Below are 65,509 nucleotides of genomic sequence, written 5' to 3'. Positions count from 1 at the left end.
TTGAGACACTCGAACAATCCTCTCATCCTTACTCTAAGGAACTATGATCATAACCATAGGTGAAAGAATAAGCGACCAAAGACACTGTTAGTTAGGGTACAACCACCTATAGCGAGCTAAGGCCGGTGTTACACTATCACATTTCTTTGTCAAAGATTTGATCAAAGATGTGATCAAATATTCCGTCAAATATATTTGACAAAGATCTTTGACGTAGCGCTAGAAGGGGTATTACACTGTCATCATATTTTTCGTCAAAGTTCAAGATGGCTGACAACAACAACTTGTTATTAACCGCAGCAGTTGCATGTACCACAATTGCACTGTGTGCACATGCGGAAGAGAAGCGGGGGGTAAAAAGGAATCATACCTGGGTGAAGCCGTGGGTTTTACGACGACATGATAAAAGCATTCAACAAAACTTGTTACGTGATCTTATAGTGGAGGACATCAAGTCGTACATCAATTACTTAAGAGTGGATGAGCATACATTTCTGTATGTCCTCAATGAAGTGTATCCTCATATCACATAGCACAATATTCACTTAAGAACTGCTACATCTGTAGAAGACAGGCTCACTGTAACACTCCGATTCCTTGCTACAGGAGAGGGTTGGGTTAGGTTAGGTTAGGTTAGGTCTCCAATCTTCTTAATCTATTTTTGTATTCAGCGTGCCTCACGTTGTAAAGCGCCTCATCAGCTTCATATATCTCTATTAATTTTGTAGTTGTCGGCACACACCAATTGTATTTACTGGCAATATTTATTAAAAGTTTAAAACACTACAGACGACAGAATGCTGCAGCGATGCTAGCGCTCCATGTGGTAACATGTCATATTGCAGTGAACAGAAGACAAGCGACTTCTTTGATCAAATCTACAGCGAGGCCCTAGATTTGATCAAATATTGGACGACATTTGACAAAGTTCACTATTACACCATCAAATATCTTTGACAAAGATATTGGACAAAGATATTTGACAAAGAAATTTGATAGTGTAATACCGGCCTAACACATACACGCACAAGCGACAATATCGGCGATCCCCTGCATATCAGCAATGCTGGCTGGACATGCCAGCTGCTATCACAGCCGGCCAACACGCAACAGCAGGGAAGCCGATAAACTCGCACACTAACGCACAAACAAACTGCCTACACTACTCTACACGGTGCATCCGCTAGTTGACTAACCGATGATGATGAACTCACAGGTATGCTGATACTGGCCAAGACGACAGCGCCCTACCGCTGCAGCCGCCAAGTGAAAACGCCTCGCAATGTCAAACGTATCCGCCTGCATGATTCCCACTACTAACTTACCTAACCCTTGCATGATCTGTCGCAGATAGCAAGCAATACGCTGCTGCTCTTGCTACCCGACACGACCATCCGAGAGGTCTTTTCCCTCGGCCTTTACCTTGACACGTTTTTTTTTTTTTTTCTCTCTGCTCTTCAAACCGCTGCCCTTCGTTCAATTTTCGACCCAGTCTATTTCCACTGAGTGCGTATTAATGGTTAATCATAACCAGACGCACGCGAACATCACAGTAGCCATATCCTGCGAAGACCTCACATGGTGACCACTAACCACTATGCAGAGGTGGCAGTAGACTTTTTGTGTTGGCCATCATGCCAGTGTGAGCGTCGAGGGGCTTCAACCAGAAGTTTGTCTGTTTACACTGACAATGCTACGCAAACGCCGCTGCTCTCGATCGTTAAGTGAAGGCATTCAGCCACCGCATTGTCTGTGACGAGAAGTAATGACTGAAATTTGGTATTCTCGGCACACTCTTGACACTGTGGATCGCAGAATATTGAATTTCCTAACGATGTCCGAAATGAAGAGTCCCTTGCTTCTAGCTCCAACTATAATTCGGCGTTCAGTGTCCGTTAACTCCAGTCTATGGCCGTAATCACGTCGGAAACCTTTTCACATGAATCACCTGAGTAAAAATCACAGCTCTGCCAACGCAATGCCCTTCTATATATACCTTGTGTAAGCGATACTACCATCATCTGTATATGTGCATATCGTTATCCAATGACTTTCATCTAAGTTTTTATATGAAAGGAATCACTTTGAAGGAGACAAAGCAAAATTTTTTAAGAAAAACTGAAATTCCCGTTACTTTTTTATCACACTTCGTATGACACATTCATAATTATCTTAGTAACACAGAAGTAATCTACCTTCAAAATTACTGAGTGCATAACTATTAGTTCTCTAGAATGTAAGTTTTCTGCCTCTCATGTAAAATTTAGTTTCTGTGACATGGTAATTTCCAAAGTTACCAACTTGGTTATATTAAAAACGATTTTTTTTTTACTCTTGCCCTCCTTTGAATAAATTTCTGCTGTCGCCTGTGCATGGATGACTGTTTCTTTGGGAGGAGCCTCAACTCCACGTGTACTGGTATGTCTTGACCAGGCAGAACACTAATACCGGTTTCAAAAAATTCTCCTTTAATTTTTTTACTGATCAATTTTTTTTTGTTGCTTCTCTAAAACCGTTTCAGTTCTCGAAAAATATTGCAGAAAGTATTAATATCGTTCCTCCGAAATATGTTACTTCCACCCGTCTTCCGCTACCGTCAGCTACTAGGGTAAGTCAAAAAGTATCTGCAATTTTGCCCTAAATTTCTTTGGCTTTCTCTACGGCTTTGAGTGCTCACGAGCCGGTAGATGGCACCGATGTCTTCGCCTGTGATAGGTATCTACATTGCGTTTTTGCGACGTAATAATGGCCGCACCACGCTCTGTTTCAAAGACGTAAGCAAAACGTGGGGCGGGGGGCAAGTAGTCAGGATGCCCCCTCTCACCCCCCCCCCCTAATCACTTAATGAAACTAGACATGATCTAGTTGCTGTGTAGTGAAATTGAAAGATATTTTAATTTTCAGTCATATGACGAAAAAGGGATACGCACTATCGATAGTCAGCAAGGCCAACGACAGATTTAAACAATCTATACAACAACAGCAGTATCGGCTGTCGCCCATCCCTGTTTCAGCCAAGACCAAATGTTGGTCTTGCTTGAGCTCAGTTGTATTTTTGTTAATCAGTTCAGTTCTTACTTGCAGCTGAATTTAATATAAGTGCTACCGTTTATTGTTTTTGTTGTGTGTGCTGTTGTAACAGTTTCTAATTATGGATAAGTCAGCAACAAGAGGAAAACCTGTTTTGATTCATACACTAGTGTTATGGGAAATTAAAAATATGTACGCACTGCTATAATACCCTAGCTACCTATGTATAGCAGTTCAATGATAGCACCAGAGTCGTTATTTGGTGGTTGGTAGAGCTTTGGGGTTTCAATATTTCAGTATTTCACAAGGCAGTGGAGCGGTAAATATCATTACAAATAATATTAAATTAAAATCAGTACATATAAAAATACACTTGGATTTGTCTGTGTTGCCCAAAAATGCGTTGATCAACGAAAATATCGCCCAAACGACGATGGTTGCATTTCTTTAAAAAAATTTGCTCAATGTTCCATCATTAGTAGCCATTAGTGGACAGCTTGGCGACATCTCACCGTTTGGTGAGATATCGCCAAGCTGGCCACCCTGGCGGTACTCAGTTAGTAAAACCAGTTCCGATACGGAAGGATGGGGAGCGGTTTTTGGAGAACGGAAGGGGTACCTCATCACCGTTTTTAAAACATTTTTTCAGTGAGCTACTTGAATTCGTCCGAGACGACTGCGTCCTGCATCCCTCCCGCACTCTTTCGTCCAAAATATAGTTACGCTGTTGTAATACGGTACTATAATAACTGAAGCTAGCAATTCCACATGCAATTAAATCTTAAAATAGCATGTATTCATGCATTATCAAATTACTAAAAGCTCACCATTAAAGGAGAAACACGCAGTGTCAGAATTCAGTATTTTAATGTGAAGTATTTTATTTGATTTTGAAACAATATACAACAACCAGTTTTTTTCCAAGTTCTCCAATGACTTGGAGCAGCTCTTCACGTTGAGCCAATGAGCAAGCAATCCCTGGATTCGGGAGCCGAGGAAGTTTGAATCCATCCCCTTGTAACGTTAAAAATAGTTTTCTGTGGTTTCCCATTTTCATTTTAGGCAAATGCCGCGGTTGATCCCTTGCTATAGGCTACAGCCAATTCTTTCAGAATACCTTTCTTCCCTGACAGATTCCAATTCCCTCGAATATGAAGCCCCTCTGCTGAAGTAAAGAGCTGCATTGAAGCATCTCTCCGTAGACTCTTGCGACTAAAAGCCATATGAACACAAATAATGTTCCAAATTCTCCTCATTTAGGCTCATGTATTTGTCTGCCGAAACATTCTTTAATGACGAAAACGGTCTTTCCTACATTGCAAGCCCTGACAGATGCATACATAAATGAGGAAATTTGTAAAAATGTAAGGTTGAATAATTCTTGTCTGTCGAACAGAGATCTCCCTATTCCAAAAGCACTATCGATAATATTGTCAGTATGCCAAACATTAACGCTCGTCCACTCCTGAACACTTCCTCAGCTCAAATCCGAACTGAAAGAAGTAAAGTGTTAAACGACCTTGGAGGGTGAAGGGAAATTGGAGCAAGAGTGTTTCTTATTGCTTTGCCGAAATACAGTACTTCATAGTAACGAGATTATACCTCCGCTTGGTGAAAACACCGAAATCATTGGTGGAATAAAATGGTTTATCTTTCTTTATGGAAATTTTCAGGATAAATGAAAACCACGAGTCTTCTTACATCCTCTTTAACAAATCGGACTCCGACCGTTGACAAAATCCAGGATACGTCCTTGTCTGTTTGTACTATAGAAGAACATCGCTCCGTAATCGGTTTTTTTCGTCATCTTTTTTTTTTCAGCACAATACAGCGAAGTCTTTACTAGTGGACTGAACAGTTCAGAAGTGGTCGAACGAGCGTGAAGGATGAGGAAGAAGCAGTGCGCCCGGTTACAACCACAGCTGACGCCAATACTGAACAAGTCTGTACCTTGATTCTAATTACAGGCGAGTGACTGTTGATGATATGGCAAACAGATTCAGGTTAGTCATGGTTCTGCATATTAAATCATGCATAACAGGCTCAGCTTTTACAAGTCTATGAGCGATGGTTTCCAAAACAATACGATGAAGAGCACAAGCGTATCCATGAAGAAATCTGTCGGCACCTACTAACAAAGGTGAAATGTTTCTGAAGCGAATCATTACTGGAGATGAAACATGGATTCACCACTTCGAACCAGAGAACAGCTCTGATCAACAGGTTATGGAAGCGGTGCGTAAGTGGCTTGCTGCGAAGCCAAAGCCATTGTTTGCAGAGGATCAGAAAACATGTGCAGCGGTGAACCAAGTGTATTAAAAAGCGGGCTGACTATGTTGAAACATGATATCAATTCGAACTGTGTACTCTTGTTATAAAAAATTATAAGCATTGGTTCCAGATACTTATTTACTTAATCACATATTATATTATTATTGGTGGTACAATTTTGGAAGGTGTTTATGTAAATTGTACACAAAATATCAGTATAAAAACCATTCTAAGAATTTCCAGCGTATAGTATCCAGTTTCTCGAAAAGGAAGGAAAGAGGATTAGGGTTCGACATTCTGTCGACAAGTACGTCAGTAGAGACGGAACACAAACTCGCAATGTTTCGAGGATGGGAAGAAAAAGCAGTCGTTCACTTGCAAAGGAACCATCCCGGAAGTTGCCTGGAGTGATTAAGGGAAATCATGGATAATCTAAATCTGGATGGCCGGACGCGAATTTGGATCCTCGTTCTCAAATGTGCTAATGACTGTGAAATCTCGCTCGGTCAGTCTTTCGACCGGTTTGATTGACGCCCTACCAGCATCGTACTCTCCACTGAACTGTCCGCACAAAATTCGCTGGATGAACTAGTTTTCCAGTCAGATGAAGCAGGATTTGATAGGAAGGTTATAGTTGAAGATCCAGTCGACGACGCGGTCATTAGTGACGGTTTTGCCAGAAGATACAAGTGGGCCATGCCTAGCAAAGTACTGAGCTTAAAAATGCCATCTTCATTTCTCTTTAGTTCTTGAACTCCTTACAGTCCTTTAGGGAGATAAAAAGTATTTGTGCACTGGTGTGTCCCTCTGTCTCATTATCTTAAGATGATAACAGGCCACGATGGAGCTTTTTACTGAACAGCGTTCACTACATGAGATGGGAAGCAGACCTCAAGACCCTTTAAACAATCTTTGAATTTAAAGGGAAACGAATTGATCTAAAAACAGCTATCACAGCCTGAGCACCTGCTCTTCAATGTTGCTCGCTATGAAACTTATATCACATGTTTCAAGAATAGTTGTTACCCGAAACTAACCAGGTAGCACGACATGCTATCCAAAGCTTTTCGTCTTTATTCATACGCTTCATCATGTTAAGTTTTTCCATAAATAATTGTAATAACAGAAACTCCAAAATAAGTTCCTAAATTCCTACCATGACACAAACTCTACCATAATCCTTTAGCTATTCAAATCGTATTTCAGCGTATACCGTCACTACCGTATGATATCTGACCGCTGGTCACCTCTAATAAATGAACTGCTAAGGAGGGACTCGTAGAGGATAATCACTTTATTCACTCCTTTCCTATATTCGCTGGATGGCGAGGAAAGAAATAAAACGATTCGTTCCCGAAATATGGGAGGGACCTAAAAAAGAATTATGTGAGTTTCTTCGAGTAAAATGCCCGGATGATTCTTATGTAATTAGTTTACTTGCATTGAAAGTTCATTGCCGGAGTTGCAATGGCGAAGAATTCAGTCAGCTGATTTGATCAGAAATACAAAGGCATATATTCCCTAATATTCACTCACTAACGCAACAGCTACCTCACTGACGTGAACAGTTTCAACGAACTGCTTTTTTTCTCCCTTGCTCACGAATGTCATGAAACCAGCCACGTAACGTACCTTTGTTTTCACTATGGGATCAGCTGACTGCGCCTGGTCGCTTTCCTCGGCCGCTGCTGCCATCTGCTGAAATATTCGCCCACATACCACTGAACCCTTTCCATTGTTATTTCTGAGGATAAAGATGGCTGCTGGATGTTGTGGAACCAAGAAACAGAAGCTGAACAATTCTACCAGTATAACATGTAACGGGACATCGTTAATACCAAATGGAGTGCGAAATGGAATGGTGGCGCATCCAGAAATGTGCTTTTTTTGTTTCGATGTTTTATATTGTCATTTACATAGCCTTGAGCCTCCGAAAACCCCTAACTTCTGCAACGATCCATAGTGAGTATTTTATTACTGTACTTCTATGATTGTATAGAATTTTTTGGTAATTTTGTTCCTCGCAGTTCTATGTTTTAATGCAGGCAAATTTACCGTCAAGCTGGATCCTAAGTGCAAGTGCAGGTATTCCTAGTTTCTATGACGAGTTGCATTACTAGTAAGTTTTTTCACTAAATAACGTAGTTGATTGGGTTTTGGGTGCATATTTGTGCAGTTCTTCAGCGTAAATTTTATTTGATTAGCAGAACCAACTCAGAAATAAAATACGCTTCAGAATGTGCAGCAGCTTATTTTGCTGATTAGCATTTGAACAAAATAGTGAAGCAAAGACCCTAGGAGTCTCCAAAATGTACTGATTGTATTGTATTCAAATGATATTGATGCAATCCTTTTCTATTTGTTGAAATTAATACAACGGTAGGAAAACAAATATATATTTGCCTTACAGTGTAACCCTATTTGCTGTAAAAGATCAGAAGTAAAATAGAAAAATATATTATTGATTTTGGCATAATGGTTCCTTGTAATTGGCAGTAGGTAAAGATAGTGGCAAGTAGCCATATGTTTCAGCTGTGTTCCTTTATTGCTGCTTACCAAAGGCCTGCTTTGTGATGGTAATCTAAAAAAACCATGCCCTCATGTTGCCCGTGTTTGAAGGAACAAGAATTTAGGAAAAAAAAATTGCAAGAAATTACTAAATGTTGTTGACAAGTAGCTTTTCCTTGCATAAAATAGTAGAAGCTGTTATTTTTTATGTGGAGTCAAGTAGACATCAACAAGATACGATATTGGGGTTATGTTGGATAATCCTCATTCTGTAAAAAGTTTGGTGATGATACTGTTTGTTAATGTACTGATTGCTCATTTGGAGAGAGTGTCATTTCTAGTCAGCAACTGACTAGGCCTGTAGTTGAGACTTAACTTAATAATGCTGCTGTTTTGAAATAATTGTAGTAGAAAGATATTGTAATTAGTGTTTACTTTCTAGCAGGGAGCATCAGTTCGAGAGTTTGATCATTGACCTATAATTTTTCTTTGGTAGCTGCTGGTGGTTGTTTTGACTATATTCCGAAACAGAACAAATACTCATGCCTTGATGGTTCAAACCTATTTTGTCTAGCTAGTCATTTTCCTTATCACCAGTCAGTTGTTACTTTGTGTTCATGTTTCACTGTTCTTAGTAGTTTTGACCTTACTGTTTCATAGGAAAATGTAGTAGGTCATCAGGATGAGGGAGATTTTACTGTTATTGTTCACAAACACACTCTAGACCTACATTTACCCTCATTTGTTCTGTAAAGTTATTGTAAATTAAGATTGAAGTTGTTAAGTTGTGTCTAGTGATTTTGATTAATTGTTTCAAACACTCTGGAAACAATGTTTATTAAGGATGTTCAGCCAGATATATTGTGCATTGATAAATACTGCTTTTGTTTGTTGTTCTCACAAAGTGTCACTTAAATGCTGCAATGTATACAAATTAAATTTTTCTGTCTTGTTTCAGTCCCCTGTTCGTGACATGGAAGATTGGAAAGGATAGGCGGCTACGAGGCTGTATAGGCACCTTTAATGCCATGAATCTCCACTGTGGATTGCGGGAGTATGCAGTAACCAGGTGAGCAGAGCTCTCAGACTGGTTTCCCCTGGCCGGACACTTCACTGCTTTGATTTTGATTGAAGTATTAGTTTTAATAAGTCTAAGGAACTATTGTGGCCCTATCTTTATATAGATATGTGAATTCATGTTTGGAACTGGTAAGTAACTTACAGGGCATTCTGAGTAGGTCTGACCCACTGCCAAAGCTCCTAATCCTAACCTGTAAATGGAGGAAATTTTTGTAAATGTTTCTAAAGAAGTTGTTGGTCAGTGGATCCATTCTATTGTGTTGCTTGAAAGATGAAAATAGGGTGGGGGAAGTGATTGGAATTGGTTACTGTACAATAATGGTGATGTAGAATTAGAGATAGTGTTGCTTTTGCTGAAGTTCGTACTAGATAGCTTAGCTCTCGTGTCTTTTTTTTTTTTTCCCCAGGTTTGTATATGGGACAGGCTTCAGTTCCTCTTGTAAGTGAATCCTCAACAAATATATTTGGCCATAAAGACATAATATAATTTTCTTCGCTTTCAATGCACAAATCTAGCATCATTGAAGAGTCATGTTAATCTGCATTTCTAAACTAGGCACGTCTTAAGAAGGGGAAAGCATAGATGATTAATGTGGAAATAATACAAGAATTCACATGAACAGATCTGTATTAATGGAGTTGAAACACAGTAGGCAAATTACACACCAGGTGAAGTTTAGTTGCTAGATAATGAAGTGATGCAGTTTATTGAGTTCATATTTTCTTAAAGCTGTGGAATTTTTTTGCCTTGACTTAAAAATGTTCTTTCAAAAGTTTGCCATGCTGTCTTAAAGCTGAAAACAGTGACATGTATCATAAGAAGCAAATACAAATAGGTTACATGTTACTGAGAGGTGTCTGTGTGTAACTCATTTCCACTAAGTAATTAACTTTCTTTAATAAGGTGTTATGGAGTGCCATGCATTCATGTTCTAGATTACCGTTTTGGCATGTAGTGACGTCCCCTGTGGTAATACCTCTTTCCTGGGTTCACCATTGTTCAAACTCCATGTTAAACTGTAGATTCCAACATAACTATCGAGAGTTTTCAAATGTTGGAGGAAGGCAATTACAAACAAAAATCACAGCAATAATACGTAGTAGAACACTGTAGTGTCAAAAAGGTAGTTTGGAGGTAGCTTTGCTTTGAATTTGACTAAGTTCCATCTTATACATCTCACAGAGTGGGCTACCTTCACTAGGCTATTGCCAGTTTTATCCCCTTTTTCTCGCTGAAATTAGTTATTCATCTCCAATGGTTTCACAGCCAGTTGGTTATGTGAAAATGAGTACCATTTTTTTTTTTTTTTCTACTTACACACTGAATCTTAAACACAAGTATTATTGTGCACTTTCCAAGCACAATTTTAAAGTAAATCAGTAGAAACAATAATAGATTACTGCCATGAAAAATGTAAGTGGACTGTTAATGATGGCAGGCATAAAAAATTATAATAGTTATGAGAAAAATACTAATTTACTAACAAACATTTTGGAGTTTGCTTTGATGTAGCAAGTATAATCAGCATGAGCAAGAAATAATCAGATTAATACAAGTGGAATATTTTACTTATCAAAAAATGTAGTGTTTACATCTGCTGCTTTTTTTCCTTGGAATTTTCTTCTCAGAACATATTAGGGGTGCCCACGTTTGCCAACTGTGTATTACCATCACTCTGGTATTTACATGTTTCTTAATTGCCTGTGAAAATGTTGCGCTGAGTGTGAAAGCATAATTACTTGTTTTTTTAATTTTATTCCTTGAAACACTTACGAATATTCTGTCGAAGTAGTTGAACTGGCCTACCCATTAACAACTAAACTATCTGTGTAAACCACTGTTTATGTTGATATCTTGTATGAGCTGTAAGTCTTCTGAGGTGACCTGTCTGATGTGCTGCACAGCATATGTTTACAGCATTGAGTTCCTGATGTGTTCATAGTATGACATGTGAGTTACTCAGGTTATTTTATTGTCATGGGTTTACTGTACAAGCGTAAGACAGCTTGATATCTTTCATTGTTCTAGTAGCAAATTTAATATTTTACAGTGTGTTTGCCTATTCGTGATTAATGAAATCTAAAACAAAATCCTGTCCTTTATACATTACTTTCTACTAGTTTCAGATTCGACTAATGGTTACAAATTTCTTCTTAATTGCATGCCATTTTGTTTTTAGATAACTGCATTTCCTAATTCCAGGTCAGCAGTCACAGACAGTGCAGAAAAGGTTTTATTGTGCAATATGGCTCATTCCGTATAATCTGCTTTAAGCATGATACAACTGTAATTAAACATACTGAATGAAGTTTTCATTATTTATTACTTAATTTGACGGGCTGATTCTGTTTTTCTGCCTTTAAAGATGATGATGGGAGAAGGAAACGTTTTGTGGCAACTGGAGTAGTCAAGACTGAGAAATTGGTTTTGGTTCTTCCAAAAACAACAATTATGTACAAACTGCAGTACTTCCATGAAACTCATAGGAAGAAAAAAAGGGGTATTTTGCTGTCCAGTTTCTATGACATTCAAGCATCAACTCTATAACCAAAGTTTTTGAATTACCATTTCACTCACTTCACTCTGCAATGCAAAATCAAAATTTTAAAAAGTTCAAAACAAAACTGGTTTATACCTTATAAGATCTTAAGCATGAGATACAAAAAATTGAACTACACTTAAGGACATTGAGTTGGTACATACTATGTTTTATGGTAGCCATCTAAGTTCACAATCCAAAAATCATTTAGAAAGTAATTAGAACCTGAAAGTAGTGCTAGATACCATCACTACTTACTTCACATGTGATGTTGCTTATAAATACTTCATTAATCTGCAGTAGATTGACTGAAAGGTATTTAGAGCAGAGTGTGATCTATTTAAAACTACAGCTCAAGAATTTTGTGACCATTGGTTGTTACATTTGCTACCCTTAGGCAAACATTCTAGGAGATATGGGCAGGCTGTTGTCATTATTGTTACTAAGTCAGTCATGAAAAAACTCTGAAAGTTGTAGAAAAGCAATAACATTTTTCACCAGAGTGCTGCTAACAAATTCTGCGGCTGTTGAATCACCCTAAGATACCCTTTTGAGTAAGACATTATGAAAAAGAAAAGGAAAAAAAATATATAATTTGTGATGCGTTGCTCCAATGTACTAAAAGCAGAATGTAGTTATAGAATTCTTATTCAATAGACAATCTGTATGAATTGTTGATTGATGATACATTCCTAGTAGTGTTGGCGAGTATGCAAAAACAGGATCATAAATTTTGCTGAACTCTTGAAACTGTGCTGCCAACAGTCACCTTAGAAATCAAATTAATTTTTTTGAATGTGTAAAGATCATTATTAGGCTGTACAGTACAATGATCGGGTTTGTTGATGGGTTATTGATGCTTGTGAAATGAGTAAATAAAGTATGTGGGATGTGAACTTCTATAGTGTTTGAAGGGAAAAAATAAATCACAATAATTTATAACACACTTCTCCAGATATAAAAGAAATGGGAAAGAATGGTGGATGCCCCACAATGAACATGAGGAATGTAATTGTTGTGACTTGTAAGTCACAACCATAGGCCATTACACAATCAAACAGAAATGGGAGAAAGAATGTTGGACAAAGGCAGAGCGGACAGGAAAACTAACACTAGGAAAATATTTGTTTATAAATTTTTTATCTTATTGTAAATGTTGTTAAAAAGCTCTTGAATCCCACAGAGCTAAGCAGAAAGAAAAGATTATACACCCAGAGCCGTAAGTTTTAAACAGACATTGAAATTGTTACTGTGCTTTGTAGTTTGTTGTTGCAATTTGCTTAGAAATTTTTTATTTGTAAATGTCTCGTTCATTTTAAGTTAGAATTGCTGAAAGCGATTTTCTTGTTGCCTGCACCCATGCATTGTTTTCATTTCCTGCCTTAGAATTGTCCTATTCATTTAATTCTTCTTACCTTCCCCACAGAATCGGTACTGTAGTGTGATACATAGCCCTGTTGAACTTCATTGGCGATGTTAACATTTACAACCTCCTCCTTCTATTACTGTTATTGAGAGGACCCGGCCCACTAATGTGAACACAGTCGATTCCATCTGTTTTCTCAGTGATTAATGTTGTGACCATGTGAAATGACTTAAATCCAGCCATAACCGTGGGTTTTTTTATTGCTGTGGGAGAAGGCTCGTCAAACTAGAGTACATGGAAATATTAGTTCACTTTAGTATATAAATGAATGAAAGATTTACTTAACATTGACACAATTGCCTGCTACAGGATTGCTTGATAATTTACAACTGATACTGACTATGAAAGCATCACATGATACACAGTTTAACCAACTGTCATTGTGAGGCACTATGTTAGACATTTACAATTGTAAAAGTTTGTCTGAAACTTTTATCAACTCATTGGTCCTACTGGGTGATGTTGACTGCTGTAGCTAAGGTCTCGAACTGGGCTGAGCTTACACTTGCTCGACACTATATTGACCTCCAGTGCTAGGGTGCTGCTGTGTGGAAGGGGAGATGTGGTCTTCAGGTTAGCCTCCATACCTCATTGCAGATTGCAGCGAGACCTTGCTAACATCTGTGTTAACAATTCTAGTTGCCGACCTTGTTGTGGCACTGCGATCTCTGGACGATACCACAGCTAATTAGTAACAGGTTTAAGAAGTTTTCCAGCAATTCTGTCTCAGACCAATAAAACAAGGTAAACAATAATGCAAACATAGATATGAATATTAAAAACATGGTTTTGTCTGGAAATGGTATGAGCTCTGTGTACTTAGCAGTGGTAATATATTTATTAATGAATTGTGGTAGCTCTTTCTGTGCAGTTGTGTTTTAAGTAGCAAATTGAGTAAATATTATTTTAAAACATCTGAATTTGTAAACACATTGAAGAACATTTTCTTGGCTTCAGAGCCCAGTAATTGATACAGAATCCAGTTAGCTATATACGTGAATTGTAAATTATTTATTTTGATTAGTAAGACATTGCAATTCAGTGATTTTCAGAGCTAAGTGTTTTTTCCAAACCAGAGAAAAAAAAGCACTTCTTAGGGTTTGCTTTAGAAGTGTCATAAATTCATAGTTGCTTCAGAACATATACTGTGTTCTTAAAAAAAAGTTTCCCCAAAATATGAATGGAAACGAAGAGGTCAGTTTTTCCAAGATGCAAAGAATTACAGAAAATTGATCTCTCAAAAGAACTGATAGAATTTTTTACAAGAATAATTTTCCTTTTTGTGGCCGAAAAGTTTGTGGCTGTACTAGCTCAGGTGTGTTTGACAGTTGCTGCATTAAGTATGATATTTGCAATGAAACTGGTAGAAATTACTCTGTTTTGTAGTTTTACCTGTCTCAGTAAGATATGAGTCGGAAGAACCACCTGTATGAAGTGAAGTGAAACACATTTAAGATATTTTTGCTAAAGGTCTGTAATAGGTATTTTGGTGCATGTACTATGCCAAGAAACTCCCAAATTTACAAAAATTTACTTATGACAATGAATTGCACAGATATAAAATGAAACAGCTCTCAGGCTATCATGTCTACGCAAAGTTTTGTTACAAGAAAGATGGAATTTAAAATTGTAGAACAGGATTTGCAATGGGTTGTAGAGCATCAGAATATAAGAAAATGTTAGCTTATTATGTTGTACATTACTAATGAAACAGTGGAGAGTTCAGCTTGGAATATCAACAATTTTGTGGAAAGGATAGATTGCTAATCACAATTAAGATGACAAGTGTAGTTGCAGAGAGGCACAATGAAAAGACTGTTCCACATTGAGCTTTCAGCCAAAGCCTTCCTCAGAAAGAAAAACGTACATTCATACAAACTGGTGCACCTCATGCACATGTGACTGCTATTTCTGGCCACTGCAGGAAGAATGCCAATTTTACTGTAATGTGTGTGACAGCTGTGTTTGCTTATGTGATTATTTGTGTGTTTTCTTTTATGAATAAGGCTTTGGTCAAAAGGTCGGTGTGGAACAGTTTTTTCGTTGTGCCTGTTAGCATCTCATTGTGTCTTCTTTACAGTGAGCAGCAATTTATCCTTCTCATGAGTGCTGAACATTAATAATGGTTTGTAGAGACATTCATGTGTCCTTTTCTGCTTCCTAAGATTGCTCTTTGGTAGATTGTAGTATATCCCATTACCTAACCTTGTTATTTCTGAAGTTTTTATCTTCCTTTTCTTGTGGAGGTTCTGGTTGCTTTTTGAAACATTTATTTTATGTGTATGTAGGCTAGTTGCCTTCCAGAAGCAGAAATACTATTTACGTGTCCATCTTTTTTCTGCAGTAGGAAATCTAAAATTGTTTAAGAAGTTACTAAAGTGTTATGATTGCTATAACATGGCCTGTAGTTTGAGGAAAGTGGAGTTTAAGAATTGTGGAGCATCCACCTACAACTATCCTATACTTCGACAACATCTAATTAATACCACATGTTCTTCATTGTAAAAGCAGTAAACGGTCAATGGCTAATGTTTCTGGGAAACCAGGTGAAGCTCTGATTTTTATTCTTGGAGGTGAAGTGGTCTTAAAGGTGTTCCATGCAGCCTTGTAGCATGCCTGAAACATCGTGAGATATTATCTACAATACATTTGAAACATATTGGATCACTTCATTACGTATGGTAACAGTGGGTTTAATTGCAACATGTAACATATGTCTGTCTGTTATTTATGTATAATACTTTTAAAACAATTTGTGGTATGAACTATATATCATATTTTGACTTTAGATATATATTTTCAACTGTAAATGTAAATTTACATCCCTCTTAGTACATACTGGAAAACATACACTGACTTCAGTATTTCTGCTGCACACAAATGCAGGCTTGAAATTTTGAATGAGATGTTTGATCACCAGATCTGTATCTTTGACTGGAGAGTAGCAGACACTAAACATTACTTCTGAAGAATATGTTTCACAAACTGGTAGTAAATTGAGATTCATATGTATAGTATTAAGCATGTTGTATCTGAATGCAGATTTTTGTTGCTCAGTAATAATATATTTTGTGCAGATCATGCTGAGATACAGCACTGGTGTCCAAACTTCATTGGTTGCAGGTAAAATCTACATCTTCAGCTGATAAATGAAGTGCGATGTTACTTCGTGTTGCTTACCATAATATAGATGTTGTATTTCAATGGCATATAATATTTCCTTGATACTTTTTTTTTTTTTTTTTTTTTTTTTTTTTTTTTTTGGGCATTGTACTCTGCATTTACTGCTTTCAGGCTCACCTCGATCTCGCAGTCTCTACAATGCATTGACTTCAAAGTCTCAGATGATTTGGGCATTAAGCTCCAGATACAAATGCGTGCTTTTGCATCTAATAGTGGTATCTTTGCATATTTGAACAATGTTAAAGCACATTGTGGTTAACATCACATTTAAGGCTGAAGATCCATCAATGAAATAAAAGAAAAGACATGTTAAGCCATCCCAATTGGAGCTTCTTACGCTAAAGCTTTTGAAGCAGTGAAAGCATACAGCAGGTTCAGTAGAACATTTGCTGTTACCGCAGTGCACTAAATGTTAGGAAATGGGATCTCCAGCATAAATGTTCATAATTCAGTTTTTCTTTTAGTTGTTCATTTGCTTTTGAAACTCTTACTGTTGTTAAGCAGTTTTCTCCATCCTTTAAGGACATAGGTTGCTTTTTTTTTTTTTTTCAGAATAATTTGACTAGTTTAAAGTATGAAGGTAATTAGTTGCTCATTGTCTCCCAGAAGGCCAACCCCTCGTCCAAGATCGTGGGAGACGGACAACGGCACATAGTAGGGGATATCTGTAGGGATGAAATATGGCTAATAGCTCATATGTATGATTGGTGCCACAGTTAATGTGATTCCCTTACAGAAACCCTGAAGAGTGGCGGCTGACGGGGCTCTGGTGAAGCATGATGTTAGCAGCAAAATATCAGTGGATGAAATATAGATAGGTTCCGTAGAGTGACAAAGAAAAAGGGAATTTACTGCCTCTACCATTACATCTTCAATGTTTACACACCACAGAAATGTACATGCTTTCATGCTCCCTATGTCACATTACAAATAAAAGCTAAGATATAGATGACATAAATGGCCTGTGTTTTCATTTTGGTCTATATAAAAGAAAATGCTGGCTTTTCTCCTCCATTGAGGAAAGTATATCTGGGACAGCATGATACAAAGCTTATGTGTGGGAATGTGGTTGTTTCAAAAGAGTTTGCTGTCGATTGCAGTTATGAATACCTACAAAATGTTAATACCTGAAAGCCAAGTGGCATATTTGGTGCAGTTTGATACTGTTAGGTTGCTAATGGGCTTATGCAAAACTTAAGTGCCTGGAAGTTTAAAAGTACCTAATTACTGAAGTAAGCATATGTTGATGTGGTTGAAAGAACATATAATGGAATAAACAAGTGTCTACAGACCACATAGAACATACTCTTGATATTGAGAGTCAAACTCAAATGAAGTATCCTGAGATAAGGCAGCAAAAAAAAAAAAAAAGGGGGGGGGGGAGAATGAAAAGGAAGACAGTACAATCATGAAACGTAACTGCATTAAATATTACAATAAAATTGTTCTTGTCTCCTGTTGTGTTCTAGTATGAACCAATGGTTCGACCACTATGCCAAGTGGCCTGTGTCAGGATGGAAATTGCCCCTATTATCTCATCATTTGCTACTGTATAGCTCATCACTAGAGGAGTGGATTCGAGAGGAGGGAGCTGAGGTTCATTATTGGTAGGTAGTTAACTTGATTTTTATTGGCTGATTATTTGCAGGATGGGTGTCACATCGTGGCAACAGCTTCCTCCTAATTCACAATATTATCCCATAGAATCAAATATAAATGCAGCCAGTTGGGACCTAATCTCGTCTCACTTCTCCACTACAATCATTTAGTATTCAGGCAATTCTTAGAACATATTTCTCATGTGATAAGAGACAGGGAGAAAAAATTGAGTATGTAGACCTGTAGTTGTCCTGAAGTAATAGTTGGTGACCTTGATGAGGACTACTTGTCATAGTGGCTGAAACATTGACATTGTAATGATAGACATACTACAGCTGATTTTTTTTGAAATAGACTTCTATGATGTTTGAAAATTGATAAACAACTGTCTTTAAAATGACTACGTTTTTTAAGGATGCTAATAAAGTAAAAGAGAGGGAGAGGGAATTTTTTAGCTAGATGTTGCTTGATGATTTCAGTTACTTTCAAAAAGCTGGAAAATTGCTGACTACAGAAAAGCTTACTGAGGAATATTTTCGGAGGCTGAAAGGCACACAATAATTAATCTGAAGTGGACATGAAAGGGCTGCACTGTTGCCTATTTAAAGTTAATAGCCATATGTTCAGACGTACAAGTGCTACTTAACAACTTTTACTTCTAGTATGAAGGTCGATATTGTACCAGATTTGATGATGATGTAAGATAAGAAGACAGAACAAGGTTTCTTTTTTACATCAATGAGATAAGCCTACAGAAATCAGTAGATTATCCAAAGAAAATAATGAAACACAGAAAGCAACAGAGAACAGGACGATGTAGTTTGGTGACACGTAAGGAAGTAATTAAAATAAAGTATTCAGTATAAGTATGTGAAGTGCGAGAGGAGGCTTGAATATGAAACGAATGGGAGAATAGTTTCAGTAGACTAGAATGGTAGGGAAATAAATGATAGTAGAAAGCAGTACTGATATTGAATGGAGGAGAATGATTTGGGTACAGAAATTTCGCAGTAGCTGTGGAGTCCAAACCATTGTTGTGTAGAATGCAGAATGGGGAGGAATGAAAAATAAGCTCTAGGGAAGAGGACAGAAACAAAGGGAACGTAATCGGACCAACTACTGTAAATCCATCATTGTAATCATGGGAGATAACGATGTTTAACTACATAACAGGTGAGACATTTCAGAAAGAGAAATTGTCAAGATTAACAAAGAAATCTACTCACTACAAGAGATTTGCAAAATACTTAGTTTCATTTGGTTGCATTGTAAAAGTTATTTTTTAAATGTACTCTTTAATTTTTTCATCAGTTATTGTCATCTTTATTTTTTAAATTCTAACAAATAAATTGACTATTGTTGAGATAATGTAAGGAGATCCTTGTCAGCTAGCAGCATTGTTGCAACTTTCAGCTGCAAAGCACAAATGGGTACAGGTGAGACAAAGGCCTTGTGTAGAGCTGTGAGAACTCGGAGTTATATTGATTTGGTTGATGTAGGTGAGCAGGAGGCTGCCACACTAAGCCCACTGCAATTGTAGCGGGTCTTACTGCTCCGAATTGTTTATGGGTTGCACTACATTGTGATGAAATAACAATTGGATTTGAGCTCTGAAAAATCAATAGAACAATATTTTGAGCTTAGTATTACTGAATAATTTGCCTTACACATCATTAAAATTCTAAGTTGCAGGAAACGACAGTTTAAATAGCCATTCTGGGTAGGTGAATGACATGATGTGCAGTACATAATACTGTATTGGGAAAGTGTGTCAAGGTGCTGTCTTTTGTTTCTTCTCCTTCATAACAGCTGGTTTATCACATTAATCAGTTATATTCATTTACACTTTCTTGGTTTCAAGAACTTTGTTATGGAATAATCCCTTGCACACTAGAACACACAAGATTTGTTCTGCATAACTACAGCTATGCATTGAGGCAAAGGTGTATCAATCTTATTGTCCCTCTCTTCACTATTGATGCAAATGTATGATATTACCGATGCATAAGAGAGGGAAATCTCTCATTTCTAAAAGCAGTGCACTGTCCAATGAACAAAATGACACTATTAAAGAAGTGTTTTAATTTGTACCTTTCGTTCATTATGTGTTGAACCTCTGCCCTTACGTAAACATTGTTGAGATCATTCAATCATCCTCTTTTTTTTCCAATGGTACATATTGTTTCATTCAAAAATTGTTCCTGCTATGAGACTTACAAAGCTGCCAAGCTACTGAGGTGATGACCACACATGCCTTTTGGATGGATGTGGTACAAAGGATGGATGTAGGAAAAAAAGATGTCACAGGTATAAGCACTTCCAGTTCTCGTGTGATAGTAACACCGGAAGAAGAAGAGACCGTTCATTTCTGTCTGTCATTTGTGCTGCTTGTTTGAAATGAACTGTGGCATCCCATGCATTACTTCCATGTTGATTTGGCTTCCAACCAAAGTTTTATGAAGAGCAGTACTTGGCAATCAATAAAAACAAAAGATTTTTAGCACCACATGGCACTAAAATTTCTCTTACATTCTGTGAAATTTCTTTAAATATTGTGCAGTGTGATTTGAATGTGCAGTAAATTCTTCAGAATTAACTAATGAATTTTAAATCCACCCATTTTAGTTGAAGATCCTGTATGTCATCAGCATATCTTACAGGCTGAAATGATCATTTGCACCAGGTGTTCCCTTAAGCACACAGAAATGCTGTTTTGTTCATAATGTTACTATCAACATGGTTACAGGAATGAATTTGTGCTGTATAAAATTAGACCTTTTCAGAAATCTGCTGATTACCCTGTCCTTGTTCAGATTTTCATTAATTACTTTTATTAGATGTGTGATGAGGAATAAGATAGTACTGAATATATAGTTAACTGTGACAGCAGTACCACACAACATAGGAATAGATCCTTCATCCCTCCCCCCTCCTCAAAAATGTGTGTGGATGTTTTGTGTTATAAATGGATTTGCTATGCATTGTTGATGTAGTTTTCAGACAGTGTTTTAGAGCTCAACAAAACATTAAAAACACTTCCAGAATGAAGTTGTTCGTGCCAGCATTATGACCAAAATGTCCTTGAACTGATCTTAGTTCTCAGTTTCAAATATGCAGATGGGGAATATATATTGCAAATGCTGATACTAAGATGAAACCAGAAAGAGAAATTGCAAGCTGATAATTGTGGGACAGTTTCAGGTAAACGTGTGTGTCCAAACTGTGGGGTAGTTCTAACTGTAAGCACAATATCTAAGTTGGGAATCTGGATGTAGGTTGTATTTCAGTCATGCAGTCATTGACCTCAGATGAGTGCGCCAGTACTGTCCAGTATGTCATTTCAGTAAAATGGTACCGTGTTCCTTTCTGCTACATCCATGTGCACACATTCTGATACTCACCTCAAGTCCTATGCTTTGTGATCTCCCATATGAAAAATTTTGTTCCTAGTGTGTAGTTTTGGTAGATTAATAGACTTTTAATTATTCCAAGTATGAATATTAACTTTCTTTTTCCTTGATGTATGAAACTGTTCAGACTGTAACCTAACCTCTCAATCAGAATACCATCATCACAAAATATGTATCACAGTTGTCCTTTGCTATTGTTTAAAAACTGGTAGAAACACTGGACTCTCAGTTTGGATCCAATAAAGAATTGTGTAAAGAGGGCTTTCTGTGATATTCTTATATAGCTTCAGTGGTTTTCGTAAAACACTGTGACAGAATGTTAGTATGACACTACAGACAAGGTCACAGACAATAATTTCTCTATCTTCATCCAGTCCATAAAACTAATCCGTTTTTGAAAATATGATGTTATTGGATAGATAAAAATTCTATTCACTAAGTGGTGGCAGGAGAACCCACATATAAACATATTAAAATTTGCACTGCTTCAGAGCCTGTGGCTCCTCCTCCGGGTAGAAGGGTTGAAGGGGAAGGAGGAGGAGTGAAGGAAAAGGACTGATGAGTTTAAGTAAATGGGGAGACCTTCAACCTTTCAGACAGAATAAGTAGCCTGTGTCTCTGAAAGCTTGCAGGTTTTTGTACCTTTGTGTGTGTGTGTGTGTGTGTGTGTCCTCTTGCTGCCATTGGGTGAATAATTTTTTTATCTATCCAGTTACATTATATTCATCCACTCCATGCTTTATGCAAAAATCCCAATTCCATGTTAAGCTCTTAATTTCCTTCCTTCTTTTGCACCAATAGAAAATTAGACAATGCCTTCAACCAAGAATGATTTTTTTTTCCTCAAGCCTTGCCAGAACTTGGAGGTTCTCCAACTCTTACATGTCTCTACTATCAGTGGGACATTGAAATATTATCAAAGGAAAAACTATTAACTATTTCCCCAATTAACCATTCAGTATTTTACTAAGGGGTGTATCAGTAAAGATCTAGTAAAATGGGGTAAAATATGCAATTACTTGGCATAAAAACTGAAAACATATATAATGTAATGAAACTTCTTGATTAATTAAAACTGTGCCAGACTGAGATTTGGCTGAGGACCTTCGCATTTCTGTGGCAATGAAGTTTGGAAGGTAGGAGATGAGGTACTGGTGGAAGGAAAGCTGTGAGGACATGTCAAAAGCTATGAGGACAGGTCATGAGTAAGGATTGGGTAGCTCAATTGGTAGAGTTAAAGTCTCAGTCCTGGATGCAGTTTTAATCTGCAGTTCCGTATCAACTCACACTCCACTGCAGAATGAAAAAGTCATTCCATTAAAGTAATTGACGTTAATATAAAAACTTTTATTGATGATGCCAAATGTGTTAAAGTTTTACTGATCACTAAATTCTCTATCGGTCCCGAAATAGCATTCATACAACAAACTGAATGTGTTAGATAATGCTTTCAGGCAGTCTCTTTAGTCTTCTTGATATGTTTTGTTACTTCGGTGATATTTATTTACCAAAAATTTGAATATCTGGGGCAGTACTTAACATGTGAAAGAACACAAGATTTCTTATTTAGACAATAAATAAAAACTAGCAGTGAGTACATTTCCATCATCTTATACTTGATTCTCAATAGCATTCATTATCAAAGTGTCCACCTATTTCAATTTTCATTTATTCCTTTCTTTTGGTATCTATTCCAATCATGCTCTCTAAAACTTTGATAACGTATTTTAGTCAATTTAATGTTATACATACCTTGATAATGTAAGTAAATACAGATTTTCATAGAGATTATGACTCATTATAAACAACTGCACTGTTACTCTGTTTTATGAAATCATTTTTTGAATGTATACTGCAGAATATGCAAATTTTTTTTCAGTAGTAAAGAAAATCGCCAAGATTCATAGCATTTCATCATTGTTCTCTTTGTCGGGACATAGGCAACAGCGGAGGAATTGTGTAGTACATTAATGGACCAGTTTTTGCAGATGTTTCATGAAACTTTATAAAGTGCTTTCTGAAATCTTTCACATTTCTAGCAACTTGCATGTAGAAAATATTAACTTCTCTTAGTACCCAATAGGTCTTAACATGTCACTTTTGCATAAATTAATTATACTATTTTCTGATGTTGGTCAGTTTGGCAAAAGAAGATTTTTTTGCCTGTGTTGCTGAAAGAACAGTATTAATCTTCACACTACTCAAAGCGTATGAATAGATTTGATGTAGTGTTTTCCAACAATGTATGCAAGGAGGCTCATGAGGAATTCACTGGACAAATAGCTTATGACACTTCTTCATTCATATAAACCATGTACATATTGGTTGTTCTAGATTTTATAAATAATTTACTGAAGCTTCAAAGCCTAACTTAAGGTTTAGTAGCATGCATAAATGAGTAGTTTCATATTTGTTCATCTGAAGTTAACTTTCTGCAGTAGTACATATAACATGAAATGAAAATGGTATTTTTCATATAACCAGTGTTGTTTTATTTGATGCAAGTGCTTTCAAGGACTCTCGGTTCAGTCCTATCACAAGAGATGAGTTCTCCAAACTCCACGTATCCGTCTCTATCCTCCGCCATTTTGAAGATGGCATGGACTACCTTGATTGGGAAGTGGGGGTGCATGGAATACGAATAGAATTCCACAATGAAAAAGGAAGCAAACGTACGGCTACCTACCTTCCCGAGGTTGCACCAGAACAAGGTATACTTAATAAACTTAAGATACATTTGTCTACTTGCTAAGCTTATATTAACACACAGTGCAATTTCATTTTAATTAATATTTTTCAAATAAGTTTTATTTGATTTTTGAAGCAATTTCCAAACCGTTACACAGGTATGGTGCATGTAATTCATAAAAAAACTTTTGTTTTAGTCATAACTTTTAATTTGTTATGTGGAATGTTGTGGAAAACATTGAGAGGGCATTTCATCTGCCTCTGTTTGATAGATGTATTTAGCAGAGTTTGGTTTGAGGTAATATTCACATTTACTCAACAGGAGAGTGGCGTAGGTTGCATATCGTATTGTAGTGTGTGTTGTTCTATTTCATAAATTAATGAAGATGTCATGCTTACATTTATGTAAGAAAATTTTCGTCTCAGAAATGACCAAAGTATCAATTAGGCCTTGATTATGTAAGATTAGAAGTGTCCAGGTACCTTTTCGTGATTCATGAAGGAATGTATCGCTATCACTGCGTCGTCATATACCTTTATAGAGGATGCCAGATAGAATGTGAAGTCCAAGCAGAAGAATTGTGAAAATACAGTGTTTTCACTCAAATGTTTATGTTAACTGCTACATGAACACTTCTTAAGTTTAAATGCTAAGGTTATTCTTATCAGGTGAAAAAGTCTGAGGATGCAATTACTGCAAAACTTTGACAACATCCATAGCTTTTATGAATGTTTGTCAGAGCATAAAAAACAGCAGTTGGAGATAGTCAAGTTTCTGAGGAAGGAATATGGCACTCGGCAGTGGTAATATATTGATATACTTCATGACAAGAAATAAGAGATTATGATGAAGTGTTACAAAGCAAAGTCAGCAATTCGTGTTTTGGTGTAAGTAGGTCCTCATAGACACCTTTCGCTCCGTTCAAATCTGACAGTAACTTGTGTATATGTGAAATGCCAAGCTGTACTATTGTTTGGAGTCCACATGAACTATAGGCCTCCTTATTATTGTCTGGGCAGGTGAACTCACAAATCTGAAGAAAGCAAGTGAATGCTAATACAACAGTCGCTAAATAAAGTGCTGCGGTGTTCAAATCGACCTCCAGGTTCACAACAGTTTAATTTTAATAATTAACAGCCTCTGTTGCACCATTTACCTAGGCTGTAGTCGGGACAACCCAAACTTCTTCAGAATAACAGTAACTAGTATTTGTCCATAGTGGACATCGTCAAGCTAAAACTATAAATCCATAAATCATTGTCAGAGTATAAAACACAACAGTTTGTTCAGACTCATCACATGAAACTGTCTTCTTTCATATGCGCACTGATTACTTAGTTTAGTGCTACAGAAAATGATGGCTGTAAATGTAGTATGCCTGGACACTGCAATTTGTATGGCCAATTCACATGGAGTGTACAGATGCCTTCTCTGACATTTCATAGAAATCTAAATGTGGAAAGATATTGGGCCTTTTTGATGGTGCTGTTAGTTAATTTATGCTTGTCATCTTCAGCTCTGTTCCTGTATAGACCACCTTCCGAAACACATTGTAACAACGCAACAGGAAGTTCCAAAAACTAGTTTGAGCAACAACGGACAATTTTTTCTCATTCATCCTGCTTCAGTAGTCAGCTATACTAGGTAATGTGTTCTGGGGGCATTGCAGCTTCTTGGAGCATGTGTCACACACCAGGCTTCAACATCTAATAAAACAACAGTTTTGTGTTAGGAGAGGGGTAAAGGTTTTCTCGTTCAACTTATGAAGTCCTTGTGGCACATTCCACTTGAAAGATACAGTCCTTGTACATAATAGTGAGAAAGTTAGTAAATATTGTGTGAATAAAAACTGTGTACCTTCACACTCGGTGAACCTGAAAAGCATTTATTGTATGTGTAATTCTGGAATGTAACTTCTACCAAAGTGAAAGGCCCCCGTGGTTCCTCCATTATTTTCTAAACATATATATGAGTCTCTCTGCATTTACTTCTCTTCTCTAAATGAGAACCATGGGAGTGTGATAGAGCTAAAGCTCTCAAAGATCTTGAATGTAGAAAGCTTGAGATAAAGATTGTCCAGTGATCAACCAGTTCTGCAAGGCAGCCACCATGACATACTAATTAGCATTGCGAGCTGCAAATGCAGAGGTCACATGTTCAGTTCCCAAGGGGCACTTCAGATTTCAGTGGAAAGTTCTGGAAGGAGGTGCACTTAACATCTGTAGTCCAAATGAGAAAGTACCTGATAAAAAAAAGAGCAAAATTGATATGCAAGCTACTGAAGTAGCGTCAAAATGCAGAAGCTTGTGCTAAGCATGCGACATTCCTTTACTTAAACAGTTTTTCAAATGACCAACTGTGATCACACTAGCACTGTAAGAGTATTGGATGTAACCAGATTGAGACCACATATCTACAAGTTGTTGCAAATAGCCACTTATCACTGGATCCGTTAAGTCTCTGGAGCCTATTTAATGAAACATAGCTAATTAATGTGCTTCGAAAGGGAAATAACATAGTGGTAAGTTTTTGACACAAGTTTTATTATTGCACTTAACAATATTAGCCTCTTCACAAGTACAGATTTCCACTTCCAAAAGTTGTGTGTGTGTGTGTGTGTGTGTGTGTGTGTGTGTGGGGGGGGGGGGGGGGGGGGGTCCAATGCCTGAACCTTTCATCTTATTGTTGGCTTTTCCATGGAGAATTACTTTAACACATTGTAAGGAATGTTTTCAACAATTTGCTTTTCTATGAAGATTTTTACACATCTAGGCAGTAATTCAACTCTCTAAACTGTGTGTAACTTGGGGAGCTCCTTGAATTATTCTCCCATGTTTACAGGAAGCTGTCCATTTCTCAGTTGTGATGGCAACACAGGGAATGTGTGAGAAATTGTACTTAAGCAATGAACACAACTGACAGAAACAAGGAAGTTCACAGTATTTATTTACGTGGGATTTGCAAAATGCTTGCTTTGTAGAAGAAACCTTCACTATCGAAACATACAGTATTGGACTAAAATACTTGTAGATGTCAGTAATAAAGGCAATGGTTAAGAGTTCCCTGTTGTGTTTGATGTAGGTACTACACACTGATCATGAGACTGTTAAACTGATAACAGTATTTGGCTTGCTGAAACAGTGTTCTGCTGCCAAATGCGTCAAACTAGGCTAATAAAGATACCAGATATACAAGGACAGCATCAATTAATTAACTGTCAGTACCATTGAGGCACTGAACAATTTTTCTAAAGAACTATTCAAAACATCAGGCTGGTTTAAGAGCAAGGATACTGTATGCATGCACCCAAATCTCATGGCTGTGCAGCCTGTTTCTGATGGTGTTGGGAAACACAAAATTGTAGGAATGAATGGTTCAACATTATGTTTAGAATGAGAGCAGATTCTGCCTTAACGTCAGTGCTCATCCTACGTGAGTGTGATGATGGCTGGGAGAGAATAATATGATGGAGTGTGTTGGGCAGGAACATAAAGGACCAATTCTGGACAATCTGTTGAAAGCCATAGACCATGACCTAACTCCTCTGATACTTGATAGGCGCAACACTGGATATGTCTAATCATCTTCCAGAATATCCTTCTACAGTTTGTACGACATGAGGAAGATTCACTCAGCCAACAAGATATTGCCTGTACATACACTTCTCGCATTGCAAAGTGTTCTGCAAAACTTTTAAGTCCACTCACTAGCATTATGACTATACCATGTTCGTTACAGAGCATTCTTTCTGGTGATACGATGTTCACATTAATTTAACCATTTGTGACAAATGTGGAAGTAACATGTAACTGAAGTCGCCAATATAATATACAGTTCCTCCAGTGCTTGGTATCATGGCAGCATTGTAACTCTAGGTATTTATAGAAGATACTAAAGTTATTTTCTAAGACATTTTGTCCCTGAGGGTAAGACTTCATGCTTATGACCATATATATTCTACAACATGTCCTTGAGAAGGAAATAAATTTCGATATGTGTAGGATTGTTGCTTTCTGGTGTTTGTTATCTTTTCGCTCTAGCGTACTGTCACATTGTTTGATTACTCGTGAGGTGGACCTCAAAATAGTCACTCATGAGGAAATTTGTCCATATGTGTGCTGGTGTCGCAGAAATGTAGTGTTCACTTTTATTACCAAGTAGTGTTTGGTAAATGACAAAGGGCCCAGTTGTTTTCAATATACACAGACATGTATTTAGAATTCACTTAAAACTCAGTATCATGTGACTCTTTGGGTGGTAACAATAATCATTGCCTCCGGAGCATCTGATTGAGATCATGGTGTTGTGGGAATGGTAATGTTGTATGTTGCCAGATTTTTATTTTACCTTCCTTTTCTTCTTAAGTTTCAGCAGTAAATACTTCCTTCAAACTGTAAAATTAGTTTTCCATACATTTATGACTACCATCCAATGGATTGTTCAGAAACAGAAGGGATAACAAATCAGGATAGATTTAGCTCTGCAAAATTTTCTCTACAGAAAGATACTGTTCCATGTTAACATCATTAAATTGTCATATGATGGAGTTCAAATATGGGAAGGTGTACTGTTCACACACTTTTCTTTCAGTTTCCTATTCATGAGAACAAACAGTGAATCTCTGTCATCAAATAACACTGCATGCAGTCATGCACACAAGTGTGTTGAATGATTTTTTTCTTGCTGCGAAGTATTCCAAACATTTTTGCTTGAAAATGTGTATTAGTTGTTTTGTGGATCCTCTCAGGAAAAATAATTCCCATTACATGGAAAATATAAATATTCCTTCACAGATATGTATTATTTTCAGTTTGTTAGGTGCTGGGAAAAATGCATAATACAGGTCTTCTCTCTTCGACAACTCTTCATGAAGTAAGAAGAAATTATTCTTTCTCTGCTCCCTTATGAATATGTTTGAAACTGGAGAAGAAAAGTGCATGCATAGTACACGCTTCTGAGATGACAGACTGACTGTTCCAGACACATTGTATCTGCTAACAACAGAGCCACTTTTCATAAATATTTACTGAACAGTGTTGTAATTCGACACAGGTATCTGATGAATTAAAGCTAAGCTCATAAAATTAATTTTCTCTGAAGACACTGAGAAGATACAGATCAAAGTCTTTTAAAAGTTTCCAATTTTCTTCTTCATACGAGTACCTAATTTTTTGTGTAATGTACAGAATCACACCAGAATTTTTTGCTTTGGGATAATGCTATTTTGTCAAAAATTGACATTTTAAGCCCTTGGCTGTGTACAAAATATAGGTTTACTTACACAGAAGATTACAGCAACCAGCCACATTTTACAATGCTATTTATTTATTTAGACAGCGCCGTTACTGGTTTTGAACCGATAGGTTCATCTTCAGACAGCTAGTTCACGTTTTACATTACATTCTGTGTTTTGTTTCCCCACTTGACAAAACTTCCTTGGGGTGGTGATGCCCTACAATCAAAACAAGATGTGAGACAATGTCTTTTTAATTGTAATTTTCCCTCATGACAATTTTAAGTGATGTAAACAAATTATTATTATTATCATCATTATTATTAATTATAATTTGTGTACATCACTTAACATTGTTGTGAGGCAAAATTACAATTAAAAAGATTTTGTCTCACATCTTGTTTTGGTTGTAGGGCATCACTACCCCCAAGGAAGTTTCGTCAACTGGGGAAACAAAACACAGAATCTAATGTAAAATATGAACTAGCTGTCAGAAAATGAACCTATTGGTTCGAAACCAGTAACGGCACTGTGTAAATAAATAAATAGCATTGTAAAATGTGGCTGGTTGCTGTAACCTTCTGTTTAAAGAGTCAACCTATATTTTGGATAATGGTTGTTGAACTACATCTAGGCAAAAATAGATTACAAAATTATTAAAGTTTGATTTGTTCAGAGTAGTCAAATATTTCAGTTTAATGAATATTTTGTAAATTTCACAGTATGTGGTGCTTACTATAAAAATAGTTTATTTTGTTCAATGCTTTGAGATGTATACATGAAACTGTCTTGTTAAAATGTGTGATTACACTCAATGCTCTGAAGTGTATTATTTTTTCATGGTATTTAATCTTGCACTTATTGTTCATCAAAGGCCATTATAATGAAATTATAAGACCTTGAACAACTCGTCTAACTCTATGCAGCTGCATTGGGAAGCATCACCTACATAAGTTTTCATAGGGATGTTACAGCATCACCACAAAATTGTATGCAGAATGAACATGGTTTTTGAAGGATATTTTTGTGGACATGCGGTATGTATTATTGTACAATATACCATGAAAAACTAATATTACTGTTGAGTTTTGCCTGTGTTTTGTATACTGTGTAAGGTTTGTTTCTCATATAGTCATTTACTCCTATGTATGTTACTTTATTACTGTAAAGTGTGTGGTAGAATGATTTTTGGTGTTACGGTTTGTCTTAGTTTCACAGAAAACAATACTACACTGTGCTCATGTTATGTTGTAAATGTTTGCATTTGTACTTTGTTTCTAAGAAGTATGTTTTGCCAGCCATTGTTTCTCCATCTGTGATACATGATTTGGTATAATGACTTCTTACGTGGGCATCATTGGTCACTACTGTTTTTTGGCATCGAGTTAAAAGAGGTTGGTGAGAGGTCACAGTAAAATCTAACAGCAGCTAGAGCTCTATAAGTCAGTTGGATTATTTGCAGCACTGGGAAGCAGGTAAGTTAGGTAATGGTTCTTCAATGAAAGGATGCTGTAGGAATTGCAAAGCAAATGTAAAGGGACTAGGTCATAGTTTAAGTGATGAGTAAACTTAGTTGGACCATGTACTTTTGTGTCCTTGATTTGTAACTGGGGTGATTGTTCATGAAAGTTTCAGTGAAATATGTCTTCTCCTTTTCAGTGCCTCCATAACTTTGACATCTTTCTTCTCATCTTGTGTGGTCTGTTGTTCTTCTCATAGGAACAACAAAGAAAAGTATCATTTTAATGTAATTCATGGGACACCACTACCACCACAAAGTCTCAAATCTACATCGACATCTATACTCTGCAAAGCACCTGATGGAGGCTATGTCTCATTTTGCCAGTTATTAGGGTTTTTTCCTGTTCAGTTCAGATATGGAGCTTGGGAATAATGTTCAAATGTTTCTGTCTGTGCTGTAAGTGATCTAATGTTGCCCCCATGATCCCTACTGAAGTGATACACGGGATGGTGTGTTTCGAAGAGTCATAATTTAAAGCCAGTTGTTGAAACTTCATAATTAGGCTTTTTTGGGATAGTTTATATCTGTCTTGAAGAGTTTACCAGTTTCGTTTCTTCTGCATCTGTGTGGCCCCCTCCCACCGGGCAAACAAATCTGTGACTGTGTTGCCCTCCTCTGTATCCATTCAGTACCCCCTGTTAGTCCTATGTGGTAGGAGTCCCACACGCTTCAGCAATAACCATCCCACTGTGGGAGCGCTTGGCGCACATGGACAAGCTGACATACGTAGTTCAGGTGGAACACGCATATGTCTGAGGTCATTTCAGGCGTATGTGGCATCCGTGAACTCGGCACTGGTACACAGTTATTGGGAGGCCAATCATATGTGGCACAACATGCGTGTGTGGGAAGTAAGTGTGAAATGCACTTACCCGAAGTTTACACAAAACGAACACATTTGTATTGTAAATGTTATGGTATATTTACACACACCTGTAGTTCAGAGGACATAGACATTAATTTACATTGTCCTTGATGTTTTTTTACAATGATTTTGAACTAGCATCTCAACTTTTGGTCTGAAAATACTGGTCATTAGGTGCACTGCTCCAATCAGATGAACATCTGTAAGACTAAACTTCGATTTTGTCAGTTTCATTGTGGAGAATACACGTTCGCACAAGTTTACTGTTCCAAAAAAACTATAAACATGAGCAGCTATTTTAAATAACAATGGAAACTGTTCGCGTGGGAAATATTTGCGGAAGCTTTCCAAGGTTTTTTGCTGTGTGAAACTTCTCCTTCAGCACACGATTGCATTGAAATCAGTGATTTCCAACTGAATTTCAGAAAGCACATGTTCAACGTTAACTGCAAAAGGAGTTGCAAAAAGGTTGACATTGCATTCCAGTCGATTTAAGTCCTCAAATCTAATATCAGAAATGCCTTCGAGAGACTGTAGCACCGTTAAAACCCATCAAAAAGTTCTTTGAGCCTCTCCAGTTCCAAATTGTTTTCACTAACAACTAGTGCAACACTCAGGAAGTGTGCACATGACATTTCTGACAGTTGCTTTGCCCTCAAAAGCAGTTTTCTCTTGAACGCCAAAATAGTGTCAATTACCTTATTTCCACCTTGCAAAGCTACATTCAAGCTATTCAGGTGCTTGGTTATGTCAGTTAAAATCGCAAGGTCTAAAACCCACTGTGGGTCATCCAATTCTTTTACTGGTTTTCTTCTCGCATCCATGAATAAAGCTATATCTGTACTTAAATTAAAAAATTGTTCTAAAATGACTCCTAGACTCAACCAGCGTACTTAACAAAAATATGGAACATGACCGTATTCACACTTGAGATCTGCCGGAAACGACTTGAATTGTCTGTGTTCCAAACCATACGATCTGAGAATGTTAACTGTTTTTATAACCACGTCCATGACGCTGACTAGTTTGGCACATTTTGATAGCAAATTATCGCAGTGAAGAACGCAATGTATTGCTGGTAGTTCCTGCTGGACACCAACGGCATTCAACTATTTTCGTATATCAAAACGATGACACTAGATGTAGGACCAATCACTGCAGGAGCCCCATGTGTTGTAATCGATGAAAGTTTTTCCCGACATAAATCGTACTTCTCTATTATATGTTCTACGCACGAAACTATGAGGTGCTGTCAAAAATTTTTGGGACTGTTGAAAACCTTACCTTTGGACTAATGGTCACCATCACCCTCAAAGTAGTTTCCATCCGCACGTACATACCGGTCCCATCGCTTCTGCCACTGGTCAAACGTTTTCTGGAAGCCCTGTTTTTGGAGGGCATTTATCACTGTCAGTGATGCTTCTTGAATCTTCTCTTGAGTGTAGAACCGACGGCCTTTCAACTTGAGTTTCAGTTTTGGGAATAGTGCAAAGTTGCAAGGTGCCAAATCTGGTGAGTACGGTGGTTGGGGTACAACCGCCATGTTGTTTTTTGCCAAAAAGGTCTTGGTGAGCAAGGACGTGTGACAGGGTGCATTGTCATGATGCAGCAGCCAGTTCCCTTGATGCCAAAGTTCGGCCTGTCGTCACCACACTTTTTCACGGAGCAGTCGCAAAACGTCACGATAGTACGCGAATTCATTGTTTGGTTGGGTGTGACAGATTCTTTGTGCTCAATGCCCTTGGTATCAAAGAAAACAATGATCATGCTCTTCACTTTGCTCTTCACCTGGCTTGCTTTTTTGGGTCTTGTAGAGCCCGTCTCCTCCGCTGGGACACATGTGTGCGGCTCATGCTCTGTCCTCCAAACACTTGTTGAATCATTGCAAGGGTCTCCATAGCACTTTTCCTGAGATTCACACAGAATTTGATACACACGTGCTGTTCCATTTGTGGATCCATCGTAAAATCACCACACACCAAACAGAGTATTATGGAAATCCCTGTGGACAAGCAACACATCCTTCCAGCTGAATGCCACTCCGCACACTGACTCATCAGATATGCAACTCTTGCCACCTAGCAGTCGAAGTACTACTACTACTACTACTACTTTCCAGATGGCAGTACCAGTCCCAAAAATTTTAGATTCCACATCGTATAGTGTCGGCCGTCGTTTTGTAATGCATTGGCACTACATCGAAGAGTTCCTCAATCACATTAAACTGAGCATCAACTCCTCGCAAAAAGACTGCAAGTTGAGGAACATTGCGTTCAACAGTGCTTTCGTCCAATGCTAATGAAAAGAAAACCAAATCTGCAAACTGTTCTCCATGAAAGAGGAGAGGTTTTAAAAACAGTAAGACTTGCTGGGCACAAAATTGTTGTGGCAGCAACAAAACATTCTTTCATTAATTCTCCATCGCCGAAGGACCGTGATGTTTTAGCTATTTTAAGAGTTACGCGATAGCTTACTGTCATCGCTGCATTGTTGTGGATGATGAGGTAGTCATCCTGTAAATTCATAATAGGAGAAGGTAAAAGTGACAGAAAATGCACATAACATATTACTAATAACAGTAATAATGTGAATCATTGTCGTAATTATCTTCTTCTGGTTCAGTTCAATAAGTTTGGTGTCGATTCACATTGTACTTCTTCCGTGAAGACAATGTTGCATTGCAAATCAAACACTGAGGTCTTCTTTGTGTTCCAACAGAAAAGAACTCTTCTTCCCACTGTGGATTAACGAGTATGAGTTCAAAGGACTAACTCCTCCTCAGCCATTTTCCACCCACTTTTACCGCAAACGCCTAATGCGATGTCTTTATGGACAATAGAAACAGCGGGAAGTAAACAGACCGAGTGGCTCTGCGCAGTGCAGTGATGTGTGTAGCTAGGGGAGTAGATGGTGGGGTGGTGGGGGCACTGCTGGCTGGCAGGGGTGGGGTGGGGGGGGGGGAGGGATGAGCCTCGGGCAGGCCTTCTGGACGTTAGCGAGTGCCCGCACTAGTGAAACGGTATTTGTCCGGCCATGGTCTAGACATATTGGACATGGGTGCTGTGGCTCTTGTCTTACTGAAACCATGTTCTTTGGTTATAACCAGGAAAGTTTTGCTATTCAGGCACCAAAATGTCATTTAATACTGTGACTTAACAATCTGAATTCACTATAACTGGACGACTGCTCTTGTCCTCGAGAAATTACAGGCTAGTTATTCCTCAAGCTGACTTCATAGCCCATACAGCAACTTTGGCAGATGAAGGGGTTTCTCGTGCTTCTGTTTAAAATTCGTTGCTCTGCAGTAGTGACGATTTTGCTTATTGACATGATTGTTCACATGAAAATGAGCCTTGTCAGAAAACAAGATATTGTTAAATGAAGGGCACTTAGTGACATCATTAACGCATTGCACCCTTTGCCTGACATCCTGAGGCTTTAATTCTTGCATCGATTGGGTTTTGTAAAGCTGCAGTTTAAGGTCATTTTGCAGAATTTGGTGCAGTGATGATCTATGCACATTTAAAAAACTTCCATGGTTATGAATGGAGAGGTTAGGGTCATCACGAACATACTCATTTACGCTCTCCATGGATTCACCTGTTCTTGATGGACTTGGACGCCCTGATTTAGGGCTGACCAGTGTTGAATCAGTTTCCTCAAATGTTTTGATCCATTTCTGGATCATTTGGAGCATAATTTACACAAAGCAATCCATGATCACTGCAAAATTTCCTCCATGCCACACTCACCGAATCACTGTTTTTTTGCAATTCTCGCTCACAGAACACATGGTCTGTTCCCAATAAGTGCTCCACATCGACTGAATTCATGCACAGAGAGCTCTTCAGACATAAACTTTCTTTTGAGACACCCTTTACATGTAGTGCCTGTTTTTTTTTTTTCAGACATCTATGAAAGAACAGACACCATTTTGATCCTGCAGCCATCATGGATCAAGACCCAAAGGGAATAATGATGTTCAGCTGCTAATGGACATTGGGACAGTGATTTACACCAATGGGTAAAGTTGAAAATTTATGCCAGACTGGTCTCCTGCTTGTGAGGCAGATGCTCTGACCACTGAGCCATCCAGACACATTGGTGTCTGGACTGCACGGACTATTCTATTATGCCTCCAGTCAGATGCAAATTCTCAATGTATCCACACGCTACTGACAAAATGCCCCTGTTCATTATCCTCATTAATCATGGTGTCTCGCTGATTCCAGTAAGAGTTCAAGTGAAGTGTTAATCTGCACTGAAGGGGCCAGTGGCCGGCATCACTTTAAATATATGTGTAGTGTCTGTTCTTTTGGACGTAATTAAGTTGAGGCTGGCTGATGATCCCTTCAGTGCAGATGCACACCATACACAGTCTCTTACAGGAATTGGTGAAACGCTGCTAGTAATGAGAATAATGGGCAGAGGCACTACATCATAGTGTGTGAATAAGCTGAGAATTTGTGTCTGATGGGAGACAAATGCTAAGGTAGTCTGTGCAGTTGTGATTATCGCTGTGTCCGGATAGCTTAGTGATCAGAGCATGTGCCTGGTGAGCAGAAGACCCAGGCTTGAATCCTGATCGGGCACAAATTTTCAGCTTTCCCCATTGATGTAAATCAGTGCTGACTAGCAGCTAAATGTCATTATTTGCTTTCTGTGAGGTAACTAACTTGATCAACTGACTAGGTACCGTCCTGTTCAGATTCAAAGTAGTGTGTGATGTCATCTTGCATTGCGAGCATGAAAAGTGATCATGGAAAACCCTTCATGAGAAGTCATGACAACTTGCTGTTAATGTCACAAAAATGAGAAAGGTGTGATAATGCTAACAGAATGTAACAGAAGGTTCAGGCAAATGCTGACAAACAAAAGCTAAGTCAGTGGTGTACAAATCGTGGAAGGAGGGACACTATGCCAGGTGGAACAGGATTCAAGTATCTGCCCCCAAAGCAGGACAAGTTAAATACACGCAATAACTATTTCTTTATTGATACAGATAAATGTGTTATTGGATAGTAATTTCTGTGATATTATGAACAATACAAAGAAACAGTCTCTGTGAAAACTTCACAGATTTTATTGCACAGAACTGGTTTCCCAGGCCAGCAAGGCACTGAGAAAAAACTGCTCAATCTACATCTACATTTATACTCCGCAAGCCACCCAACAGTGTGTGGCGGAGGGCACTTTACGCGCCACTGTCATTACCTCCCTTTTCTGTTCCAGTCGCGTATGGTTCGCGGGAGGAACGACTGTCTGAAAGCCTCCGTGCGCGCTCGAATCTCTCTAATTTTACATTCGTGATCTCCTCGGGAGGTATAAGTAGGAGGAAGCAATATATTCGATACCTCATCCAGAAATGCACCCTCTCGAAACCTGGCGAGCAAGCTACACCGCGATGCAGAGTGCCTCTCTTGCAGCGTCTGCCACTTGAGTTTGCTAAACATCTCTGTAACGCTATCACGCTTACCAAATAACCCTGTGACGAAATGTGCCGCTCTTCTTTGGATCTTCTCTATCTCCTCCGTCAACCCGATCTGGTACGGATCTCACACTGATGAGCAATACTCAAGTAAAGGTCGAACGAGTGTTTTGTAAGCCACCTCGTTTGTTGATGGACTACATTTTCTACGGACTCTTCCAATGAATCTCAACCTGGTACCCGCCTTACCAACAATTAATTTTATATGGTCATTCCATTTCAAATCATTCCACACGCATACTCCCAGATATTTTACAGAAGTAACTGCTATCAGTGTTTGCTCTGCTATCATATAATCATCCAATAAAGGATCCTTCTTTCTATGTATTCGCAATACATTACATTTGTCTATGTTAAGGGTCAGTTGTCACTCCCTGCACCAAGTGCGTATCTGCTGCAGATCGTCCTGCATTTCGCTACAATTTTCTAATGCTGCAACTTCTCTGTATACTACAGCATCATCCACGAAAAGCCGCATGGAACTTCCGACACTATCTACTAGGTCATTTATATATATTGTGAAAAGCAATGGTCCCATAACACTCCCCTGTGGCACGCCAGAGGTTACTTTAACGTCTGTAGACGTCTCTCCATTGATAACAACATGCTGTGTTCTGTTTGCTAAAAACTCTTCAATCCAGCCACACAGCTGATTGGGGGTTGTTTTGAGGAAGGAGACCAGACAGCGAGGTCATGAGTCTCATCGGATTGGGGAAGGAATTCGGCCGTGCCCTTTGAAAGGAACCATCCCGGCATTTGCCTGGAGCGATTTAGGGAAATCACGGAAAACCTAAATCAGGATGGCCGGACGCGGGATTGAACCGTCGTCCTCCCGATTGCGAGTCCAGTGTTTAACCCACACAGCTGGTCTGATATTCCGTAGGCTCTTACTTTGTTTGCTCGCGTATCATGTCGTTTTTGGAAACCCAAAATCTACTCTGTAGGAATCAACATGGATTCCGCAAACAGCGATCGTGTGAGACTCAACTCGCTTTATTTGTTCGAGACCCAGAAAATATTAGATACAGGCTCCCAGGTAGATGCTATTTTTCTTGACTTCCGCCTGCTGTGGGTTTGGTATTGTGCAGCATACAGATTTTACACATCATTGACTACTATTGAATATAAGGTCATGGCTGTAACTTTGGCTCCACTTAGTGTTGAATGATGCAGGTAGTTTTGCATCATGATTTAGAGTAAGATGATTCTTTTCTGTCCATTCTTGCACTGCTGCCCCAGTCTAACCTGTGACAACCCGCATATTTTTGTTATTAAAATTGATTTATTAAGTGTAAATACAGTGCAAGAAGGTTTGCAGTGGGGAGAGATGGTAAAATTAACTGTTCCTATACTAAGAATTTAAATATAATTTTTCTCCATAACTGCTGTGCATATAACCTGGACATTTGGATGGATAAAAATAGCTTTTTGGTGTTAGTAGTGGTGTATTCAGACAGCGAGATGCAGCCTGTTCATTTTTGGTCTGTGCATCTCACGGCTTCTGTGTGTCTTCTGTATGCACAATATGTGACATAGATATTTGTTTCATTGACCTTCTAGCACTTCTTTTTTAGATGTTTAAATTTCTTCATGTTAACTGAGATGATTGTTAACTGTGGCCATAGAACGGCTCAGTTGATGTTTCTGGTGTGAAAAGAGTGGCTGCCAGGTAATTTTGATTCATTGTTTGTTCACTGCCCAAGGTTTGCTTAATTGCTATTTTTATTTTGTCACTTGATTGCTACTTTTATTTTGTCCACTTGCCATAGCAGTCTTCGGGAAGGTTCGTTTCATATGCCCCAAGTATCAGTTAAATGGACATTTTGTAACCTGCCCCATGGAAGTTCTGACAGTAACCAGCAAATTATTTACATATGTATTGTGGACAATTGTGGAGATTGAGGTACATCCAAAACTTCTTAGAGATTTGATGATTTCCCCCTAAATAGAACATACAGAGTTCTAGTTGCAAAGTAGTTCTTGATAATTCACAAAGCTAGTCCAATATTCTGCAGCTTCTTTTATGTTCAAAAGGCAACAGTTCTGAGGTGCACTCCACCGTCATGTTAAAACTATTTGTCAACGTTGAGCTTTCATTAGCAGTAGTTGTTAAATTCAACTACCAAGCGTGGTACACATTCAGTAACAGAGTAAATTGTTCCTTCACTTAATGTAAGGAAAAGCATTCTTGATGAACCAGTATATCAGTATTTTGTGGATATTTTTATCGGCAATGAGTACTAAAGTTCTAAATTTTGTGCAAAGCCATATGCACTAGTAATCAAGCTTGACTTTCAAAAGTACGAAAGGGTTTTCCAGAGCCCTGTGTCATAAAATTGATGACACTCAAATTGTTTAATGAAGAAAATCTGTATAAACCTTATATTCAAGCTACAGTGGCAATACAAAAATATTTAACAGGGGTATACGTAGATATTAAAGTTGTTTTGTAAGGTCTTGGCATGTGCTGTGGTCATCTTTCTTCATGTTAAATGGCTGTCTTTTCGTGGTGTGTTCAGTTACCTCCATTGCTGTGGGCTCTTGGAACTTATTAACCACTATTCACAAATTGTCACCGTATACTTAAAGAAGACACCACAATTAACAAGATGGTGGTCAGAACAAAGCTTGTTTCAATTTAAGAGTCAATATGTGACCGGTTTTGAAGTCACCCATATGCATCCTTCTGTATGTGGACACTACTATCAGAAACTGTTGTGAGGATTTTGATCCAGTTTCCACTAACAGATACACTACCAACAAGGAAGGTTTTCGTATGTAATTTGTAAAGATTTCAAACAGTGGAAAATCCAGGATGGAATGTAACAATTATGAGAACGAAAGTTGCTACTCTCCACATAGCGGAGATGCTGAGTAGAAGATAGGCACAACATCAAGACTCTCACAATTAACGCTTTTGGCCATTAAGGCCTTCATCAACAGTAGACATACACACACCAAAAAAAGTTTTGCATCACCTCGGTTCCAAGAGTTCCAGAACCTGTACAGAAAATTGGAATAGAGATAAACATAAACATCATTTCTGCCCTTTTTATTATGTTATACCACCATATAGCGATGTTATACCACCATATAGCAAAACCTTCAGAGGTGGTGGTTCAGATTGCTGTACACACCAGTACCTCTAATACCCAGTAGCACGTCCTCTTGCATTGATGCACTTCTGTATTTGTTGTGACATACTATCCACAAGTTCATCAAGGCACTGTTAGTCCATGTTGTCCCACGCCTCAACGGCGATTCGGCGTAGATCCCTCAGAGTGGTAGGTGGGCCACTTCGTCCATAAGGACCCCTTTACAATCTATCCCAGGCATGTTCTATAGGGTTCATGTCTGGAGAACATGGTGGCTACTCTAGTCAAGCAATGTTTTCATCCTGAAGGAAGTCATTCACAAGATGTGCATGATGGGGGTGCGAATTGCCCTCCATGAAGATGAATGCCAAGCCAATATGCTGCCGATATGGTTGCACTATCGGTCGGAGGATGGCATTCATGTATTGTACAGCCGTCACGGCGCCTTCCATGACCACCAGCGGCATATGTCGGCCCCACATAATGCCACCCCAAAATAGTGGAGAACCTCCATCTTGCTGCGCTCGCTGGACAGTGTGTCTAAGGCATTCAGCCTGACCGGGTTGCCTCGAACCACGTCTCCGATGATTGTCTGGTTGAAGGCATACGCGACACTCATCGGTGAAGAAAACGTGATGCCAATCCTGAGCGGTCCATTCGGCATGTTGTTGGGCCCATCTGTACCGCACTGGATGGTGTCGTGGTTGGAAAGATGGACTTCGACATGGACGTCATGAGTGAAGTTGCGCATTATGCAGCCTATTGCGCATAGTTTGAGTCGTAACAAGAAGTCTTGTGGCTGCACGAAAAGCATTATTCAACATGATGGCGTTGCTGTCAGGGTTCTCAGAGCCATAATACATAGGTAGCAGTCGGCCACTGCAAGTAGTAGCCCTTGGGCAGCCTGAGTGAGGCATGTCATCAACAGCTCCTGTTTCTCTGTATCTCCTCCATGTCCAAACAACATCGCTTTGGTTCACTCTGAGACGCCAGGACACTTCCCTTGTTGAGAGCCCTTCCTGGCACAAAGCAACAATGCGGACTGTCTAGGCATGGTTGAACTACAGAGCCGTGTACCTCCTTCCTCTTGGAATGACTGGAACTGATCAGCTGTTGGCCCCCCACCTGTCTAATAGGTGTTGCTCATGCACGGTTCTCTACATCTTTGGACTATCCTCAGTCAACATGGAAGCTTTAATTGTGAGAGTCCTTATGCCTATCTGCGAATCAGCATCTCCGCTGTATGGTGTCAGCGTCTCCGCTGTATGGTGAGTAGCATCGTTCCTTCTCATAATTGTTACATTTGTAAATATTTTGTACGCATTGTCTGAATCATGATGAATTAAAGTTGTGTTGTGAGGAACATTACATCGCCATGTAGCGAACTGCCACCATACCTCGAGAGAGCAGAAGAGACCCAAGAGTGCAGCAAGCATGATTGGATCCACATCTGGTTTGGTGGTGTAGTAGTAGACAGGGTGTATACGACCTGGGACAACCGGAAGATCCGGGAAAAACCTGGGAATTTTTTCATCCGGGAGAAAACCGGGAAAAACCCGGTAATTTTTTAATATTCCGGGAATTTTTTGTTTAGTTTTCTGTTAAATTTTTGTAATTTTGACTGGTAAGAATCAATACTCTAACAAAGGATATTACTGTATCCCGCTACAGCAGAATAATACTGCAACAATAAAACGTGAATGAGGAAAAAAAAGAAAATAAAACATAAATTGCAAAGGAAATGTGCCATATACAACAACAAAATACAGTGCTCATGCAAGCGTTTGCCAGCAGCAAAATGTGTCAAAGGCTTTAGGAAGACTATGCAATGCTTCATAACAACAAATTGCCTCTGATGAGCGTGACGTCACAACTGTTTGCCTTAGATTTGTTTTAGCAGTTACAAGTGGGTTCATGCGCATGCGCAGTTGAGTGGCATTTGAGTAGAACCTTCTCCCTTTTCTGGCTACAGAAATGTGGCTGCTGCTGTGTAAGCAGTCGCCGCAAGCAGCTAGGTGCCAACTGGAAAAATTTTACTGCCGCGCGCAAGCTAGATTCACGCATGCGCAGCAGGCTCGGATCTATGAGGGAGGGGGTGCCAAATTCATATTCTTCAGGAGTAAAAACATAGTTTCACAAAGTGTCTTGCATCCAGCGCACGTTGGTCTATTGATTACTCTTTGAACACACACGATAAGTTGATTTCTGAATGAATCATAAGCTGCGTGGGGTAGCCGTGTGGTCTAGGGCGACTAGTTATGGTTTGCGCGGCTCCCTCCGTCGGAGGTTCGAATCCTCCCTCAGGCATGGGTGTATGTGTTGTCCTTAGCACAAGTTAGATTAAGTAGTGTGTAAGCCTAGGGACCAATGATATCAGCAGTTTGGTCCCATGGTAAAAAAAAAAAAAAAAATATCATAAGTTGATTTTCGAATTAGTGCACAGTTTATAAGATGTGTCTGTCAGGGGAATCCTCATCCCATCTAGAAATAAACTTTCCTGCAGTCAAAAGGGGACCGGGCTATACAAGCTGAGCGGAGTAAAGGCGAACGAGTGAACGCCAATCACTGTCTGATTATGTGGTTGATTGGGTTTGCGAATGATAAGCGTTGTTATAATTATTAGGGAAATCCATAGATACAGACTACCAGAGTGGAAATAAACGACTAACAGGAATAACAGGTAAGAAATATTACGCATTATCTTCTCGGTGTATCCAGGAAAATGAAATTTTGTCAGAAAAGTTTTGGCCAGATCACTACACAAGTAAGGGCCAGCTGTACAGCCCTGTCTAGCAGCTGCTTAAGTTATATTCTGGAAGTAGCGCGGAAAATGGTTTGTAGGAACATAACAACACCTAATCGGAGAATATTCAGGGATAACTAAACCTGTGATTGTGGCAGGGTTAGTGAAGTTAACTGGCGAATAAGTTTTGACAAAGGCAGGAATAGTTCCAGAATTAGTTATGACAAGATTGTTTGTTAGAATGAGGAAGGAGAAGAAACAGGGACATCACACAAATTAGGGAAGTATATGACGATTCCAAATTTATATTAAAATCTCATACTACTACTTTTCGATCTATCATGCTCGAGAAACTGGAGCATATGAATGAAATGTGAAACGATTTTCTAACATAAAGCTTTTTGCTTTTAGTAGGCCTAATAGGCATTTTATGTTGATTCTCGTGAATTATATTCTGATGTGTTATAAGAATGACCATTTGTGCCAAAACAGTCCCGTTTATTTGGCGTGTGTTACAATTTCTGCAGTGTTAGAAAGAACTGTTTTGTTTTATTTAGCAGACAGTGACAAAATAGATGTAATCAGTCCGAGAAACCACGCCAGTCTTGGGTCTGTTTGTATTAACAGCTTATGCAGTATTAGACAACGATATTTCGATTTTTCATGTAGCAAAACGTTTGACGAACTTTGATGAGATAATAGATTCTGTCGCAGAAAGGAAAGCACGCTGTGTAAAGCTGTAGCAAGATTAGAGGGAAAACAATGCTAGCAGCTAAGGATTGAAGAAGTGTGTACTGTATTGCTTGTTTCTTGTCTTTACTGGTTTTATGTATCCTATATTTAATTTTATGTCACCCAAAACAGCAAGTTATTAGCTAACAGGCAACAAAGAGTGCAAAATTTTCTGAAGAGTTCTTGTTCTCCCGATTACAAATAGTCCCATCCAGTATTAATTGCGAGGGTTTATATATAAAAAAAGGAGGGGCAGGATGTCAAACCGGGCGACTGGGGGCAGGAGAGGCACCATAGGACATTTTAATTTCCTCTGTCCTGAATATGGTTTGATGCCATCCAGTACGAAATATACACGTTTCAATCCCACGGAGCGAAATACAGTGACGTGCGATAGAAGAATGCTGTGTGAAGAGGGGTGGCACTGCACTCTGGCACACTTAAGAATAAATAACGTCTTACATTTCCTGGAACATATTTGTTTCATGTATCAGACATCTTCAGAAAGATGTGTGCTACAAAATGAACATAGTTTTGAAAATTCGATTTTTAAAATTTTTGACGTATCTCAAATGCTCAAGGGAGGGGGGAGGGGCGCGATTTCCACTTTTCTGACAGCTATGCATTAATCGCCTTGTAGAACAAAGAAGTTATTTTTGTCGATTTGCTAAAGAAATTTGGCTTTTATTAATCTTTTATGCTGAGGCAGTCAAATTGGCTAATTTCAACTGCTTGCTGCATTTCAAGGGCACGTTTTCATCTTCTAGCACATATGGCATTATGCCATAATAAAGAATCAAATGAGTTAATACAGTACTGGTACGCCAAGAAAATTTACATCCCGAAACCCACTCTGAAAAGCTTAATGTCAGGTCGAGGCCTACTTCATTGGGATCTGGACATATGAATGTGCTCTTTAAGTATGCACTTTAAATGTGCCATTTTAGTATGGTTCACGAAATTCCGATGCTCTTGGAGTATCCTCTGATGTCTTTTCTTTTGTAAGATATTTTAGTGTTTTACATGTACGAACATATGGGCTTCCTGCATCATAGCAGCTGCCAAAGTGTGGTGGCGCCTGTTATCTGGCGCTCTCTGACGACTACGGAAATGAACCTATTTCTAACAGGTCGCGGGAAAATATTGCGAATGGTGGTTTGAAAAGCATTACTTTCAAAGTAAATTTCCTTTTATGCAATTTGAACCATGTACGATGAATTTCTTAAATCACAGAGCGTTCAATGAAGAGCCATTTAGAAGTATTTCGAGCCTGGATCAGACGTTCATATCACGCAAAAAAATCAACATTATATGTGAAAGCTTAGTTTCTCTTGCAGCTTATTAACCTTAGAGACCAATATTATATGTGAAAGCTTTACTTTTCGTGTAGCAACACTATGTATATTAATTTAAAACATTAACTTTTCCTGTTTGTGTATCTGCACTACATAAGTGATGTTGCTATAGCTGACTACATCACGTGTCCTGTGGTCTGAATATCCGCTATCATCGGCTGGTGGGATCACGTGACATGAGCTATGACTGGCGCAAAGCGCATCGCAATCTCGATTACAATGGATCGGAAAGTAACATGCGGTGTTTGGTGGAATTCGAATTTATACTTTCGTAATACCAAAATGTGCAGCGTACATGTTGCTGCACATAAAGACATCTTTCAAAAAGGAGTTTTCTTCCCTGAGTTTCGTTTTCTAAAGTGCCGGGAAATTCCACGTCCGTGTATAAAAACAGAACCATTCAAAGGATTGATAAGTTTTACAGTTCCGAGGGGAAAATATACTGTCACTTAATAACATGGAAAAAATGTTTTCATCCAGGAGAAAGTGTATTTTTAACCAGGAAATCCGGGAATTTTTTTCCTTGTCCGCGTATACACCCTGAGTAGAGCATGTAGCTGGAAATTGAAATGTTGTGGATCAAACCTTGGCAGGATCACTTTCTTTTACTCTGCACTTTAACGTGGCATTTCTGTCTTAATGATGTGGAGCTTTGCCTTGGATTCCACGTTACATTGTGCCTACCTTTTTCACTGGTTGGGTAACGGGTTAGAGGCATGAGTCGCCTAAGGGACATCCAATTGATTGCAATTTGTTTGAGAACAGCTACATGGGGGAAAAACAATAAAAAATAAATAAAACATGAATAAAAACTTTCCTGAAAATCTACTTCAGTTTAGAATGCAGCTTTGCTCCATTAATACAGGGTGTTTGTAAATGAAATATGTGGTTTTAAAATTTAGCAATAAATTGATTTACTTCTTTATATGGGATAACCATGCAGAATGTGCAGTGATAACTGCACAAGTTTTTGATGTGTTAATCACAGTCTTGCAATATGTACACCCTTGGTCACACAACTCATATACATGGTAAACTATTTCTTCCTAGATGGCCTGCAGTGCGTCCTTCATCTGATAACACACTTCAGGGACACAGGTGTTGGCTGTACATAAACTCTGTCTTTCACAAACCTCTACAGAAAGAAAATGCAGGCTGTTAAATCCAGTGAATGGGGCAACCAGGAAGAAGGTTGTTGTCTGCCATTGCAGCATGTCCAATCCAGCTTTGATGAAGAACATGATAAAGATGCTCTCGTACATTCCTGTGAAAATGGGGCAGAACACTGTCCAGTTGCCAATGTAATCATCATCACTGATCTTCAGCTGGGGTTATAACGAGGTCACCAACATGTGTGGCAGTGAGTTACTCATCACTGTTCGTTGTTTGAAGAAGAGTCTCATGCAAAATGCCCAAAAAAAAGTTCACTTTTTGGAGAGTCACACTGATGCTCTATCATTGTATGTGATTTCTCACTGTGCCAGGTACAGACATTGTGTGTGTGTTCATCTTTCCATTTGTATCTTTCCACTTACATGGAAAGTTGATCCGCAGAAGATGAGTCTTCCTATAAAAATAGTGTCCTCCATATTTAACTGCAATTCTTAACGAAACTCACATCTTGTCACATTGTCAGCTGGCATAAGGGCCTGCACTAATCCCCCTTTGTACAGTTTAAAAACATACCTGCTTACGCAACACCTCCTCACTACAGTCTTTGGCATTGAAAAATATCTGGTTGATTCGCTATGTGACTTGCAAAGACTTCAATGAAATGCCTTGCACACTCTTTCGACATTAGCATCAGACAAACAAGGTCTACCAGGACCTTCCAGCTTCCACGAACTGTCTGTACCACCTATCTAAGTTATTTGTGTTTGGTGGATCTTTCCTAAACCCTGAATGAAGTTCACAGGGCACTGTAGCCAGAAATCTGAACCCCCAATGAATTAGCACAGGCCAAGACCCTACAAAACACTCTTAATACCTGCATGTACTTCTGTTAAATGTTTTTAATACCTGCATGTACTTCTGTTAAATGTTTTTGTACTGCCATTGTAGCCTGAAGATGGGATTTACACCTCAAAACATGTTGGTTTGTTAAATAATTTGAGTGTCTACAAATTTTGTGACTAGTAGCCGTATCTGTAAAACATTTTTGAAAGTTCGTTTTTCTCAAATGATTTCATTCTTGGGACTCATGAAGACATAGTCTTTGACGTGAATATTTGTGAATTATTACCCATGAATATTTGTTAATTATTACCCCCTACTTCATGTACAGTATTTTCAATAGTGGCTTACGTATCTGTTGCAGCATTTGTTCCAGAACAGAATGTGAACATATTGCTGCTGGATAGCCACTAAGCATTTGAAAAAACCACATTACTTCAAAATTTTCTGTTTGAGTTTGTTTTTATGTTACTTTGTGTGTTTGGCTTTTTTTTAAATTGTAAATAGGGAATCTGTTGTACCAAGAGACATAAGTCTTTGTTTTTGGATATATCATGCAAATTATTGGCTCATACTGTGGCCTACTGGGTCCTACTTACCTTTTTTTTTTTTTTTTTTTTTTTTTTTTACTGTTGACTGACTCCTTAATTGACCTTCAGATTCACATACAGTCATTTCATGTTAGGACATCGTACACAAAAATATTTTAAACATAAGTAATGCTAAAATATTGCAATTCTAAACTTTAGTGATATTACAGTATTTCATTTTTGGTGTGAGATAAAATAAATGTGTATGTTAAATATGCACCAAATAAGAAACCCACTTCCAGAAATTCATAAACATATGAGAGCAAATTCTCTTTGTAGTCTTTGCCTAGGAATCTCCTCCTTTTTTGCCATCTGGAAAACAGAGTTTTTGGGGAAATTGTGACGGGCACGCGCGCGCACACGCACACGCGCGCGCGCACACACACACACACACACACACACACACACACACACACACAAACACACTTTTGCGCACACCTTGCACCATGAGTCAACAGACTGGAATAGTTTTTCACGCATTTCCATTAACAGGAATAAACTAATTGGACTACTGAAATTTTAATGTATATGAAGCCCAAAAAAGCATAAATTCCAGTATTGAGAGACCCTATTATATCTGTTGTTACTGTCCTAGGAGGAGGTGTATTCCAGTATTGTGTGAATGTATAAGATGGCTTATGGAATAAACATTTCTTAATGAGGATGCCACAATACAAGACAAAAATACCACAGTTCACATTGCTAGTTTTACAAGCATAGATTGAAAAACACTGCTAATAAACTTGAACAGCTCCTCTAACTGACAGTCATGTGACTTGACCATTACTTAGTACTATAGATGCTCAACAGATGGGGCAGAGAATTTTCTGGTAATTAACTCTTATTTAGTTTCTTAATGGAACAATTGCAGCAGTGCATTCTAAATGGTACAGAGTTCCTCTGGAAACAATTCACAAGCCGTGTTCATCCATTCACTTTGTCATGAAATGAAAAATATCTTCTCCAAAAACTTTTTACATTTTCAAATATGATAGCATGCTGCACATTCAACATGTGATATATTCTGCTCCATCATTACATCACACTGGCTTCCAACCCCTGACTACATGGATCATATCAGTGTTAAAGACCTTGGCACAAAACCTACCTCAGCCGCGCACTTGATGCATGTCACCCCATCCCTGTTAATGGCATAACTTATCCCATCAGGAGGAGAACTACATATGGAAGCAGGCATGCCGTAAACCAACTCTGCTGAAACTGTTGCATGGCTTTTTATGTGAGCTGCTACTAACTGGTGATTCATCTGTTGAAAGGGCCGCAGCTAAGCTGGTAAAGGCTTTTCATTCCAGTTGAGCTCCTAGCTTTCAGAACGGTCAGTTTTCCCCTCCTACTCAGAGAGGAAAAAACTAAACAGCTCTGAAAGCTAGGAGTAGTTCTCCCTCTTGTAAACGTGGATATAAGCGGTACTGGAATTTTTCTAGCTGTAGGCAAGTAGTAGCCAGCTGTTCTACCTCATTGTAAGATTTTCACTGTTTTTTCTTGTTTTTATATGTATTTCTCCCTACATTTTCCATTATCACATCAATGGTATGTTTAATATTTTCACTTACACTGAAGTAAAAAATTGTGGCTATTTTTTTGAAACTCATTTTACATTTTAAAGACTGTTTGCTCATTTTAATAGGTGTGTGAAGTACCTCTCATGTTTTTTCATACAGTATGGCAGAGATCCTCTTTAGAATTTTCAGTTGCTACTGGAGACACAAGAGCTATATATTGTATTTTTGGTTCATGTGTCCTTTATATTACTGTATGCAGTTAATGTATCATTCTTCTTATGTCTGAAGCCTGTTATTACCATGCGTCCATTGCCCTAAGGTGCGCTACAGGTGCAAAGTGCTCCATATGCTGCCTCCAAAGCCAACCAGTGCACTTCATCACTGGCAAAACATGCTTCATTACGGCGAGTTCCACCTGTGAAACTAATCGTGTCATCAGCATGCCTGACCAATTGAGTCACTTACCTGAAATTTTTTGCATATTTTTACACCTACCTCCTGCTCTGGTTGTACTTGTCTGATAGATTTCTATCTCTGTTTTGACACTTAGCAACAAATCCAGGCATCCACTTTCCACAAGGTGAATTCTAAACAATGCAGAGGTTTAAAGCATATTTTTTTAAAAATCTTTCCAGAATAAAGATTTTACAAAATTGTGCGGAGAAATTATTGTTTAATTATATCTGTCTACTTTAGCTCTTATTTATTTGTATTTGGTTAGAAAGTGTGGTGTGGAGAGTGAAGGAACTATAATTACAATATGAATGATTAGTGTCACATTGCAGAGAAATCCAACATTAAAGATTACTACTCTGTAATTTCATGTTGCAAGTGTTACATTAGCAGATGGAGATGGGGCTAGAGAAAAGAGAGGAAGAAGTTTGATTTTCACCCTGATGTAGTATGCTGTGATTTTTATAATATAAAATAATGTGTACTACGTGAAAGCATTACATGTAAATTTTACTTTTTTCATTATTATGCTGTCTACCTTGGAACCTTAGTCTAGTTTCATTTTGTAATGTTATAAGTAGTTTTGTTTGTTTGTTTGAATGTTATCAAGACCATTAATAAGAAACACACACACACACACACACACACACACACACACCTAATTATATAAGGACTTTTTTTTTATTTTCAGCCTGTTGGTACACTCTATTTATTAATATTACAGTGGTTCAAAGAATTTGAGGCAATATTGTGGAAGTAATTTTCAGTAATTGTAGAAAGAGCCTCAACATGTCACTCTCAATCATAATTATATGTTAAGTGAAGATTTTCTTTTTTCTCTGAAATTTGTCTTACTAGGAAGTTGGTTAGTGACTGAAAGTGCTCTTGTCTTTCTGGATGTAATACATTGAATCCTACATTTAAACCGAAATATATTATTTTAGGTTGGGACCAGATCCAGACAATTGATTCTTTACTACGAAAAGGTGGCTACAAGGGTTCTGTGACTCCAGATATTAGAAGAAATATAAAACTCACACGTTACCAGAGCGAAAAGATATCTGTGAGCTATCAAGACTATCTCAACCATTGGCGCAATCGGCGGTGCTAGCAGATACTGTGGGGCCCTCCTGGCCCCAGCAGTGGTGCAGTGATGTGGACTGCTCCACCGCAGACTCTGAATCTACATCACTCACAGCAAACTGCCCCTTTGGTGTTGCCTCCTGCACCAATTTTGCATCCACAGTTTGCTGCCCCTCCACCACAGCCCTTTGTTCTCAGTAATCATCAGCAGCAGTTGTCGACAACTTCTGTGGTGCACTGGTGGGACCAACCTGGGCCATCAGCCCTTTATCATGATGCTCAGTCCACATCCAGCAGCTACAACCACAACCACCACCAAGTGAGAAAACGCAAGTGACGATAGCTGTTGTTAATTGTAAAGAAGCTGTGTTGTTAGTTCACAGTTCCGCCTTGTGCCTACAACCAGCCTTGCATTGAGAGCTTTTACCTGTGATGTTACTGGGTTTTTGAATTAGGTCTAAAACTGAAATGGCAGCTTTCACCGATAAATGCAAGTTGGATGATAATATTTGTTGCAGTGCGTGCAAAATCGTGTTACTGAAAGTTATCAGTGTCATAATTTTCCCCTCATGATCTCAGCGAGTGGACATAGTAGATCTGTAATACTACTGAGAAACATTTGGTGACAAACTTAGTAACGTGACAGTGACTTACGTCAGTACAGTGTTATTGTGTTTTTACAGATATATCTATATGTATATGTATACAGGTATACAAATATATACAAAGCTGTATAAAGCGGCCTTAGAAACAGATGAATATTAAATTTGCCTACGGTACTTCAAGGTATGTTGAAAGTGTGCTAAATCATGTGATATGAGCAAACGTGTCCATTTGAGTGAATTAGCATTATTTGAAATACCCGTACTCACTGCCATTTATTCGTCTGCAAATGGTGAATGTTAAAAATGAGTGTATGAAAAAAAAAAATGAAAACATGGTGGCAGATTGTTCCTTGTGATCTCCTCATAGTGATCGCTTTTGTCAGAAATTTCGTTTGTGTACGACTGTCCATTTTTATAGAAGTGGTACTATTTCGGATATCTTGCTGAATATTGGAACTTCATTAGCAAAGAAAATGTTGCTAGGTAACTCAAAATAACTTATTTTCAAGGAAAAAAATCGAAATGTAAAGATCAGCTTACACCATGTTATATGCTCAGGAATAAGTACTGTTTACACGACAAAATGAGGAAAGTGTAGTTTATGGAACTATGTGTAATGTTTTCCATATCTAAATGTCAAACATTTGTAAAATTTTTGTTAGTGTTGATATTTTTGTGACTTTTTTGCCAGATAATTTAAGAGGAATGAGCCTGTTTTTAGCTATACTATATGAGAAACTTAGTGGAAGAATGATTACTGTTTACAAAGGACTTTTGATTCTGATGAATTACATTGTGCTTGTGGATAGACTATTCTTTTCAGGTGTTACTTACTTGTTAATCAGGAATTTGTCTTCTTTCAGGCCATTACTTTGTAATGGGGAGTATGAGAGATGAAACTAATACAACATTTTTTCTTCATTGTGGAAAATAATTTTTTTATGTAGTTTCAGGATTTATTTAAGTGATGATGAGCTTCAGACTTTTGGAAGCATCTTCTTGTAATCAGTACTGCAGTACCAAACAAATTAAGAATAGTTAATATATAGTTATATATCAGCCGTTCAACAGTTGTATTATGTTAAATTTACTGACTCGCCAACTATTTCATTGTTTCTGCTGTAAAATGACAATTCTATTAAAAGTAGTTGTAGTGTATCAGTATGCCTACTCTTAATATAGTTATAGTTTTATATTATCCCTGTTCTCAGAGATCTTACCATCACTAGTAAAAACTTGGTATAGATAAATACATTCAATTTGCATTTTACATAAAGTAGGGGCTTGTTCACTTTCATTCAGTAACGGTTTTCTTCTTTTTTTGCAGTGTATACGTGTATATGCCACTATGTGTGTGTTGTTTGTTATTACCTATAAGATGTAAATGGAAATAGTAAAATCAAGTAATAATATACTGACATTTATGAGATGCTTACTGTAACTAAACTAACATTATTTTCCATGATTTTTTGTGCATACCTTATTGTGGTACTGCAGTATTCAAGTAAAGATCTCGAAAGAGGTGTGTTTTATATGCGTAATTATTTTTGTTGAATTAATCTAAAGCACTTCTACAAAGTCACACTTAATTGGAAACATCTGTTAACTGTGATCCTCACGATTTGTGTGAACACTAATGCAAGAAGCAACAAAACAAACTTAAAAGTGTGAAAATTTGTGGAATGTGCCTGTGTTGCTCTTTTTTAAATGTTTTAGTATGTGTATTGAAGAGACATTGCTCTGACCATCGGAAAGGTAATATGAGAAAATACCATATAAATGCTGAGGAAGACCACTAGTAAGAAATGTTGCCAGACATGCTTGTTTTGCAGTTTGTCAGTTTTTGACTTAAGCTTATGGTTAAAGAATGATAAATATTGTCATATGCTAGGTGCTGTTTTCACTTAAATTGTTCTGGCCTACAGTGGATTCCAGGAACTGTGTGTCACCTGAATAATTGTTTGAAACAATATGTAATCACAGGACTAGGATGAATGCCCTGTAAGTTAGAGTGAATGTGGAAGCATAAATATGTTAAACTGTGTTGTTACAGTCTGTTTTCAATAGGTTGTTGAACATTGGTTTTCTTAAAATTTTTGTAAGTTTTGCTTAGGTGGAGCTGTCATGTTAGACATTTTCCAGTAATGTAGCTCTGCATTAATAGAATTTGTTTATATTGGTGTGTTTTGATAGAATGCCATGTTTTTCCTTATGGTACATGTGTGTATTGTTGTTTTTTAAGGAAAGAAACTTAAAAACAGTGCTTCAGTTGTTACAGAAATAAACTGTATTTAAAGATACATGTGCATTAAATGTTTCAAAATTAGTTAAATTTGCAGTAGATGTCACATTTTACATGTTTCATATTTCTGAACTGTGTGTAATACATATTGAGTATTACATATTCTGAATCTAAATAAAACTGTTTTGAGTGTAAACAAAGCAACAAATGTGAAATTTTAACATTACTTAAAATAGCCCATAATGGTTTGCTGTTTGCAAAAAAAAGCATTGATATTTATTTTAACAGCAAACTGTTTATGTTCTTCAAGCATTGCCTCAAATAGGTATTAGTGTTTGTATTGTGAAACTGAGATGAAAGTAATCAGTCTGAAATTAGAATGTTTTGTACTGTTACAAAGCACATTTAATGCTACCAACACTATTTTGGAAATAAAAGATGATAGTAGTATTGATGTATGCATATTAATTGTACTGTCACTACTGTTTGTGTATGTTTCTGAGGGCTGCAAGATTACAGCAAAACACACACACACACACACACACACACACACACACACACACACACACCAAAAACTGCTGATGACAACAGTGTTGCAGAAAATTTGTTTGCTTTTAGTATGGTAAATGTTTTATATTCTTGTTAAAGGATTGTATATTCATAATTGTAGGTATTCATACCATTTTTGTTCTATGAGTAAATTACACAAGTGGTCAAGCAGTTATTACTTTCCTAAAACCACACAGTTTGCATACATTGGAACTGAATTCCATCATAATTGATACAAATTTCTCTGTAACATTATTACTTGTCAGAGGCTGCCCCAACACAGATAAAATATTTTCTAAGTATACAGAATATGAATCCTGTGAGTGAGTAATCTTCCTGGTGTAAATGAGGAAAAAACATTAATTTACTCCTTTTTTTTCCTTAGACTAGACACATACAAGTTTCCTACTGGAATGCAGATATTACTGCATTTTCATAACCTGATTATCTGTTATATTTTCACAAAATTTGACGTTCTGTCCCCATCTCTATTTTTTAATCTAACAAACAATATTGTGTTAGCAAAAAATGCATGTGGGTATAAATTCAATTTTATTAGTGTAAAGGAAAAGATAGAAAAGTTAGAAAAAGTAACCTACACTGCCAGATAATACTCTCAATTATACTTTTTGTTGAGTTGTTGGAGGATAGTCACAAAGGTGTAATTATCACCTCAAAGAAAAAATTAAGTTAAGGAATTAATATGTTATTTGACTGCAGTCCTGCTGCTCTTTAAAGGAGCCACAACGAAACAGTGCAACCAGTTGATAATGAATTATTTATGTGAATTTATTTTGATAAAGTGGAAATGTTGCAAGTGTGTAATGCCAGTCTAGGCAGCTATAGAAGTCGTCTGGATTGGCTTGGCACAGCTGCAACATTGCTGTTGTTCTATAAAACAAATTACCATGTATACTCCACTTTATCAGCGAGTTGCATCATTTTGTTTTGGCTCCTTTAACAGCATACTACACTATGCGATGTGAGAATTCCAATGAGTAGCAGGACTGCAGACATGTTGTACAATCAAACAACATATAATTCCATAACTTCATTTTTTGAGATTGCAGTTAAAACTTCATGACTACCCCTTGTTCAACTCGTACTCAGAGTAACTCATATTCCAACTATGCCACTATTGAAATGTTCTCTAAAGGGGGATGAAGTTTGGTCAACACATCCACCTACCACCTTATATATTTACTGTAGTGTGTGGTTCAGTGTTAAAGCTTAGAGCAAGCTTTGATCACTTTCTGTGGGAAAGAGGAGAAGGAACTATTCACAAGCAAGCCAATATGGAGAAATGCAAATGATATAAAAATGAAGACCAAACTAGAGACTTATGACTATTAAGTGGAGAGCAATTTGCTTGGAAACACCTTTCAATACAAATGATTATCAGATTAGTTTCTCACTGACTGCATAGGTTTCAGATATTGATCGAATTATTTCAAACAGGTGATGAAAGTGCAGCTCTAGTAACTTTGGAACTGAAATTGAGAATGGATTTACATTGATAGGAATGCCAAGTTAATCTGTACCGTTTGGACTGAAGAATTGCCCTCTTGCAGGCCTCGGAATCTTGTGTTCATGCAAGTTTGAGTATATGGTGTGAGAGGACTCACTGTTCTCCCTTTATTTCCACTCAAAAGGTAAAACAGAAAACAAGATTTTTGGTACATTTATCACCTCTCTTCTAATAAATGGGAAGGTACACAATGCATTATGCTCGCTACATTATCTCAGAATTACCTGCCTGCCTTGAACAAGGTGCATATAAATACAGTTCACAATGGGGAGCAGATTATACTGGTCTGGTTGTCTTGACTAGCAACATGATAAACTGGAAGCCACTGTAGTCAGAGCCAGTGTTAGCTGATTCCTGACAGCTGGCAGCACTGTTGCCAGCTTTCAGCTTTAAAGTGCAAACAGCTGCAGGTGGAAAAGTAGCCTTCTATACAGCTCTGGCAACATTGAGGCATTGCTGTAGATATGTTTACAGAAACAAAGTAAGTTATTCATTGAGGGAGGCACATGAAGCTGCTGTGCCCAGCCCTCTGCAGCTGTCAGATAATCTTATCCAAACTGAGCTATAGGAGTGTTAAAAGTGACAGAGAACTTAATGCACACTCGCTATAAAATTCTTCTCATTTTACCAACCAAGCATAAATTTAGCACAACAACATACTGAAAATGTAAATTCAGAACCATGGAAAACAATAAAATATTACTGCATAAGAAATGTGAGAGGCATAACATTTAAGACCCACACAATGACAGTTCAGAAACCAATACTGGTCAGTCAACCCACAAAATAAATAAATAAATTACAAATCCTTAGTTGAAGATTTGTTTAATACAAATTGCAATTTGACTATGGGTATTCATTGTGCACCACCTCACAAATGGGGGGGGAACAATTTTACTGTCAGAAACAGGTGTTTGATAAAACCCAGTCAACACACAAAGTTACACAAATTGTCTTCTTGACGAAGACTAGTTTGCTGATCTGTGATTGCCATGCGCCTGATATCCATTCACCTAAGATTTTATTAACCTGTCTCCCACTCGCAAAATACCATCTGCATCAACAAATAGTTATAAATCCTTTAATTTGCTGTTATTTTGTGCACAGGACTTGGTCTTCAACAAAGAAATGTCAATTCCATGCTCACTACGTTGAATAGTGCCAAGACCCTTTGCACTTTTGACATTCTTGTGGGATGAGTGGCCTAGTTGTCCTGCCTGTTGCAGTCTTGTGTTATTAACAACCTCAGTGCCTAGGCCAACACACTATACTTTAACGATAGGTATTTACACAGCAAATTCATCATCAAGATTAATAACTGACAACAAGCATACTTGTACAGACCCTTGTGGTGCACCTTCTACACGTAGCGAAAGACAGGTTCTGCAGTCCAGGCCCCAGTTGGACAGCTATGGTGGGCCAAAACATTACTGATGAAGTGACATCAAATGTGCCAGATTGAGACCATGTGATAGGTAATCAGCAGGATAGTCTTCTGATTTGAAAAGTCAATTTGGGAACTCAACTCACTCCCCAGTTTGAGACACTGTTGGCAATAAAGGTTTTCCATTGATTAGTACATTACACCCATCAGAAAACTCGTATGGAATCCTCACAAATGAATATCGATGTTGTCTCATGACTGAGATGAGCTAAAAGCAGAATACTGCACAATTCCAATTTGCTTGACACAAGGTACACAAGCTTTGGCTGCAGACAATGAGACTGCAACAGCCTAATGTACACACCATATGCAGACTATGAAGTATAACAAAAACCAGTTTAATGCGTAGGGGTAGTTAGTGGCTTGTAGGGAAGCAGCAGGTTTGCTGAATAGGACTGGGGGAGAGAGCAGTGGTGGGGTGCAATGGGGTAGGCATGTGCCGGTGGAGTGAGGAAGGGGATGACAGGACAGGAATGTGAAACTGTTGGGTGGAGAGTACAGGGACATGTGTTAATGGAGTTTGAGCCCAGAAGGGTTGCAGGGGTACCTCCCATCTGCATAACTCAGAAAGGCTGGTCATTGAGGGAAGGATCCGGACCACCCAGGTTGTAAAGCAGCCATCGAAATCAAGAACGTTATGTTCAGCTGCATGTTGTCCCCTGGATGGTCAACTTTGTTCTTGGCCACATTTTGGTGGTGGCCTTTCATTCTGGTAGACAGCTTGTTGCTTGTCATACCAACATCTGTGACTCTCGGAACCCTCCTGGCCTCAATATCTGTTAATCCACTGTCCCCACACCCTCCACCCAGCAGTTTCCCCTGCACCTGCCCTGTCACCCCATTCCAAACCATGTCACCTTCATCAGGCACTGCACCCCACCAGCTCTGGTACCTGTGAATTACTTGCTTAGACCATGCACCTGCTGTCCCACATTCCTAGCCAGAAAATCTACTGCCTCCTTCCATGCCACTAGGTACCCACCTCCAACCCCTCTTCCTGCCTCCAGCTTCTTTCCCCCTCCACCCATCCTGCATAGCCGCCATCCCACCCTAGTCCACCTGCCAAAATGCAATCCTGGGCTTGTGTACTGAGCTTGTGCCTGTCGACAGCTCACTGCTTCTGCCATTCAATGTGTGGTCTCCTTTACTCCTAAATTATTTACATTCTGCTAGAACTTTTCTAAGTATTTGTACAGCCTAGTGACTCTCCTACATCCTAAACCTCAAGCTGTTTATCCTTTGTTACTGTCTTGTAATTTACATCTACTTTGTCTCTCCTATGTTGTCCTCCTACATCATTTCCTTCCCTTTCCCTGTTGCATTTGTCATGCATGTGCTTTCACCGGCCCTGACTAGCATACTCATACTTGACTTTGTGACACCCTGTACTAACGATCATGGCTGTTTTAACTGTATCGCACCCTGTTCTACAAACCACCACTCCACAGGATCACAGTTAGTACACTCCTAGCAACTAAGCACTATATTTCATTCCAAATCCACCCACTCCTCCTCACACATTGCTCCCATCTTTCCTTTCCTGTGCATGAATATAGCTTACTAGCGATCATATATCCTTATGTCACAGAATTATCCCTTTCAGTCCGCAAACTCATGCCTTGTTAGCCAGTTACCCAGTTCTCCTACAACCACCTAATGCTTTCGTTAGTCCATTTCCTGTGTCACTGCTCATTTTCCTAGCAGCATCCCAACCCAAATGGACCCCTGTTCCACCTATTTTCATCATTTCAGAGAAGGATCCCTGTCCTTAGTTAAAACTCAGTCCTACATCCTGTTCCTGAAATGCTGCCTAAGTAATGGCATCCCCTCCATTGGTGTAACCATAAAAATTCCCTTTTCTGGATCCCACCCCTCCTTTCACAATGACCTTCGTCTTTCCAAATTCCACCTATTGTATCCCTCATAAACCTGGTACTGCAGAAGCACATCTCCATCGCACAAGCATACCAAATCACCTCAGCTCCCTAAGATTTGTTACTATGCAATCCTAACTCCATACACCACACTTCCAAAACTGAAACCCCCGCCCTCCAACACCTGGAGGAGCATTCCACACCCCACCTCCACATGTTATCCAACTTTTTGACATCCTGCTCCTTCTCCTACCTACAAGCACCACTGTCCATCAACTACTATCCTACCCACAAGAATACACTTACGAACCCCTCAGAGCACCCAGACCATGACTAACTGACCTTTTCAATTTGACACATCCTCCAAAACTCCCTCTCAACACTCCATGAAATCCAGAAACCAAACAAACATAAAACACTGTTGTTGTTCTTTACACCAAATACCTCAGCTCTACAGAAGTTTCGGTCCTATCCAAATTTATCACCCTCAGCCCCTACACCCAAGTTTAACAATGTTAGACTTGCCAAAGACCTACTCTATTCCTTCCAATCTGTATGTTGAAAATACATTTTTGCTACAAATCCTGCCACTCAAACTCAATATAATCCCAACATTGAACCTTGCCTCTTTGAGTTCATCTCACCATCCGTGTGTGCCTATCTGATCTAACCATCCCCTGGTCACCTTTAAGGTATTCCTTACCTCCAACACAGCTTCACCATCCTCCCTCCATATCCCTTCTGAAGGACACTAACCTTTAGCAGAAGAAAGGACAGTCATACATAGTCTCAAAAACAGATCCTGATCTAATCATCCTCCCTGCAGAGTAAGGCTCCACCACTGTCGGGGCGAGTTGCAGTGACTATTTGACAGAAAGCCTCCGCCAACTGTCTGACTTCCCCACCTGTGAACTCTGCCATAGTGATCCCATCCCAGATGTCCAACATAACCTCAGTTCCCTACTGAAATCCTTAGGCCCATCCCAGAACCTCTCCACTAAGCCGGTCTCGCTCTGTACCCTAACAACACCCCACACACTCAGCTTCAATATGCTCCCTAAAATCCACAAACTCAACAACCCTGTATACCTCACTAAACTGGTTATTGTGTCCTACTGCTCTTGTTGACCAATGCTTCCAACCAATTGCCCGAAACCCAGCCTCGCACATGAAAGACGTTACCTATGTCCTTCATTAACTCTCTACCACCCCACCCATTAATCTCCCGGATCTCTGTGTGTCACTGTTGATGCCAGGTCCCTATATACCATCTCACATGCCCACGGCCTTGTTGCTATCAAACACTACTTGCCCCAATGTCCTTCAAACTCCAAACCCATTGTCTCATTCTTCATATACTTTGATAATTATATTCTGACGCACAACTGCTGCTCCTATGAGAAAACGGTATATAAGCACAGCCATAGGAACTGTCATGGCACTCTCCTATGCCGACCTTTTTGTTGGCCAATTAGAGGAAGTCTTCATAGCCTCCCAAAACCTTGTCTGGTTCAGGTTCATCGATAATATCTTCATGATCCGGACTCGAGCCCAAGCTGCCCTCTCCTCATTCCTTCACAACCTCCACTCCCTCCAATCTGATTCACTTGGTCCTCCCCAACAGATTGTGCAACGATACTAGACTTTGGCCTCCACCTCTCTGTTGGCTCTGTCCACACCTGTCCATATTAAACCCACTAATCACCAACAGTACCTGTGTTTTGACAGCTATTATCCCATCCACACTAAAAAATTATTCCCATACAACCTAGTATGCTGAAGGTCTCATGAGGGCCTTCACAGAGAGGCACTACCACCTCCCCCCCCCCCACTTTGCCCCCCCCCTCCCGGAAAAAGATTCCCCATGTCCTATCCACACACAGCCATAAACCTTTCATCACCCCCCATGAATCAGCTGCAAAGGAACACCCCTCTCATCATCCAGTATCACACTGGACTGGAACAACTACACCATACCCTTTGCCAGGGCTTTCATTATGTAATCATGCCTGGAAATGAGGGACATCTTACTCAAGTTCTTTCCCACTCATCCTAAAGTTGTATTTTGTCACCCATAGAACATACACGTCATCATGGTCCATCCATCCCTATGCCACTACCACTCCTAACTCTTTGTCACAGGGATCATATCCCTGTGGAAGACGCTATTGCAAGAGTGCCCATTCCGCCTACCCAGCACTCCCTACTACAGTCCTGTTACAGGCTTTTCCAGTCCCGTTAGAGGCAGAGCCACTTGTGAAAGCAGCCATGTCATATACCAACTCCACTACAATCATTGCACAGCTTTTTATGTTGGCATTACAGTCAACCAGCAGTCCACCGGAAGGATGCCCACCACCAGACTGTGGCCAAAAATAATGACGACCACCTAGTGAGGAGAACTTGCTTACATGCCTGACTTGTGTAGCTGCCACCCTTCCCTCCAGCATTCCTAACCAGCAAACCTGCTGCCTCCCTCCAAATAATCAGCTACTGACACCCAGCCCATTTTCCTGACTCCCACCATACTCTTCATCAACCACATCTGACACAACCCCCCACCTTACACTAGTCCACCTGCCAAAATGCAATTCTGCCATTATGAGGCCAGCCAGCACAATGTAGAGGTACAATTGTGCATGGGAGGGGGGCTCAACAATGGATTTATTCTGAAAACGAGCAAGTTTTCTCTCTCTTTTTTTGTTGTGTTATTGACTCAGTGCTCCTGCTAATTTGGTGAATGGTCTCCTTTACTTCTAAACTATTTACAAAAGCCAATTTCACATGCTTGTGGTAGGGAATGATCCTCCTGCCAATAAAACACCTTTAGGGAGGGTAATTGCATATAAAGAACATTTGTTCATCAGTCAGGTTGGATGGAAGCACTGCATCCAAATCATTGCTTAGCTGGCACAAGCACAGCAGGAACAGCTCTTATGAAACTGCCTTGAGTGTCCATAGGTCAGGCTGTACTGGACATAGGTTACACATGAAAAGGGTGGGGAAGGGGCATTTGGTGAAACTTCTGAGTGGTGGTATAGTAGATGGATCTGGGGTTAGTCAAGGCCAAATTCCAGTGATAATGTGTAGAAGGGATAGATATTTCTTACAGGAAGGTCAGGTGAGAAGATATCCCTGTTTGAGGAAGGTTCCTTTAATGCTGGAAGTCAGTTAAATAGATGGTGACTACATACCAGGAGGCACAGTAAACTTATATCATCAGTATATTAGGGGAATTAAAGCAGATGAATTGCAAATAATCCTTGACACTGACATTATTTTTATCTTTTACATAGTGAAGAAATGCTAATGCTTCCTTTGGAAGGGTGCATCTTATTTAATTTCTATGCGAGGAGTTTCCTGCAGAAGGGAGGAGTGGCCATTTATGCCAAGTGTAATGCTTCTTTTAAAAGAATGGACGTATCAAAACATTGTAAAGACCGAGTACTTGAAGGTTGTGCAGGAGAGTTTGAATTTTTAAGGGAGGAAAAGAGCTTTTCATTACAGGCATCTACAGAACCCCCCAGGCTCAGTCTACAGGGTTTTCATTTTCAGACTTGACATTGTGCTGGGCCCAGAGAAAAAGACATGAAGTTGATGTTGTGCCAGGTTTCAATGTAAACTTTTTGACATTCTCCAGAGAAAAGAATGTTAATCAGTTTAACTGAAATTTACAACCTAGTACAGATGGTATATTTTCCAACTGGAATGCAGAGAAACAGCAGTGCAATCGTCTTTTCATAGATTGTTCTCTTGTTGAAGGGCACAGTGTGAGAAAAAAAAGTAATTGCCCTTCAGATATCGATGCACATGTAGTAATGCTGAAAGGAATGGAGGCAGATTCATATCCTAAAGCGAGTCCAATTGCAATGCAGATATTTAAAGCCAATCAGGGAAAATGTGTCGATAAATCTACACTACGGACAACGTGAATGATAAATACAATAAATTTCTTCAAACCATTATCTCCTATGATTTTTCTTTCCCATTAAAAAATTGCAGTGAGATATGCAGTACTAATAAGCAAACAGTTTGGATAATTACTGGCATTAGAATATGATGAAGCAGGAAACAGGAGCTGTGTCACAAAAGGAAGGACAGTCGGAGTGTGGTTGTAGAATTTCACTTCAGGTAATATTGCGAAGTGGAAGAATGCCATCAGACAGGCTTAAACAGTGTATTATACCAAGAGAAAAAAATAGCTCTCATAAAAGAATTAAAATTATACAGCCAACCATGAAAGAGATACCAGTATGTTTAGCAATGATATTGCCACATATACAAAAGAATAAATTGCATTTTTTGTGGATACCCCTTTCCTCAAACCAAACTGTGAGTCTGAAAGCAAATTGTTTGTACTGAGATGTGCCACTGCTCTCCTGTATGCTGCTTTCTCAAAAACGTTTCAAAATATTGGTAGGAAAGAAATTTCTCAAACTTTTGAAAACACTGGTAGCAAAGAAACTGGCCAGTAATTGCTCACATTCTCTCTCTTGCACACCTTTCTTATAACATGGTTTCACTGATGAGTATTTCAGTCTGTCAGGTAGTTGACAAGACCCAAGTACAGGAGATATTTCCTTTGATTTAACAAAAGCATTTGATTGTTTGGACCATGCAGTACTTGCATACAAGCTGGAACATTATGGGGTAAGCAAACGAGCTTAACAATGGTTCACTTCATACCTGGAAAGTGTCAACAGATAGGGAAGATTCTATAATTTTCAAAGTGATAGGGTCTGCAGCTGCAATGAATTTTTTGAATGATTTCTTGAAGCCTTCAGCTGCCATTTTCTTTATTTCCTGTACGATTACACATTTTCGGCCTTAGGCCATTTTCAAGTATTTTATGTATGATTTTTTGGTAACAGATTGTCATACTCATCGTTGCTCCTATGACATCATGGTATGCTCATAAATTAGTTCAAGGTGTTCATGCTATTTTAGGAATGTGCTCCCAAAATAGCATGAACACCTTGAACTAATTTATGAGCATAACATGATGTCATAGGAACAAAGACATACATGACATAATCTGTTACCAAAAAATCATCCATAAAATACTTGAAATGGCCTAAAGCCGAAATTGTACAATCGTATAAGAAATAAAGAAAATGGCAGCTAAAAACTTCAAGAAATCATTCAAAAAAGATAGGGAAAACGTTTGAATCTGACTGGGGTCATGTACAGTGGGAAATGCTATAGAGTTCTCTTCTGGACACTTTTGCTTTTCTTGATATGTTAGGATCATTTAAAAAGAAACAAGCCAAAGGCTGTAATATGAAAACTACTGAAGTGATCGTAATGCTATTGCCTATGGAAGAAGGTGTGGTTCTTATAAGACTGCAGATGTCCAAAACTCACCGCTGGAGGGGATAGGTCCATACCCACATAATGACAGAATAATCATGTACACGCATTAACCATCCTCTGCACTCAGACGTACTGAAAGCAGAAAAATGGAGGCCTCAAAAGAAGAGCAAAAGGATATAGCGTGTTTCCTGACAGTGAAAGGAGCCCAGAGAATGGAAATACACCAAAGAATGGCACCAGTGTACGAAGAGAACTGCATATTTGTTTCAAGGGTCAAGGTGTGCCACAAGTCATTCAACGAAGGATGGATGTCATTGACCAGTGATGCACAATCTGGAATCCCACATTACATTACCGATACCAATGTCCAGCATGTGAATGCCCTCATTACTGATGACCAGTGAGTTACGGTGGCAGCCATTGCCCCAGAGGTCGAATTGAGGACCTGTATTGCAATGGACATTCAGTGCTCTCCGTACACTTTTGCCATTTTTCAATGAATTTCCACTCTCTGCACTCCTTCTTCTGTGAGGAAATGCTGTACACATCTATGTTCATCTTTTGAACTCTCCATTTCTCTGTTTCATGCACCATTGGGTGATATGGACAATCAACACTTGCACGTACACAATCTATGATTACATGTGTGTGTGCATATATCTTTCTAGCAGTGAGTTTGGGGCCTCAGTTCACTTAAAGGAACCACATCTTCTCCTGTGACAACAGTATTATTATGCCTCAAGCAATTTTATGTTATCCTGCATGTGTCTTTTTGAATGACCCTTATACACTACTAGCCATTAAAATTGCTACACCACGAAGATGACATGCTACAGACGCGAAATTGAACCGATAGGAATAAGATGCTATGATATGCAAATGATTAGCTTTTCAGAGCATTCAAACAAGGTTGGCGCCGGTGGCGACACCTACAATGTGCTGACATGAGGAAAGTTTCGAACCGATTTCTCATACACAAACAGTAGTTGACCGGTGTTGCCTGGTGAAACATTGTTGTGATGCCTCGTGTAAGGAGGAGAAATGCTTACCATCACGTTTCCGACTTTGATAAAGGTCTAATTGTAGCCTATCGCGATTGCGGTTTGTCGTATTGCGACATTGCTGCTCGCGTTGGTCGAGATCCAATGACTGTTAGCAGAATATGGAATTGGTGGGTTCAGGAGGGTAATACGGAACGCCCTGCTGGATCCCAATGGCCTCATATCACTAGCAGTCGAGATGACAGGCATTTCATCCGCATGGCTGTAACGGATCATGCACCCACGTCTCGATCCCTGAGTCAACAGATGGAGACGTTTGCAAGATGACAACCATCTGCATGAACAGTTCGACAACGTTTGCAGCTGCATGGACTATCAGCTCGGAGACCATGGCTGCGGCTGCCCTTGATGCATCACAGACAGGAGCGCATGCGACAAACCTGGGTGCACGAATGGCAAAACATCATTTTTTCGGATGAATTCAGGTTGTGTTTACAGCATCATGAAGGTCGCATCCGTATTTGGCAACATTGCGGTGAATGCACATTGGAAGCGTGTATTCGTCATCGCCATACTGGCGTA

General features: G+C 38.8%; 1 protein-coding gene across 1 annotated transcript; it reads left to right on the top strand.

The window, feature by feature from the left end:
- Positions 1-7,021: 7,021 nt before the first annotated feature.
- Positions 7,022-53,672, top strand: LOC124596083 (AMME syndrome candidate gene 1 protein homolog). The gene is made up of 4 exons (XM_047135072.1): positions 7,022-7,263; positions 8,768-8,878; positions 23,553-23,758; positions 50,233-53,672. Exons 1-4 carry the CDS (start codon positions 7,058-7,060, stop codon positions 50,397-50,399), a joined length of 690 nt encoding a protein of 229 aa, XP_046991028.1. The 5' UTR covers positions 7,022-7,057; the 3' UTR covers positions 50,400-53,672.
- The last annotated feature ends 11,837 nt before the right edge of the window (positions 53,673-65,509 follow it).

Source organism: Schistocerca americana, chromosome 2 (genome assembly GCF_021461395.2).
Source record: "Schistocerca americana isolate TAMUIC-IGC-003095 chromosome 2, iqSchAmer2.1, whole genome shotgun sequence".
In the NCBI taxonomy this organism is placed as follows: Eukaryota; Metazoa; Arthropoda; class Insecta; order Orthoptera; family Acrididae; genus Schistocerca; species Schistocerca americana.
This window is presented reverse-complemented; position numbering and strand designations above follow the sequence as displayed.

Bases quoted from the DNA above. Each gene is read 5' to 3' on its own strand.
- LOC124596083 (XM_047135072.1), top strand. From the start codon at position 7,058: ATGGCTGCTGGATGTTGTGGAACCAAGAAACAGAAGCTGAACAATTCT. The intron at 7,264-8,767 runs GTGAGTATTTTA...GTCTTGTTTCAG, and splicing joins AACTTCTGCAACGATCCATA to TCCCCTGTTCGTGACATGGA. The intron at 23,759-50,232 runs GTATACTTAATA...ATATTATTTTAG, and splicing joins CGAGGTTGCACCAGAACAAG to GTTGGGACCAGATCCAGACA.